The sequence below is a fragment of the Cupressus sempervirens genome, chromosome 7 (genome assembly GCF_028749045.1).
Source record: "Cupressus sempervirens isolate cs-2001-9-10 chromosome 7, ASM2874904v1, whole genome shotgun sequence".
Lineage (NCBI taxonomy): Eukaryota > Viridiplantae > Streptophyta > Pinopsida > Cupressales > Cupressaceae > Cupressus > Cupressus sempervirens.
The window spans coordinates 760,529,727-760,601,815 of NC_143124.1; the positions used below are offsets into that span (position 1 = coordinate 760,529,727).

The 72,089-nt window shown below is 34.0% G+C and overlaps 1 protein-coding gene and 1 long non-coding RNA gene across 6 annotated transcripts; both read left to right on the forward strand.

The window, feature by feature from the left end:
* The first annotated feature begins 11,717 nt into the window (after positions 1-11,717).
* LOC149549506 (structural maintenance of chromosomes domain protein) lies at positions 11,718-15,061 on the forward strand. The gene is made up of 5 exons (XM_089792887.1): positions 11,718-11,867; positions 13,176-13,791; positions 13,993-14,147; positions 14,390-14,472; positions 14,592-15,061. Exons 2-5 carry the CDS (start codon positions 13,196-13,198, stop codon positions 14,682-14,684), a joined length of 927 nt encoding a protein of 308 aa, XP_089649013.1. The 5' UTR covers positions 11,718-11,867; positions 13,176-13,195; the 3' UTR covers positions 14,685-15,061.
* A 5,164-nt stretch (positions 15,062-20,225) lies between these two features.
* LOC149549507 (uncharacterized) lies at positions 20,226-46,539 on the forward strand. 5 transcript variants are annotated; one of them, XR_016354107.1, is made up of 5 exons: positions 20,226-20,442; positions 25,449-25,523; positions 25,612-25,683; positions 46,189-46,248; positions 46,371-46,539. It is a non-coding gene; the product is annotated as an uncharacterized LOC149549507 (long non-coding RNA). The 5 variants fall into 5 exon arrangements; XR_016354106.1 differs by having other exon boundaries at positions 46,382-46,539; XR_016354105.1 differs by having other exon boundaries at positions 25,628-25,683.
* The last annotated feature ends 25,550 nt before the right edge of the window (positions 46,540-72,089 follow it).

The following is a 72,089-nucleotide window of genomic DNA, read 5'->3' on the forward strand; positions in this document are numbered from 1 at the left end:
TAATCCATTGTCATTTACAAAGTTGCTGAAATCTTTTTGACTCTCAGAAATCCGTCCTTTGCCTCCCTTTTTGTCTTCCGGATTTAGAATGGCATTAAAATCCCCACCTAAAATTGTTACCTCATTTGGAAACTCCTATACCTTTTCAGCTATTTTTCCCCATAACTCTTTCTTCTTAGTATTTTTATTTGGTCCATACACATTTATCACCATAAATGACCAATGTAGGTTTTTAACAAAGATCTTTGCCCATTGCCAATTTGCATTTAACTTAGACTCCGAAATTGTGATTGTTTCAGGCTTCCAAAGTATAGCCAATCCACCTGAAGCTCCTTGTGCCCCTATCAACAAACATTCCCATCTTCTAAAGTTATTTTTAAAGCTGGAAAAATCTTCTTCTTTTATCTTGGTTTCCTGAAGAAAAACTAAATCTGGCTTCGATTAATCAAGACACCTTTTGATCAATCGAATTTTGTCAGGGGCATTGCAGCCCCTGACATTCCACGATAGGGTTTTCATGGCTCCCGAGAAAAGGCCAAGCCTTTTCCCGATCTCAAAATTTTTGTTTGGCTTGCATCTTTGCCCGCCATTGCCAGCTTCTGGTTTTGGTCCTCGTTTTTTCTGGCTTCCAACATTCGATTTTTGCTTTTTGGAGCTTGTTTGTTCTAAAGATCTCTCTGCTTGTATTCCTAGCATCTCTGATAATCCAAGGTCATTTAATAGGTCCTCTTCTAAAGGTAAACCCATTTCCTCCATTCCACTACTGCTATCCAGGGCTTCCTCAAAAGAATCACTTAGATTTCTTTCCAGAGAGACTTCAATGTCTTTAAAAACTGTTTCATCATTACCTTCTAGATCCTTATTTCTCGGTGTTTCACCCCCTCCACTCACTCCTCCTACTGGGGATTGCATCTTATTATTTATGGATTCTACAAAACTTGCACTACACCTTCTTAGGTTTATAGGGTTGTCATTCATCCTTGCTAGTCACCCTCTATACCCTGAAAGTTTCTCTGCACCTCCATTTCCCTTTGTTCACATTCTTCTTCCCATGGGGTTTCTAGTACTCTTTGGGTGGAGTTCTCTATGACCCTTTTAACCCCTTCCTCCTCCTCTCTATTCTGCATATCTCTAACCTTTGACTGTACTGGAGGATCTTGAATTTCTTCCTCAATGTTTGTGGGTATTTGGTCATTGGGGATCTATGCCTGAAGCTTTTGTCCTTCTCCCATCTCTAAGAAATCTAGGATTTTATCTACCTCCAAACCTTTCCCTTTCCTGCTGCTGATATTCCAAGATACCTCTTCTGGATAATTTTTATCCTCACCTTCCCATTTCTCTACCTGTTGTTTCCAAACCCCATATTTCGTGCTTAGGTTTACATAATCCGGGCATGGATTCCCTTCCTTTAACAAGATCAGTAGCCTTGGGTGAGAGGAAGAGTCAACTTTATTAAGGACCATTTCTGACCTAACATATTCTCCTATTTTGTTTCCAGTGTTTCCAATTTCCTCCAGCACCTTTTCTCCCCAATATTCTACTAGTAAGTTGTGGAGATTGATCCAAATGGGGAATGACTGTAACTTCTCTTTGTTTGGATCAAATTTTGGTGTCCACTCCTTTAAAATAATACCCTTTCCTTCTAGGAGATAGGGGTTGTTTCTCAGGATGCCATCTTTATCAGATCTACTTGGTGCTATTCCCAAATAGAATCCATTTGCTAGGGTTTTGAATCTACATTCTACCCCCCATAGAGATCGGCTCCCCTACCTAATAATAGAAACTAACGGCCATGGCCCTAACCACTTAAAGAAAAATGCTTTCTCTTTCATTTCATTAACCGATTCTAGCCAGTTTTCATTACTGATGCGGATTATAGACATTACCTCATAGGTGGCATTGTCCTCTTTGCTTTGAGAGCGCTCCTCCACCGCATCTATCTCCCTCATGGCCGCTTTCTCCTGCTACTTCGGCCTGTAAAACTTGTGGGCAATTCTGGAGTAGTCAATGGGAAAAAAATCATGTTGGAGGATTATTTATTCATTCTTATTTATTAATTTTATGAAAATTTGAGAAATCCTTATGGGGAAATTCATATTCAATTTATGGAGGAAATTTTAATGGCACTGATCTTTATGGGTTTTTTTTTAATGTGCATTTCCCTCCTCATAGGCATTCTTCCTTCAATTTGTTTTTTGTTATAAAAAGAAAAGAAAAGTCTATAACCTATATATACAACACACACACACACACACACACACACACACACACACATATTTAAGGACAAAATATTAAATTATATGATTAAAATAAAACACACATATACACATACCTAAGAATTGAAGATTAAAATAAAATACCCAAGCTATACTAGTTGGTGACAACAAGATACAATTATACAATTAGTCAACTTCATCCAATGTGCAAATGTATAAATAAACCCATCCAAAAATTGGAAAAATAAATAAACGTCATAGATCCAATAGCGCAACCAAGTTCCATGCCTCAACATACCAAGCACAATAGTCGATTGTTACCACCCAATAATTGGTTGGCCAAAATAAACAATATGGCAGTTAGTACCCAAACTCAAAACAACAGTTGCAGATAGGGAAATTAGGTGTCCATATGATTAACTCCATGTTTAACCACCATCGGGATTAAGTTTTATTTATTTATTTTGGACACATTCAAACCTACTAATTTAGGTGAAGTCAATGGTTGATACTTGTCTACATTAATACAATGGGCAAAGCACATGTACATATACAATATCAAACAACAAAGGGGATCAAGACATTATGCAACCTTGTAAATGAGTAGTTATGCCTTCTTTCCTTTCTGTACAAACTCGTCAAGCATGATTAACCATTAAGTTAGTAACATGAGCATTATAACAATTCAGATATTAGCGGATACATGAGCTAGTACACCAATAACTCATAAGAATTAAACAACCATTTTCATGAGATATCACGATAACTATTAACATGATCACATCATGCATTTACATTCACTATTAATCCATCTAAATAATTGACATGCTCTATTCCATCTAAGCTAACATTCCATCTTAACTAGTTATCATTATAAATATCAATTAACTATATTTTCCAACAAGATAAATAGTATTACTAGGTGGTATGGAATCAAATCGACTAATATAACATAGTTTTCCTATCATAAAATAGGAATATATGAGCATTAATACAATAATATACCAATTATGCTTACCTCGTGCAATATTTGAGTTAGGGTCCTAAATGCATTGCTTGCTTACAAAAGACATAGGGTTAGGTTGACGTCATTGTAACGCCCCGCCAAGGGATCCAAAAGAATTAACCTAAAGTTTCACTAAGTTTGCTAAACATTTTTTTTTTTAAAAAATCAAATTAAATTTGTTTGGATATAAATATATATATAAATTTATAACTATATATATATATATATATATATATATATATATATATATATATATATATATATATATATATATATATATATATATATATATATATATATATATATATATATATATATATATATAAACATATGCATTGAAAAATTTGTTTCCTTCTATATATATTAATATAGAAAATATAGTCAATCATCCGAACGTTTAATTTAAAATTCCAGTCTAAGATTCAACCCTTCCCATTTAAATTTTGTATACAGAAGTTATAGACAAGTATCTGATAAATTCTAATATGGTAATGTTTAAACATTCCTCGCAGAGACAGATTTACAAACCCCAGACACGAAGAAGACAGGAAAGGATAATTGCGTAATAAATCGATAAACAAAAACACAAGACCCTACCTGATCCTGATGCTATTATGCAATCTCCAAGAACTGTAAAAGAATTCGCTCCTCTCAGTAACCTTCTTCTGGAAAACCTTCTTGGTATCAGCCTTCTGAAATTCACTTCCAAAAGTAGTCTCCCAAAAATTCTCGTTCAAAAACGTATCCCCATTCGTGTCCCCCAAGAATGAACCCCCAACATTGTGATAAGCCAATTTTCTCCTCAAACCGGGGCACTTAATTGTGCGTTCACCCAAGAAGACTCTTTGCACAACTGAGTTAACTCCAAATTAACCTTTATTATCTTTTCTTTTATTTTGCATTCAACTTTCATGCATATTAAGTTGATTTATTAAATAACTTTTATTTAATATTCTACTTGACTTCTATTTTAAATTAATTTATTACTTTAATCTCATGTGCACTTTTAAGAAATTAAAATAACATTATTAATTTCTATAATTTAATCTTTTAATTTATTACTCAAATTTAAACTCATGCTTAGATCATGCGATCTAAAATCCTTTAATAATTTAATATCTTTCAACTTTTTAAATTAATTTTAGAAACTTAATTGATAACATATTTAATTAATTTAATTAACAATAATATTTAGCATTTATTTAAAACTGAACTCCAATTATATTATTATTAAATTAAATAATGATTATCCTGTTCTAAGTTTATCTTTGAACTTTAATCTCCAAATTTAGTTCTTTTATTTAATTAATTTCCCAATTAATTAAATATTAAAGATATCATAATAACTCTCTATTGAATTAAATCATTAATTAATCTCTTTAATTAGACTTAATTAATAGAAAGCACATCAAGGACTCATAAACAACATACAAAAACCCTACATAGAAAAACACATACTAAATCAAAACAAAAAGGTTATAATCCCGAAATTACATCATTTGATGCATTCAGAGGGTACTTAACTCAGATACTTGTCCTAATTATCAATTAGGACAATTGGCTAAAGGGTTTAGGAATTGGACTTAAGAGTTTATCTCCCCTCTCTTACCATTGAGACAGTGCGATAGGGTACGCTCATACTGACAATTCAGGGAAGTCGATACCCAGTACCTACAACCTGCATAAAATTCACGCATGTACAAACACAATATTCTAAGCTAAACAGACAATGGTAGGAAGTGGTGCATCGTGTAGATCCCGACTAGCAGGTGACTACGACTCCCTTCCTTAACCACATCAGAAACACCATACATAAATAAAACAACACGCACACCATACACATGCAGTATGGGGTAAGTATCCATAAGAAGCACATGGAATAATAAACCATCTAACTAATCATCATCGATAACTGAAACCATTGAATAATCATCATACATGCATGAAATATAGAGTACCAAGTAATCTCATCATATAATAAACTGAGTGTAAAACAACATCTGATAATCTCTAAAATAATAATACTAATCATCAAACATAAATTGGCCTAAAAGAGTTTGGCAATGATATCAGAAATGTAGCTCGAAAATGTAGACTAGGGGCAGGCACTACAGTCGTAATTGCTTTTATGATAGTTATACATGGACATGTCATTTGATAATATAACAATAAGTACATGGAACAATAACATGAACAAAATAAACAACAAGGATGTAAAATAACAAGGGTTAGAAAATTGGAAGTAAAATGAACATCAATAAAACAATAGCAATAACATTTTGCAAAGACTATGAAACAGTATGTGAGGTTGCACAAAGGGTTAAGAAAAAATGTGAATTGTGATGATGAAAAATAGTAAGGGCATGGAAAACTAAAAATGAAACTATTTTAAGGGAAAGAATAAAAAATAACATTTTTTTATGACCGTAAAATTACAAGGATGTAAAATAATAAAGGTTTAAGCTCTAAGGATGCAAGCAAAGCACAATGATGTAAAATAGTAAGAGTTTAGAAAACTGAGAAGGATACAAACATAAAGGATATAAAAGAACTAATGTTTCCTTAAGATCACAAAATAATAGGAAATAGTTTTAAGATCGTATAACCCAGGGGTTCAAGACATTGATAGAAGCACAAAGATATATAATAGTAAGGGTTTATAGAAAAGTGAGGAGTATGAGCAAAAAAGAAACAAAAGAAAGAAAACTTCGTTTATACTATTAAACACTTAGAAAAGGGTTTACCAACAAAGCTTGCCAAACAATAAGGATACGTGAGAAACAAAGATACAAATTAATAATTGTATTTGACAATAAGTCATAATTTAAGTAACTAAAAAAACACGATGATAAAAAATAATAAGTGTTAGAATACTGACAAGTATACAAACATCAATAAAATAACATAATGAACACTAACTTTCATATAACAAGAGGATTACAAATAGTGCATGTGTATAAAATTGAGAAGGATACAAGCATCAAGAAAACAAAAGAAACACCATCTACCTAAGATCATAAAGCAGTAGGAAAGAGATGAGAAATAACAAGTGTTTAGAAAATTGAGTAGGATACAAACATCAAGGAAACAAAAGAAAGAACAATTATTAAGATAAAAAAGGTAGTAAGATATGGTTTAACAACTTAACACATACAAAATGGAACAAGAGTAATCCCTAGAACTATTGTATCTTCTTCTTCCCTTTAGTGGTTGTTATGTCTTCTTCTCGATGAGATTAAGGTGAATGTGATGAATTAATGTCTACTTACATGCATCTTTAACATCTATTTTCTTTCTAGTTTGAAATATGATTTTTCTTAAATTTGTATTGGTAATTTGATGTTACCATTTAATTATGATTTAATTACCCTTCATGGAAAATAATGGAATTACATTTTATTTATAATAGATGTAGGTGGTTGTGCACTAAAGTGACCAATAGTTGTGTGTTTGAGCTAGAAGGATGAAACAAGGGGTGCAATAACATATTACTTTGGTCATGTATTGGTGTGTTGTATTGCCCACAATCATCATGTTTTGGGTCAATGGACTTCTACATGGCATTAAACTCTTGTAATGTTGGTTTTACCAGTGTGATGAGCCTCACATGACTTATGATATTTTGATTTATTTTATTTTATTTTGTGTGGGGATCAATTTTTTGTAAATACATACTAGTAATGAGCTGAACACAATGTATTAGTGATATTGACAAGTACTAATAAATTAAGCCCAACTTATTTGCTTACCATATTTTGTTCGTAATGTTATACACAAATATATACAAATTATTTAGTTGTTAGGCTATAAACTAGGTGAAGCATGACCATAATCGTCACATCATCCCTTATAATGGTTCAATAGGGAGAGAGAAATACTAGTTGTCGATCATTTTTTTGATGTTGCAAAGTATCGTAAATAGATCTACTTGCGCGAAGAGCTCTCAACACGCCATGGAAACACATAGTTGCTTGTGAGGAAAGCATGTCAAGATTCCACAGAAAGAACTTGCAAGGGAAGATTTATCCCAATAGTTGATTGTGCTTTCTTGGAAAGCATGACTTCATGGGCTCTTTCTCACCCTTTAACCTATAAGGCAATCTTCCATTGCTATGCACCATATGCAAAACTATTCTTCAAACATTGGATGGTGTAGCCATAGGCCAAGGGAAGTAAACCTCGCCTTTGTTCACACTCAGCCTACATATACATAGAAGAACGAAGAGGCAACACCCTCTTCACTGCAAATTGATTGCTATAATCATTTCCTTTCACATCTGCTTTTGCATTTTTCTATTTTTGTATTTGTGAGTTTTTTGGAGAGATCTTTAAAAGTTTTTAGTGAAGTGAGCGGTAAAATATCATTTTGATTAATTCACTCTTTGTAGTTATGACAAAACATTGAAAATCGATCAATAATGAACTTGGTGAATGATGAAACTTATCAAAGAAAAAAAAAAAGGTTTAAACCATTAACAAATACAAAGATAAAATATTAGATATGGACGATTTGCTTTTAAATTTTGAGTTGACAAAAGTTTGGATAACAATATCCAAATGTTAACACTACACAAAATTGTGTAAAAAAAATTATTCTAAGAGATAATCTTTCACAAAATTGTTCATATAAAACTGAACAAGAGGATGTGAAAACTAAGCCTTGCTTAGTCATCAATATTGATCTTGAGACCAATCATGAACACAGAGCTTATGAAATTGCAAAAATAAAGGTAGAACTATGAAAAAAGAGCTTTAAATTTGCTTTAACAAAACTCAGAGTTTAGAATTCTACAAAAATTTCCCCTAGAGCATTTAATTATAAAGGATGTTGGGTTGGGAGACAATTAATTTGGTGGTGATTTTCATTGTAATTGGGAAAATTAGATTTCCAAGAGGAAAGAATGAAAAAAATCAAATTTCTAGTGATAATTTATAATTAAAAAGCTTGACCATTTTATATTTGCCACCCCAAACAACAATGCCTACCACCGAGTTTAATCAAAACACTCATGAGGGCCATAGGGGCTTAAGGGCTATGAGCTTCTATGATTAGAAATAATGGGTGTACTACAATATCTATAAGAAAATAAGAGCTTTCATTTTCTAAGCTTGTGTATTAAAGCTCATAAAAATAGTGAAGAGGAAACAACTTTTATATTTCTTTCTATTTTTAAATATAAAAATATCAAATTTCTTTAATTTCAAAATTTAATTTTTTATATGTATTATGAATATTTTTTTCCTAAAATCTTTCTATAGCTCCATCTTTATTTTTAAATATGCTCTTCTATATTAGAGCTCACACTAACATCTCCTTTACGTCTCATCATGACATGGAGGAAAATAAAAGAAAAGTTAACAATTAATGCCTTCAATTTCTCTATAATTTTGGTTGTGTTGTCAACAACACCGATGACAAAGTCTAGATAAATAATTTCAAAGTAAATGTTAGTTTTCCCAACCAACAAAACACAAAATCAGGTGTTAACAAAATTTAATAGTGAGATTCACTTGATCTAAGAGTGAGATTATCACTTTAAGTTTATTAGGTTTTCATAGTTTAAGTTGATGATTGTGCACACATCAGGTGACATTTCCTTATTTTCAAAATTTAATTTTTTATATGTATTATGAATATTTTTTCCTAAAATCTTTCTATAGCTCCATCTTTATTTTTAAATATGCTCTTCTATATTAGAGCTCACACTAACATCTCCTTTACGTCTCATCATGACATGGAGGAAAATAAAAGAAAAGTTAACAATTAATGCCTTCAATTTCTTTATAATTTTGGTTTGTTAGAAATGGAGGGTGGAAAGTTGAAGTATCAATAAAGGGAAATAGACTTTCCCTAAATTTTTACTACTCAAATCTACTAATATGCATACATATAAATTAAGCACGTGGTACCTGAATATGATAAGTCAGATAATTGAAATATCTATTTCTAAGAAGTAAATGATAAGGATCAGTGCACTTAATTTTTGGGAACGACTGACAACAAATAAAGCCTACTAACACGCTGAAATCAAACTTTTTTGAATTGGAAATGCTAAATTCATGGACATAAATTCTCTCCATTGAATTTGTAGAGCCCATTAGCACTGTGTATAAATGCTTCATAAAGATGATGTAAAATTTTCAAAAAATCTCCATTTCACCTTGTTAGCTTGAATATTTTTGAAGATTATATAAAGTGTGAAAATGTTTCTTTTACATATATGAAATATGAATGAACAAAAGAAAGAAAAAATGATACTAATTGGATCACAAAATGTGATTAGATACATTAGTGGAAAAAAATACGAAATTCAAATTTATATATTTAAGATTGATATTAATATAAAAAGTTATTTTAATTTTTATGTCAATGTTGTAAAAAATTCCTTAGAAATCATGGTCAATAACTATTGCATGGTTCTTTCTTATATTGCAATACATAAGACTGTTTCATCATTACATAAACAATCTTTAGTTAGAGTACTCATTTTAATATTCGTAGTGGTGCTTACTACAAAAATGAAAATAGGGACAATCTTTTCATTTTTGTGAGAAATTTTCTAACGTTGGAAGATCCAATGTGCTTGAAAAATAAGTGAATAAATATTCTTTAAGGTTTACTAATTCAAAAGCTTAATTGTATCTCATGCAAACTCCAGATGGCGCTGATGTAAACCACATTGATGTGTGCAAACAACTTGCATTTGATCGTCCATTTGCTTAAGAACCATAAAATTCAAGTGAGTAAATGTCACAACATAAGTTGTTTTACGGTTCCATTTCATCTACATAATAAATGGTTGTTGGCAAAAGAGGGTTCGTATTGGCACTCTTTAAAGATTATAAAACAAAATATATAAACATAGAAAAATTATGGAAATCTATTAGTTCATATTTCCATGCATTAAACATTTTCTATTGATCTATATGTAAATAAAGTTTTTTGGTATATGCCTTATATCTTCAATAATATAAATTGTAAAGTTAATATCAAAAGTAAAATATACAAACAACAAAAAAATTATGTCTTATATATTTCATAATATAAATATAATTTTTATTTATTTATTCGTCATATAGATATGCATTTTATAATACACATTGTATAATTAAATTTTCAAATTCAAAAGAAAATGAGAGAGGGGAGGGAGGGGGCCAAAGGAGGAGGAGGACCAAAATCACAAGACAAAGGCTAAGAGGGATGGATATAGAATAAATTTGCATCATACGAGTGATCGTATCGAACGAGTCTTTTTAATCAAAACATAACAACTTCTAATTTGAATTGGCTAAAACCTTACACTAATTGGTAGAGGTGCTTGTATGTAACTATATTATTATTATTGTACTTGTCGTAGGCTAGTACTATTGCAATCACTTTACACAAGTACTGTATTAGTTTATCATCTATAGACCAATCAAAAGTAATTATTTTTGAATAATTCAAATACTTGTAAAGTTTTTAAATTCATTTATAAGTTTTATATTTTATACAAATTGTATGATTGGTTGAATTGGTTTTGTGTTATAGGAGCCCTTTTTTCAGAGGTTCTCCATATTGCAATCTTTTCGGCGAAATTCCTGGTAAAAATGTAAAAGAGAAAATAAACACATTTAAAAAGACATATAGATAAAATATCAAAAGAAAAACTTGATTTAAAAAAAAAAAAATAACAAAAGTTATAAAAACAAGCTACCCTTTAATCTATAGTATTTCATTAAGATATTTATAGATAAATATACATTAGGAAGACTAAATTACTATTTAATTGGGTGTATATATTTTGATACTAACATGTAGGAAGTAAAATGCAATAAAACAAAATTGCTTGGCTTTAGGTATGTGATAAACTAATGTTGAAATATTTTATTTCTAATTAATAAATTTGGCTTATGTTGGACTTTTTTTTTTGGGACGAAGTCCATTTAAAAAAATAAAAAAATTAGGAATATAAATTATAATTGAAGTATAGTTAATGTATTTTAAAAAGATCAATTGTAAATATAATATAGAGAAATAGATGTCACGTACAATAGTTGAACATATGTTAATTTTAATATTGATTTCATTGTCTATATTCATGCTAAAAAGGAGTTACCTACATTAATTTTTCAATTATTCTATTTATTTATTTATTTATACCTACACTCCAAAATTTATTAATTAGAAATTATTTTCTATTTTTCACAATAATTTTTATAGTAAAATATTATTTGAATTAGACTAAATTAAATTGATTTAAAATATAAAAATATAACAATTTATGTACATCCCACTATGTGTCACTCACCAAAAATATATTGGCCCTCTCCATAATTCCTTCAAACTTTCGAGAGACTCGAACGCCAACCTCCTCCAGGCCTCTAACCCTCAACACGGTTCGGTTATTTTTGAGGTCACCGAAATCATATTTTATCATCAGTAAATATATTCCTTGCGTTCCGAATATCTAATCAAAGTGCTACAAAAACAAACCGGCAACTTCCGGTAAACCCTAATCAAAAGGACATTCGACAAAACCCTCAAATTATCTCCGAGCAATTTTCCTCAGGAAGAAAGCAAAATACAAACAGGGGAGAAGTAAGTGGAAGCTCCGTTCTTTATACGGAAATTTTGTAGCATTTCCTGAATTGTTTGAGTTCAGGTACTCTCTCTTTCATGCATTTTATGATTTTTTTTCCTGTAGGTTTAAGCAAGTTGGGTTCTGTACTTATTTAGCTTTTCTTGTAATTTTTTGTGCGATCCGGAGTAGGATTTCCAATAGAGTTGATCTTTTCGTTTTGAGCTACCTAGACTACTTTTGTTTTGCTGCGTCGACCCCTATAGAATAATGGCGGCATTTGTTTTGTGGTCTTTAAACTCCATTTCGTTGTAAATTCAAGTGATTTCGCTTTAAATATTAATCTACGTTCAATAGGGGTCTGAATGCTTTGTGTTTTTCATATTTTATTGTCTCGATGATTATTTTCTGTACCTTGGGGTTTCTTCTTTTCTTTTTATGTGTTCATGCGGCTAAAAGCACTACTTTAATTTACAACTGTGAGAGAACCTGAGAACAGCATCTTCTTCTTCTCCTGCCCTATTTTGTTTAAATTTTCAGTTGTAGTAAAGCTAGTTTTTCTGTTATACGTTGTTTGTTATATGGCATGTGAGACTAAGGTATGTTTAAAAAAATGTATGGCTCAATACCTCCATGAAGGTTTTCAATGTGATGCTCTTGAACTCGTTTCCTGGTTGTTTTTTATCATTTCCAGTGTCTGGTTTGAGACCGAGGACTCCCATGATGTATTTTGTGGGCGATTTGTTGGCTGTATTGTTGTAGTTTGTCGTTGAAAGTTTAGCATACGTGAAGAATTTGATGTATATCGAGTAGTCCGAAACCTTACCCTCTCATATTCCAACGTTTCTTAATATGCTTGAAGGGGCTATGGGGTGCCTGTAGCAACGTGGAAGAACTTGGTTTCTCACGGCGGTGTCACGGTTAACTGTTCTCAACATGTCTTCGATTTAAAGGTTTTCTAATGCTGTGAAAATTGCTTTCCTCGGAATATGTTTGTCATCCCCATTTTGTACTATGTCATCTTGAACATTTTAGTTAGTTATTATAGATTGTATGATATTTCTTTAAATTGCTTGTGTTTATGATATGTGTCTGGGATTTTTCATTAATCAGAAGTTTGGTTAGTCTGGTTAAAAATTTGGGTAACTCGCTATATCTAGGGAGTTTATCAACTATTGATTTTATGCTTGTCTACTATTTCTTCTATGTTGGCTGTTTTGTTCCTATCTGAGTGCTTTGCTATAGTTATGGCTTTTATGCCTTTCCTTGCCATAATATCAATGGTGATTGTGCTTTTTTCTCCAAATCTTGAGTTGGTTGGGATCATATATTGCGCAACTCCTGGATTCATTGCTGTTTATGGTTCTATAATTCTTTCATCTGCTGCTACAGGGAAAAAAAAGTAATTCCAAATGGCTGGAAGAAATCGTCTTCCTGCACATGCTCTCAAGGGTGGACCCCGAGGCATGCCACCAATGCGGGAAGCTCCATATGCTAGAGGCCCTGGACCTCTGCCGTCTCACCCAGGGCTTGAGGATATGCATGAAGGCCCATTTGGCAGGGGACCAGGACCACTGCCTCCTCACCCAGCTTTGATTGAGGAAAAACTTGCAGCTCAGCATCAAGAGATTCAGGGACTGCTAGTGGAGAATCAGCGTCTTGCTGCTACTCATGTGGCTTTGAGGCAGGAACTAGCTGCTACACAGCAGGAGCTACAACATCTCAGTCATGTATCCCAAAATATGCAGGCTGACAAAGAACATCAACTCAGAGAGTTGTATGACAAATCAATGAAGCTGGAAGCTGATCTGCGTTCCACAGAGCCAATGAAAGCTGAGATTATGCAGTTACGCGCAGATAATCAGAAGCTGGGTGTTGCCAGACAAGAGTTGACAGCCCAGGTGCAAGTTCTTACCCAAGATTTGGCAAGAGCCAGGGCAGATATGCAGCAGGTACCTGCTTTGAGAACTGAGATTGAAAGTTTACATCAGGAATTACAACGGGCCAGGTAGTATGATTTTTTTTTTAAAAACCTTACATTTCATTAGTTATAGAATTGTCACAAACTCTTTATGTGCAAATTCTAATCCCCATGGGAGGAAAAAGTTTGAGAAGAAAGTATCTATTATATTAAGTTTAAAAGCCAACAAGTATGATTATGCAGCTACTGGATTTATTGTTTATTGTTGTTGATATTTTATATTTACAGAACTGCTATTGACTATGAGAAGAAGGCACACACTGAGCAGTTGGAGCAGAGTCAGGCTATGGAGAAAAATTTGATTTCAATGGCTCGTGAAGTTGAGAAACTTCGAGCAGAGCTTGCAAATTCTGACAAGAGAGTGCGTGGCACTGCAAATCCAGGTACAGTAGGATATATTACGTTTTTATCATTTTCTTTATTTTTTTATGTTCTTACATGCTAGTATTTCTGCAGATCCCCAAGTAATATTGAATGATTTCTAACAATTATGTCAAAAAGAATATTGTAAAATTTGTTTGTTTCCTGTTTTTTCTATATCCATGTATACAAGTTTGTTGTATGATCAGTAATTTATGTTATTTCCAGCTCTTAGAGTAAGTGATAATTTGTGGTGTTTATACAGGTGGATCATATGGCGGTAGTTATGGCAATTCGGAAATGGGGTATTCAGGCGGTGCATATGGTGACAGTTATGGCATGCACTCGGTATTAATTTTAATTTTTTTTGTAACTTTCAATATTTATAAGCTACATATCTTTATTTTGATTATGTGTAAACATCATTTGCATATTAATTTATAAATTAGTGTGTTGTATCTACTCAGGTTCAAGGGGCTGCAGATAGTGGAGCTCCATATGGGGCTGCAGCTGCTCCTTGGGGAGCATATGAAATGCAACGTGGCCATGTACGTAGATGAAAGACAGTCCAAGTATGGGCTTAAAATGGATTGCTATATGCTGCATTCCTATTTTAATGAGTATTTTGTGGTCAAAGCTATGAAGAATTGAAGTACCTGAGCAGTTCATTTAAAGATGATGATTTCAAAGAGAATTTTCCGTTATTACTCTAGAGGTTTTGTTACAGCGTTGAATATTTGAAACAGTTATTCATGTCAATGCATGCCTACAACATGCAAAGCTAACTTCTATATTAATTTTTGGAGGTAGCTTGATAGGTTTGGTTTGCTTTTAACAACATGTTTCTCAATACAGTGTACTGGCTTAAGACTGGTGGTAAACTATTTGTGTATTCTCATTAGTTTGTTTTAATCGGTAGATATCTTTTATTTTTAAATATTCCATCAACTTTAGAACAAGGTTATATTATGTGCACTAAGATTATTGATATCAGATTTCCACAATCTGTAGAGATCATTATAGTTCATTTCTGGGTAGATTGCAAGCCTTAATGGATGCAGTCCTCCCAGAAAGAATCACAACAATTATATATGAATTAATTGGGATATGACCTGAGAGTTTTGGAGTTCATTTTCCTATAACAACAGTCTTTCTTTTTATGGATTGTGAATACAAAAGCATTTTGATAGAGGTACCATGTAAAACACAAGATTGGTAGTTCGAAGAAATTTTGTCATTGAGGTGATATTGCATGAATTGTTTATTGTAGGTAGTTGTAGAGGTACAATAAACTTATGGTTCCAGTATTGGGGTTGTGATAAGCAGTTCATAGAATCTAAACAAGAAATGTTCTACATTGTTTTAATTTTAGATTTTGACTTGGAATCTAAATGAGAACTCTTGTAAACTTGTGATTCCATTTTTTGTTGTATTCCTATCATGTAATGTAGAAAATTGATGCAAGGTCTCTAGAAGGTTCCCAGATTTAGTCTTGATAACTAGCAGTTGTCTAAGACAAGGCAGCACAAAATTTCTACAAGATATGTCTGAGTTTCACTTTAAGTGAACCTACTGTCAGACAACATATTGACTTTCACCATTAGACTTTTACTTGCCAGATTCTTGCAACAGGTAAGGCTTTTCCATTATACTTTGATGTGTATTGAACATAGGATCATGATTGAATTGAAAGAACAAGATGCGGCTTTAGTATGGTTGCACAGGATCATTGGCTGATCTAATGTGGGCCATGTAGAGGGATCCTTTTGACTTGTAATTCTTGCTTGAGAGCCCATGTTCAAATGCAATCTGTGTTTCAAACTCAATATTGTGTGGATGCTAATCCCTTGGCATGGTTAGTGAGAAGTTCTCTATGTAAGGTCTTTTTCCTGCTACCCTGCGAAAATGCTGAAAAGAGATGCAATAATTCTAATAATTCAAAAAAAAGCTACTCTATTTAAACATCTACACAGGAGAAAACAATTTGCAAATACCATCATTCCTTTACACAGGGTTAGCCAGTGAATAGCTCTGTTTCAGCTGGAAGCTATATTGCTTTTATATCTTCAGCTCTACCAAAGGCAGGTCAATTTGCAGTTTGGTATTTAGAATAATGAGAGACTTACTAGTTTTCTTGAGCGCTAACTTCTAGTTATTAACATAAGCCTCCTTTTAAGGGGATCCCAATTTTTCAATATTATTGTGGGGTCTGTAAGAATTGAGTAACCGTGTGGGCTTGCCAATTGTTTCACAGCTTTTCATCTGTTCCCATTTCCTTTGCAGCTAAGTCACAGGATTCGTCGAATTTCATCCATGAGATTTGGATTTCAACGAATTTTTACTCTTTCCGAACTTCATCTGAATTTTTTGGTATTTAATATATTACTGTTATTTAATATAATATTATTTTATTTTAAACTAATATGGAGTTATTTAGTTAAAATTTTTAGCAACATTTAGCTATTTTGACAATTTTGTGGATATATTACTAATATAATATTTAAGTAAAATTTAATATTGGTTTTTTTTGTCGGATATCTACCCTTGCTGAATTTCATTCGAATTTTATGATCGATGAACTTGAATTTGGATTCGAACCTTGTGACTTAGCTTTGCAGTATCATCTCTTCTTTTGTTGCCTTCTAGAGCAACTTTTCGGGTAAATGAATTTTCATTGGACTTCACACCCTTAAGAGATTTCAGCATAACAATATCACAATGATTCATATGTTTTTTTGTGCCTTAGAGACCATTCTCCATTTCTGTGTTCCTTAATACACACCATCAATGGTAGGATGGATCTACCCGAACAAATGCCTTGAGTCAATCAGATTCAGGCGCATATTTGTGAATGTTACTAGTGGCTTTTTTTGTTGTGCCATTCTAGAGTAATGAATTTTTCTATATATATTTAATGTTGGATTTAGGTTTGAGTTGTTTTCAGAAACTCCTCATTTGGAGTTTTTTTTGTATAAGTACATAAGATTCACATATTGAAATAATTAGTACATTTTTCTTCCCATTGTTTGTGTTTCTGTATTTCTTCAGTACATATTCTTCAAAGTGAACTGGCTTTCAACAAACAGGAAATGGCCTTTGTTAATCAGATTCAGGGATGCTGGTTGCTTCATTTCATCCTGAGCATGTTCTAGTTTTGATAATTGTTCCTGGAATAGACTATTGCTTTTTGATAACAATATACAGTCCAGGAACCTCATTTTTATCTCTCTACTTGATCGACACGTCATTTTGTTCCCAGGCTCTCCAATTACAATACAGCAGCTCCTATCATTTGTCTTTGACGTTGATGTCAGAGGCACCTTTGAGTTTTCTAGATTTAGCATACTTATGGATGAAAGCCAACTTGCGTTTACTAGTTTTCATCTCTCTCTAAGCTTTACCTTCCTTGCTAATTTCCTGTTTGCTAGGTCTTTCTCCCCTTCCAGACTGGCTCTGTTTAAACTAGACTCGCATATCGCAAAAATGCATCTTTTTGCAGTAATGCAAGAATCAAGAAGCAAAAGTCTTCACTGGTGCTTACTAGAGTTGAGAAATCTGTAGCATTTTCTAGTACAAATCATTTCCGAGGTGACAAAAGCAGTCTTAATCTGTGGGTTTGTAGATATAGGGGTTAAAAAGTAGCATGTTAGATGTAAGTGTTAACAGCACTGACATCATTGCTTCAGTTATTAGTAATTACTATCTTCTGAAAGTGTTGTGAACAAATTTGAGAATATCCAAATAGTTTGTATTTATATCAGATTGTGCTACTAGGGAGCAGCTTCAGTGCTAGTTCCAAAATCATTCCCACAACACAGACCACCTAAATATCTTGTATCTTGATTCAGCTATTAAGATTTTAATTATCAGTCGAAAAGATTGGTCTACATGGTGATTGTAGAAATACCTTCCTTTCACAATTCTACAGTCTCCTCAGGTAGATAACTAATGCTGGGAATGTGATGATCTACAACAGTTGATTGGGTCAGAACTTGGAAGATTATAAGTTTGCAGTTGTCCACTTTCTACAGCATTCTATTAGAGTTCTGTAAGGAGCATGCGTGTTGGGGTAGTTTGCTCCATACGTAATTGATTAAACATCTGTTATTAGTGTATCCTGTTTTCAGCACTGTTGTGTATTTCTCAAAAAAGAAATGGAAACGGATCCTTATAGAGTCCATGATACAGGGCGATCTGTGTTTTTGGTCTACAGATGGCACTTTAAATCGATGTTCTCATAGAACTGTGATTGGCGATTATGTTATTTTATATCTTGTATTCGCCAGCAAATTATGTCTTTATGCTTCTCTGAACATTTGGCTTAAATTATTCACTAGTACTGTATGATTTATTAATGTTGTGAAATAGTTTATATGTGAGTGCCTTTTTAAGGTTATTATCTACTTCAATCTCAAGCTACCATGAAGATGGCAGTAAATTGTTTCAGTTGTTACTGCTTGGCAGTAATAAGTAACAAATGCTGAATGATGCGGCAGGCTATGACACATTCCTCTATAAGCCTCTTTAGTTACATGGAAGAAACACAAATTTGGCATATTTATTTGTCATTAATGTATAGGGGGAGTTGTGTGGTTGAAGTATCACGCAGATTACTTTCTGCTTCTTACTATGTAAAAATTGTACAATTTAATGTAATGTATGATATATTATCTGGAAGTAATATAAGGCTGGAGATTGTCATGCAGGGAAATATTTGATGAGAAAAAAATCCTTGTATGGCTAAAACAAAATGCTTTTTCTTTGTGCTTTTCATGTCATAATTAATTAGGTTAAATTGATTGACAATTATTAGATGTTTAAAGCACTAATTACTAGGTAATTCTACAAATTTGGAAGATAATCTGGGAGCAAAACAAGGGAGCTTCATATATTAAAACATGCTATTGGTGCAAAATAAGGGGACTTCATATTTTGGTATTACGGTTCTCAAAGAACACTGTAGATCAATGCAGACAATACAAGGTGTAATTGCATGATTGGTCATACTAAGAATATTAGTGATTTTTGAGGTTTATATACCTTCAAAAAGAGTTGAGCTAAGCACAAAGGAATCTCATGGTAGGAACTGGGATGAAAATGTACTGTGCATGTTATCTGATTACCATTCTAGTATTTTGTATATTGTTAGAGAACAATGGTTGTGAAGATTTCAGTCTTCAGATGATAATTGCTGAGTCAGTGTGGTGGATGTTCTTGCAGTGGAGTTGCTCGGCTACAAAGAGATAAGAGATGGTTGAAAGTAGGCATAATTGGTTATTATTCAAATGAGGGTTTCAGCAGGTGGAACAAATGTCATACAGCAAATAGTTACAACCAATCATGTTGGAGTGGTGTGGGGTTTTTATTATTTGTTTGTCTATATCAGTGTGACACTATTTTATTGTATCTTTGGTTCATGCTTGCATAACTTATTTTCTCTAGAGAAGCCATATTTGAGTTGCTTGTGGAACTATAATATATATAATCCATAAGTTTCATCATTAGAGAGGGTGTGCTCATCAGAAACATCCAATCTTTATATTAAAAGAATAGATTTTGGTTATGTTATTATTATCTATTATCAAGTGAATCTTGCATCTTTTGTGGAACCAATTTTTAAAGTGCAATATATTTAATTGGTGGTCACAATGACTAGGTGAGTCGAAGGTTGGTGATAAACAAAATTATTCAGGTCATTTTTTATTTACGTGGAAGAAGTTATTAGAATGGCTGCTTGAATTAATTCAATCTGTCAGTATGATACGTGTAACAGAATTTATTCCTGTGCACATAAACTTAATTTTAGGGTTAGTGCAGTAAGAAAGGCAACAGAAACAGTGGATGAAGATCAGGCACAGACTTTGAGCTTATACTTCTATGCTTGGATGCATAATGCCTTCAAAATGATTGAAAAGGAAAGCTTTGCTATGAATTATCTAATATCAGACTACAAACTTCTTTGACTTGACTAAGAAGTAGTCTGAAGATGCAGACTGCAGGATGGAATTATATATGCATTGATTAATGCTCTTTTTTTTAGATGCTAGCTATCTTAGATGCTGCTTTTTATTATTTACTGTGTAGTTAAAACATGCTTCAGATCTTCTAGATAATAGAGGGCACGCTAGACTGGCTTATTATTGGGTTAACATTCTCCGAGGACAAGTGAAAAAGGCAACATTTCTAAATGCATTCCACTTTTAAATGAGTTCTTAACTTTCAGAACTTATGACAACTAAATGAAGACAAGTGACAGAGAATGGTGCTGCAACTCAGATGGATTGCAGAGCAGCATAGACAAGTTTCAGAATTGGCCAAGTAAGTGCTTATGATAACCTTTTAATTCAAAACTATTTCATTGAATATAAATTCTGGTTTTGTGAAATTGTGTTCAGAACTCTTTAATGCAGAAATAGTACTATCTATAATAAAAACAATACTATCTATTATACAAATAGGACTTTACACAGCACTTAAATTAATTTTTGCAAATTTTCTTGTATACAATGAAAGTTCTCTGAACTGCTCCCATTTGGCGAGGTTGAATGTTCTCTGTGTTTGAGATAGCTGGTAATATCAATTAAAAACCTGATCAACATAGTTGTATATAGGCTTTTACACTTCATATTTTTGAGTTACAAACTTGTTATGTCTCCATGATGTTTTGTTTGTTGTCTTTGGTTACATAGTTTTTCTCAGGTTGTCAAGGTTCATTTTTTTAATTCTTCTTAGAAGAGGTCAGTTAAATGTTATTCTGTTTCTAAACCATTATTCGAAACCTTTTATTTTGCAAGCCACCATTTTTTTTGCAAACCTAGCTGCAGAACAAATAGGTTTGGAAAATCAATTCATTCTTGGCCTTCCCTAGTAGTAGAAGTCTACTAGTTTTGCTTTAAAAATATATGTGATTGCAACAGATTTATCAATAATACAGATTTTTAATAAATATTATATGTTTTCTGTTTAGCATTATTAAGCCCAAGATCCACTGGAATCGTATATATGCTCTATTATGTGGCTGGTCAAGTTTATGATAGGTCATCAAGATGAAATGTTTCATTGGGGTCTTAGCTGTGCAAGACTGGGAATTATTAAGATAAATTCAGTTAAATTATATTGCCATAGGGGGTTGGAGATGGACATCAGAAAGGTCAAGTAATTTGAAGATGGACTGTTTTAACCAATGACGTGATACTGGGAATTGAACAATCTTTGTTGATATTGGAAATTGGATGACAACCTGCAGAAGAGTTAGTAACTAACGAAGAAATAAGTAATTTAAATGGCCATGCATGTTCAAGACAGTTTGGGGGAGTAAATAGGAATTAAAAAAGAAGTCCTCAATTGCTAACAGGGGTTGTAGAAAGGACCCAATTAAGGATGCTCTCTTGGAAAACAGAATTAAAGACTATTTTACATAGATGATGAGCAAGGCATAAGATTATCTCAAGTGACCAATATGTGTTGGGGTAGATTTTTGGAGATATTTGTGTGTGGTAATTGGGCATTGCAAATCTTAAAGATGATTATATGGTATATGTTGAGAGAGGTGTGGCTTGCAAATCTAGATGTTGAAATACTTTTTTGTGGTGCAAGGGATAGAATGCTGTTTTAAATGGTTCTCAAAATTATTGTCTAAAAGGATTAGCTTGAATCATAATTGGTGGAAAAGATGCCAACATGTTTTGAAATTATTGTACAAAGGTTTAGATAAGGTGGAAATGGTGATTCCCTAAACATAATTGAAAAATACTAGTAAGGAAAAGACATTACAACTGGTTTATTTGTAATGGTCAAGGATTTGTTTCTTTAATGTAGAGAATGATGTATCATGTTTGTATGTTTTGAATTTTAATTTGGGTGGTAGTTGACCCTCAATGATGGTTGGGAGAAAAATTGTTGAAAAGTGATGAGGTGCGTTAGCATCAATTGACATCGAAAATTTGTTAGGAGAGAATTTTGAGGATTATAAAGTGCTTAGTAGATCTTGCAAGGGTAGATGTTTCATGTACCTATTGCCACTTTTTCTTAATTACAGTACTAAGAGTGGGTACTTGAAACATGTTGAAATGGGTTGGAAAAAGAGAGTCAACAATCTAGTAGTTGGAAATTTATTTTAGGGCTCAAATGTTTTAAAATGTTTATATAGTGAGTGACCCGCGACTTGTTGTGTACGTTTTAAATGATGTGATCATGTTTTTGCCACTTTCATGATCTATTTCAACTTGTAGCTTTTGTGAACATACTTCTATGCATTAGAGTTGGACCATCCGATCAAGTGATTAATGATGTTTTAGATTGTTGAGACTTGGCTAGAGTTGAAGGTTATTGCTAGTGTTGAAGGTCCTTTTTATGCTTTGTTGAGATGTGCACAAACTGGGAGATCCAGGTGATTTGAGTAAATTGTTGCTAAAGATTATCGTTGAAAACATTATCAAACTCCCAACCAATACAAAGAAGAAGAAAAACCATGATTAATCATCCAATAATTACAAGAAGCAACTATTATTCAATGGTATTCTGTGTTTGATTGATGGATTATAGCTTGAATCAAGAAACTAAGTAATTCGATGGTATATACTTTCTCTAAGATGATTTGGAGTTATTGGACATATATAGGGCAGACAAGGCTTTGGTATGGGGGATTAGAGGGGCCTTAATTTGTGGATGTCGGCAGACATGGGGATTGTATATACTATACATATGGTACTTAAAATGCTAGTTATGAAAATATGTATTGCAATATAAGAGATAAAGATGTAAAAGAGTAAATACTTGAACATTGCATTGAATTGGAGCATCAAACATTGAACATAAATAGTCGAATTGTCAAATAGTTTCGATTGGGTCGCCCCCCCCATCCTAGACGAAGGTGGCGTACTCTAGTGCCCTCGCTAGGGATAGGGAGACTGAGTCCCCTTCTCTGAGACATGGGGCAAAAATGTGGGGGGACACGTCTTTATATTACTATGGCTATATAATTTTGAGATTTTCAACAAGTCATTGTCTTTGTGAGGGAGATTAAAAATCCACTTGTGCTTTGCTCATGTTGTAAAAGTTAGCTCTGTTTGGTGTCTAAAATCGAGTTCTATTAAAGGGTTGACTTGCTTTTTGTTCAAGTCGTACAAGATAAGTTAAAAATTTCATTAAAATTTCAAAATTCAAGTTTGTTAGTTATCTAAAAGGCTTGATATCAAAGCCCATATATATTTGGATGTTTTTGGAAATGCCAATCTTGCAACTCTCAAATGTGATTTTTAGGCTATAGATGTCATTTTTTAGCCTTTCAAATTATTGAAACAAGCATTGATCAACCAAAGTTGGTAATGGTGTCATGGAGCTTGTAGAGATCTTCAATTTAAAATGCGATCTTAGTTGTGTCCTTGAGTCAAAAGTTAGGCCATCAGTTTTTTAGATCTTCAATTTGAAAATTGATCTTAGTCGTGTTCTCGGGTTAAAAGCTAGGCTTGTGGAAATTAGTTTACCATTCAAGAATGTATGAAAATAAATGATGCATGTGAGAGCTGTGAGTTGCAGTTGTTGATGGAATTAGACAAAATGGCCTTTGGAAGTTAGTTCCAATTGCAAGAAAGCAAGAACATAAATAATGTACAAAAGAGTTATCAAGTGGAAATGGTCCAAGGGTATTCATCAACATATAACATGCCATTATTGAACGGAGTAGATTTGGCTGCTTCTCCCAAAAGATGCATTGTCCAAGAATTGCTCTCATCCCAGTTAAGCCTAGTTAAGGATCTCATAGGAGGTGGTTAGACCATTTCACGTATCTTGAGGGGATATTTTGGATGCTTACCAACAATCTCCCCCTTAGTCTTACTTGAGGGAATTGGAAATTTTGATTCCACTCTGATATCTTTTGAAGGGAGTTAAGATGGGTGTTTATCCCAAAAGATGCATACCTTTAGGAAGTAGGTACACCATTCCAATTGAGGATCTTACAGGAGGTTGTTAGACCATGTCACGAATTGTGAGCAGTTATGTTGGACACTCCCCAACAATTATAACTATAATACATTGTGTCTTTTGAGGGGCTGGATATGACAATTGGAGTGCTAAAGTTGGGAAGATGATAGTGACATGTTACAACAGGTTCTTTTAGGACTTCTCTTGGGATTTGGGCTTTCGGTATTTGATTCCAGGATACGTGTGCTACTTTTAGGTAGTATTAGCTCATGGATTTGTAATTCTTCTTTAGTGGTTTCATTTTCTCTATATTTATGTATTATGTTGCTTGTATAACTCTAGATTGAAATGTTGAAGAGGTCCCTTGTTAGGGCATCTTTCTTGGATTGTTGGATCGTAATTGATATTGTGCCTGATTTTCTTTCAAACAGTTTCCCCAAGGTCTATCATTTTGTTATGGCAAGTGACTATACTGTGCCGTTTCTTTCGTAAAATTATATTTAGATTTTGTTGCTCTCTCCCCCCTCATAGATTAGTATAGGAAGCATTTCTGCACATTATCTTCATTTCAGTGTTCACCATGGCACTGGTACCTCTTAGCCCCTATTATGTTTTTGATTATACTAGCTTTGAAGGTGTATTTTGCTCCACATCATTTCAATGTCTCTATCTATGTTATTTCTTTTAGTTCAGAAAGCTTCCAAGTTAAATGTTGATTTGATATTAATGTAATTTTGTTCATATCATAAATATGTTATAAACTCATTTCTAGTATTGTTTACAGTATGTAGGGAATTATACAATTATCAGAAATGCTATAAAAATGTTTAAATTCTTCGTCATATGAAATCTTAATTTTGAGCTGTTTACTGTTTGCAATTGCTTTTTGACTTGCTTCCCATTGAGGAGAGTCATTTGGCTTTATCTTGCAGGATCGTGATCGTTGCAGGTTCCTCATTGATTAGAGTCATAGCCAATTGAAAATGGGTTTAATGTAGTATCAGATTTGTAATTGCTGTTGTGTTTTGCAACAGTGGTTGTTAATCTTTTTGGGTTTTGTTTTTGGTGTTAGGTCTCTTTGTGGATTTTATTTAGTAGTATTTTCTATAGAGGACTTGTAGGAAATATGAATTTGATCGAACATCTAATTGATGTGGGGCTTTACTGTTTGCGTTTGCCTTGTTTAGATTTGTAACTGCTGTTGTGATAGGCTTTTTGTCAACATTAATTTGTTTATCTTTCGGGGTTTTCTTTTTGGTGTTAGGTCTCTGTGGATTTTATTTAGTAGTATTTTCTGTGGAAATATGAGTTTGATTGAACATCTAATTGGTGTGGGGCTTTACTGTTTGCAATTGCCTCGTTGAATGCTATTGCTAATTGACGATCTTGTCATCTATCAGGTAGTGTTTGCTTAAATACCTGGTTAAACTGGATCTTTGACAATGTTGAAGCTATTATGTGGTGCCACTGCATTGGTAATCTTCTTACTCAAGACTATTTACTGTTTGTATTTGCCTCTTTTTATGATTTAAAAAAAATTTATACTCATTTAATACATCACAGGTCATGGTTGCTCCAGTTTCGGGCTCCAAAGTGATATTTGACTATGTTGGAACTACGTCGAGCCATTGGGTGGTAAACTTCTTGTTTGTGTGTTTAAATTGTTAGTTGATATGAAAGGAGGGTAGCATAATTGTTAAATTTTTCAAATTTTCACAGGTAGCCTAGTACTAGGTTGTAAATCATGGTATATTGGTAATAGAACAGAAAATAGCTTCTAATGGTCGGCATGAATTTTTATTCAAATATTGGAAAATGTGGTTTCATTAAATTAAAAGAATTCTTGAAAGCCTTGTATTAATAGCTACCACAATTGTTAAATTCTTTCAAATTTTCACAGGTAGCCTAGTACTAGTTGTAAATCATGGTATTTTGGTAAATTTGAGGTTTTAATAGAACAGAAATTAGCTTAATATTGGAAAATGTGGTTTCATTAAATTAAAAGAATTCTTGAAAGCCTTGTACTAATAGCTAGTTAGGGACAAAACCAAACTTTCTCAGCTGCTGCAAAATTTCAAAAAATCACAAAATCACAAAATCAGCAAATTATAATCTTAGAAAATAATAATAAATAGGAATTGGAGTTTAAACACTTATGTTGGTTATCTCCATGGGCTTTTGGCAAATTTGTCATATAAAATAGGTTTCAAAACCCTCTTTGCTTTAACCTTGCAATTAGAGCTCTTGAAGTAACTTTTATTCACAAACATGCAATTTAAGTTTTGGGCGTTTTTAGTCTCTACAAGGTGAGGAAATTAGTGGCAAAGTGTGACAATTGATTGCAAGAGATTGTTGCCATCAGTTCGCTTGCAACAAAGATTCAAGACCCATGGTGGTTTTCGATGTTCGTTGTCATATTCTTTCCATCTTCAACCACATTTTACATATAACTTCATTTTGATGTCCTTGAGGAGCAAGCAATAGTGGTGGGCAACAATCAACACAAGGGCTTGAAAATGTTAAAAGTATTTGAGAACCAGAAATCTAAGAACACAAATAACAGATTGACACATTTATTTACCCTGGGAAAACCCTCCTACTTGAGGGAAAAAGCCAACCACACTCAAAAAGTAGATCCTTTTATTGAATGCTCGTAGTAATTACAAAGCTTCACAAGCTTATTTGATACCCAGCAAACCTAATGAACTTTGCTGATACCCAATACAAGAAGCATCAGCTCACAAAATGTATACATATAGTGTATTAGAGCAATGTCTGTTTCAGATACAATAGGAATGTCTGATACAGATATATTCCAAATGCTAATTTCCATAAGGGATGGCAGTTTAAAATTTAAATAAGGGAAAATTTAAAACATATAGGAATAAGTATTCAACATCTTCATCATATAAATATATTTTGTAACAGAAAATGAATCGAGAATTCATGTGTTTACGTACAATTGAGAGTTCATTGTTTTCAATGTGTTAATATGACTTTACAACAGAAGATTGCAAAGATACAATTGAAAACTGGCAACTTGAAGAAAATTTGAAAATCAATGACTGTTAGATATGCTATTGCTCTACCTCGTACTTATCGACATTTAGATCAAGTCTGAATTCGAGTCTTGTTCTTAAAATAAAATATCAAAATTAATAGTATTTATGTCATCCTCCACTTTGTCATGTATGCAATGTGGCATGTTCACAAACACTCAACAAGAAATTGTTTGAAGAGGTTTTTGGTAAATCATTCCTTCCACAATGCTTTGTCATGCTGATATCAAATTTCAAATAGTTATATAGCACATAGATGAAAAGCACTGAGATATATTGCCTAAATGGCGATATTCTATGAGTTACACATGCAAATGAATAAAATGCTGAATAGATCGCTTACACATTTTTTTTATAAAAATGCAACATTTTTTTTTTGAAAATCCTGCGAGAAAAAGCACGTTTTGCCAGTCAAAATTGTTGGTGACTAAGTCATCACAAAAGACAACAAAATTAAGGTATTGTTTGAGTTTCCATTGTTTCTCAACTTTCTGATGGAGTGGCAATGCTTTATTTTTTTCCATTGTTAGAGAAAATGCTGCAGGTCTAAGAAAAATAGATGCTGCAGGTTTGAGAAAAATAGATGCAGCCGGTCTGGATCATGATTCTGTTTTGTGTTTATATTGATCGAATCTTCTTTCATCTTATCATTCAATCCAGTGCTTAGTGATTATCGTTAGAGGAAATGCTGCAGGTCTGAGAAGTTTGGTCTAAGAAAAATAAATGCTGCAGGTCAAAGAAAAATAAATACTGCAGGCATTACAGGCTTTGGATTTAGATTGATCACCACCTTGATAGAGAGGACTGGACGTGCTGTTTATGCACATTGATTGAGGTGGAAATGGAGAACCACTTCATTTTCTAGTGCCCCATATACTATGAGATTAAAGGGAGATTCTACTGTTTGTCTAGAGAGTGCCGGTCCCTCACCACTTTTTCTAGTTACACAGCTCAGTGGTACCTCATGCTTTACCTCTGGGAGGTGTCACAGGTCTGCGATAACACTCTGCACCTCCTTTTCTCGCATCACTGAGCTTATTACGACCTTCTTCTCACCTTTGCCTACTGTTCGGCTTCTGAGTACCCCAACCATTTTTCACTCCAGGTCTGTCAGACCCCACAGTGGGTACACTCGACAACATCACTCCTCTAGCTGTTCTTAGAGACAGGCTAGGGCACTTGGCTGCCCTAGTCTATACCCTCTGTCGTTGGACTTCTTTCCACTGAGGAAGGACCCCTAGTCCTTGCCTCTTTGGTCTTCTTCTCTTCTGCTTTCTTTCATGTTTATAGTTTACTCTTTTCCTGACACTTTTTGATGCTCTTGTCATTTGTTGTCCTGTTGGTTGTAAGCTTTTAGTCCCGTAGACCCTTTTGTGGTCTCCTATTGGACATTAATTTATTAATCTTATCTAGAGTAGCTTGTTGAATTTTGATAAATCCCACTCACTACAATTTAACATTTTTGATGGTCCTAGAAGTAGATTATTGTTACATAGGTTTTTGAAGAGCACAATTGTTCAATATGTGCTAGAGTTCTTGTGAAGACCTTGGGTCGTTGCAAACAAAGATGCTTCTTTTTTATAAGTGAGAAGATATAGACAATTTTTCTAAATTTTTTTGATAATTTTCTCAGAGATTTTTGTAGTGTAGAAAAATTTTCAAGGGCTTTTAATAATGCTTCTTTTTTTATAAGTGAGGAGATATAGACAATTTTTCTTAGATTTTTCATAGAGCAAAGATGGAGACAATTTTTTTGGAGATTTTTGTATAGGAGAGAGGTTTTCAAGGGCTTTTCATAGGGACATTTTTTCAAGGTTTTCTTCCTTGGCTATGAACAATTTATGTTTTTAATAACTGTACATTCTTAAACAAGTCTCAACATATTCTAATTATTCAACAAGGAAAACTATCAAATCTTTTAACCATGACACTAGGTATGTCAACCACAAAACTGCCTTTTCTATTAGGAAAAACCCAAGTGTTAATAAATAATATTTCTAAAGTAAATTTGTGACCAACTACAAATGGTTCTGGCATGTAAACCCAGGGGTTTATGTGTAGAACGGGGTAATGAAGTTTGGGAGTCACACATTCTTGACTAAAAATGGGTTCCCATAAGCTTATCCTAATGTAGAAATAGTTGTACATTCATGCCTTGGAGTTTTGGCTTTGGGTGGCAAAAGTTAATGGGGTTAAAGGGTCACTCATAAAGGAAAGGCCAATCTTCGTAAATGCATAGTAGTATAATGGAGTCAATTTTGTAGGCAGATTTACAAGTTGAAACATCCAAAATTTAAGACCCTCTCAAAAATAGCTAGAAATAGTGATAATACTACTTTAACAATCTCATGCTCCAAATGGTCAATTAGAATAATATGAGAATGAAAGATAGAAGAAGGAGGTCTTCTCAATTTAGGAGGCTAAATAGAGCAAACTAGAACCACCATATCTAATTCTGGCAAGAAGAAAATGGACTAATAATACTATGATTGCATAGGCATATATAGTCCTACCCCTCCGCTTTTATGGTCCTATGAGTTATATGTGAATTAATTGGTGTTGTCGAAAGAGTAGGTAGAATATATAGAAACAGAGCAACTTATGGAATCTCGACTATAAGAAATCATATAAGTTCATAAGAATGTGGAAGAAGAAAACAAGATGCTTAGAGGAAGTCATAAAATTATAGAATACTATGGAAAGGAGGACAAGAGCTTCTTGCTATAATACAAGAGTTATACAGAAGTAGATAAACAGAGGAGAGTTCAAAGTCATTAGAGATTAGTATCACAAAACAAATGGAAGAAATCCAATCTATAATGGAGAACATTAGATGAAAGAAAACAATTTCTAGGGATTAAATAGAGGTAATGAAATTTTGGGCCCTAATTGGGAGTTATCCTTTTTTAAATGAGCAAAAATTAATCATGGAGAAACAAACCAAGAAACAAAATTAAGAGAAGACAACCAAGATAAGGATGTAAATTTCATAATTAGAGGATTGAAGGATTTCGGGGAGAGAGAAAGAGGCTGGCATCTTAGCAAGAGTTTTTGTTAGGGATTAGTTGAAGTGGACAAGCATTATTCAACAGTGAAATAGGATTGGATGGAAGATGAAGAACAACAGATTTAGGCATGCAATTTTATTTAAAAAAGGAATTGACATTGACAAAATGAGAAGAGTTGAGGAAAGAATAACAAAGGTCAAATTAGTCAAAGACTTCCACACAATGAATTGGGATTTGCGGTACGGTGAGCGTACTTTCATATGGTAAAATGAATTGTAAAGGTTTCTTGTGGAGAAGAGGACAAGGATTGGAGCCCATAGCAGAAGGGAAAGACATCATTATTTGTACAGAAACATGTGAACACGAGGGTTGAAAAGTCTCAGAATTTAAAGGTTAGAATAAAATCTCAGTATTGAATAAAGGGTAAGAAATAGATAGAAGACATGGGGTGATTGCAATTTTAATTTGATAAAGAGGATCCAAAGAAGCACACTTTATAATTTGAAATTAGCTGATAGCAATGTTGCAATTGGGCTGGCTGTTTGTTACATTGCCCTAAAAAAGTTAGTTCTAAAAAAAAAAGTCTATAACAATGAACATCCTTATGCAACATTAAAAAAGACATCCAACTTTAGTGCTTTGGGAGAGAGAGTTTTGGTAGGTAGCTTTAAATGCAAGAGCCAAAAATAATCAGGTTATTCAGGTGGAGAACAAGGAGAGAGATGTGAGTCCACTTTGGTTAGAAGACAATGTTTTTGTAGCCTAAATGTTTTGCTTATACGTAATGGTATGACAAGTTGGCTGTGTTCTAGATGTATTAGTAGTAAAACCTACAATGGACAAAGTGTTGTGGACTACGTTCCGTGTTCTCAAGATTCTACTTTTGGATTGTTGGATTTAAATATTGGACTCTTGTCTTTTTGAGCTGAAATATTTGCACATGCCAATTTTTTTGAAATTTGGAAACCTCCAACTATAATTCAAAAAACATGGATGATGGTCTCTTGCATAAGAAAATTCTTTCTCCAGGAAAAATCATCATGGATCAAGAAAATCAAGTGTCATTTGTGGCTGCTTTGTATCATCATCTTCAAATAGCAAAAGATGATTCTAACATTCTGCTGCAGCCCACTTCTCCCATTAATGCAAAGAATTTTGGCTCAAGAAAGGTGTCAACAACACTTTCCCTTCTGACTATACTTACACCACCCTAGGGTACGGCGGAATGAGGCGACAAGTCTTTGGGACAAGGGGACAGAGGGGCCTTAATTTGGGGACCATAGCGGACGGTGGCGGTTGTATATACTATACATATGGTACTTAAAATGCTAGCTATGAAAAGACGTAGTGCAATATAAGATATAAAGATGTAGAAGAGTGAATACCTGAACATTGCATTGAATTGGAACATCAAACATTGAACATAAATGGTCAAATCAACAAATAGTTAACACCATGACGTCTCCCCATACTAGGTGGAGGTGCTCTAATCTGGTGGCGTCGATAGAATCTGGGGAACAGAGTCCCAAAGTCTGTGATGTGTCCTTGTTCTCGGTGCATGGGGCAAAAAGAGGGGGCACACGTCCCCGTGTTACTATGTTGCTAACCCATTGTATGCAGCAAAAAGAACAATCAAAGAGATTGAATCAAACAAGAAGAGACAAATAATATATGAGAAGTTGATAAAATATAAAAAGGAAATCTATGTCATTTTAATAAGAGAAGAGCTAATGTGTTTGGGCAAACATGATGCTAAGGGAATCTGGAGAGAACTTCCACAAAGGAGAAAACAAGCAAAAAACTTTATCACAAATAATTAATGGTGTGATTATGTGAAACTATTCTGGTGGAAGATATTAATTAATGTATAAAGAACCTAGGAAAAAGAACAATCAAAGAGAATGAATCAAATAAGAAGAGACAAATAATATACGAGAAGCTGATAAAATCTAAAAAGGACATCTATGTCATTTCGATAAGGGAATTTGGAGAGAACTTCTACAAAAGAGAAAACAATCATAAAATATTATCACAAATAATCAATGGCGCGATTATGCGAAACTTCTATTGAGTTGAAACAAGACAAAATGAGTTCGCCTAGAATTAACACTTCTTCCAAACTCTTTTCGGTGGAAGATATTAACCAATGTATAAAGAACCTAGCAAGTACTAAACTGAAAGATATTAATGGGTTGCAAGATGAATAATTGAAGTGAGGAATGCAATTACTTGCTCCTCATATCCAAAAAAAATTCAATTATGTCGATCAATGCGGTTTTCCAACATAATGGACTACTAGCATGGTTAGACCACTCCACAAAAGTGGCGATCTTAATAATCTTTTTAACTACCACACAAATTGTGGTCATGTTGATGGGCTACTAGCATGGTTACACCACTCCACAAAAGTGGTGATCTTAATAATCTTTTTAACTACCACACGATTGTGGTCAAGTTGCTTCTTGCTAAATTATTTGGGAGCATGATGGAGCTTGAAGTCAATAGTTAGGCAAAGAAAGCGAAAGGGCAGCCTAGGTGTTAGTTTGTGGTGAAGAATTAACACTTCTTCCAAACTCTTTCCAGTGGAAGATATTAACCAATGTATAAAGAACCTAGCAAGTATGAAAGTGAAAGATATTAATGGGTTGCAAGATGAATAATTGAAGTGAGGAATGCAAATACTTGCTCCTCATATCCAAAAAAAATTCAATTATGTCGATACAATTTTCCAACATAATGGACTACTAGCATGGTTATACCACTCCACAAAAGTGGCGATCTTAATAATCTTTTTAACTACCACACGATTGTGGTCAAGTTGCTTTTTGTAGCCTAGGTGCTAGTTTGGGGTGACTGATCAAGGAAGTATTGTACATATTTCATGTATTCTTTGGGGTTCAAGGCATCGTCCCAATTTTTTTTTTGGGCTACTATTTGCTAATTGGCTATTATTTATTTGCCAATTTATTTCCGACATGTTGTAACTAATTATAACCCTAAAGTGGCAAAAATATTTGTATAAAAGGGCTTAGGGCTAGGGATTGTTTCATAAGGCATGATGCGAAAATTGGTTCTTGTGGCGATATTGAGCTGTAAGGGATTATGGATTGTAATCATGTTGTAATCACTAGATCGTAAAAATATTGGACTTGCTGTTTGGTGGACGTAGTCCAAGAATTGGGTGAACCTCGTTAAATCTTGGTGTGTTATGTTATTTTCTGTGTGATCTATTATTTTCTGTTATTGTTTTTATTTGCATGCAATTGTTATTTCTATCTGAGGTTTAATCCTAACATTAGGTTTGGAACAAAACACTCGACCTTCGATAATTGCATCATTCTTAGACACCTTATTGATAAACTTTGGGTGAGTAGCCTTTCTAACCACAAATGGAAAACAATTGAAAGAATACAAAAACATATTAGCACTACTAATTAGCCTTGAAGTTAAATCAACAGTTCCATATGAGTTTCTCTTGGATGAAGTCTAATTAGCCTTGAAATTAAATCAATAGTTCCATACGAGTTCCTCTTGGATGAAGTGTAGGTATGTTCCCATTGGAAGCTTTAATTGTTATCCGTTTGTTATAAGCTATTTGAACAAAGTCGTAAATATGGATAAACAACATTGTCCCAAGTTAGTGGTTGATGAGAGATTAGTTTGTAGAAGGAAGACATGGATGATGTAGAACAAGAATGGTTGAATAAATGAAACATTGACATGAAAATGTCCCAACAACAATTAATAGATAAAAAGACTTGTGTGGAAAAAATTTACTGCTGCCATGCAAACAAAGCAAATGGGGAGAAAAAATCCACCATATGAAAGAGTTCAATCTTACTCCGAGTAATGAGAATAAAGACTACTTACGAGTGGCAATCAAAGGTAAATTGAGACATGGATCTCATCATCTGTGGTCCGAGATAGGTAGATGGACAGTTCCCAAGAAGGTTTGCAAAGAAAGGGAAGGTGTTTTCTATGTTTAAGGTTGTGTTGAAACAAAATGACACTTTTTTTTTCGAATGTGTTCCCTATCGAGATCTTCGTGAGTAGTAAGAAAACAACTTGAAGAAGGGCGGTCTACATCAACTTTTAAATATTCATTACAGAATAGTTGACATCGATGAGAACATGAAAATGACAGGTTTTTTGATTTGTTTTCCCTTATGGTCTTGTGTACGTAAATAAAATTCTTTAGCAATTTACATTTGCTGAAGACTAGTATGTCATCTGTAAATGGGATTGTACATTTATTGCATGCTTGAAAATCATGTTCACAAAGGATTTAAAGATAATTGGGGCAGTTGTTAATCTAGAAGGCAGAAACTTTCTACTGATGTAGATTCTTGCATTGATCTTCTTCTCTGAATCTGCCTTAGTTTTTTTTCCATATAATTTTTTTTGGGGATTGGGTGGTATGCAATTTTCTAAAGGTTATGCTTAACTACAAACCAGTGTCCACTTTTCTTTTTCATAGTGTTTATGCACATACATGGCTTCACAACTGAATTTTGATTTTGATTCTTTAATTGACTTTCCTTAAATATTATAGCTATATCTTTATAATGTGCCACTGGGCCAAGTTTTGGGCTCTGACTCTTCATCTTCTTTGATCTGTATTTGCATGAACATACCGTGTCTTTGTAGTAGCCAAGCATGGCTTCTATTTTTTCCAAGATCCTTCTAATCATCTGTTTGAATCAATTCTGGCTTTTTGTCACCTGCACAATACTCAAGGACATTGTCCACAATTCTTGGCCTCTGTGCTTTTCCTCAATATTTTAGCTTTGTCTTTTTCACATCCTTTAGGCTCGTTTAACTAAGGTTAAAATAGTGAGCTCTGTGTTTCTTCATCTTCCTTGAATTGTATCTGCTACGGTTTGACACATTCGGAACAATATAAGAATAAACATTTATATGCAGAAACAAAAGAAGAATACAAAATGAACATAGATAACACCACAGATTTAATGTGGTTCACCCCAAAACTTGGGCTACATCCACCTACACAACCTTCAACCTTTCTATTATCCATCAAAAACGTACCCCAACAGTACAATGCATTATGCATCTCAGTCGCCTATAACAATGTTTTAGGGCAACTTCTAAAATTGACCATTTAGGATTTTTACAATGTTGGTTTTCTTTTCTCGAAAAAGCAGTCGCCACAACATCAAAACTCACTACATGATCGGTCACCACAATATCAACAATCTCCCACTTGGAGACTTATCAAGCTCCGCACCAAACAATCTCCCACTCAATATTAGTTGTCCTCTTTTGGCCACTGATCTATTTAGAAGCACACTTGATAATTTTCTGGTTGACGTGATTCAAGGGATCTTCATTTTAGTGAGTTGCATGGGAGATTTGCTAGGAGGTTGGTGCCTCTGTCCCCTCTAGGTGAAGGTACTGTTCAGCATAGACTGATGGATTTGTGATATGTGCTTAACCGCCTCCTGTGGATCCTTATCTCTGGCTATTGTGATGTTTATTGATAGCTCCAGCTTTTGGTGTAATGACAACTATGATTCTTACAAGTGGTATTAGAGTGCTGAGTTATGGGTTCAAATCCCTCGGGTCATGCTGAGGGGGGAATTATTGGGAGGTTGGTGCCTCCATCCCCTCTAGGTGAAGGTACTGTTCAACATAGACCAATGGATTTGTGACATGTGCTTATCTGCCTCTTGTGGATCCTTCTCTCTGGCTGTTGTGATGTTCATTGACAACTCGAGCTTTCGGTGTAATGACAACAATGATTCCAACAAGATCCATCACTGTTTGGTTGCTTGATTGGTTGTATTACAACTTGGCCACTAGGCCATATACATGAATGCTTGGAAACCTAAATTTGTTCTTAAGTTGTATTGATTTTGCATCATAAGTGATTCAGTAATGCCTTCTTAGGTTATTTTGGTCTGTGATCTTGTCACAATTGTTTGTTTTATAGTTGTATGATTTGAAGTTAAAAACTCCATTGTGCCTTTGGCTTTGTATTGGGAAATGATCACCTTGCCATCAAAAGCTTGTATTTGTGGAGGTTCTCAGATTTAGATGGAAAGAAGTTCCATTTAGCTAATGTCGACTCTGCACCTGAATCTAATGCAGGGATCTCATATCACTTAATGCCTATAGGGTGATCATGATAATATATATCGAGTTAGATGTCATTACTAAAGTAGAGGTCATTAGATTTACCAAATGGATTCTTGACGACTTAGTGTGATCTCATATCGTACTACATCTAGCAATTTGTGTAGTTCATGAGCCATTGAGGGTTTAGGTTCTTTGTCCGTGACTTCTTCTTTGGCAAGCTTGTTATATTGCTTGGAAGCTTCTTAAATGATTGCTGGTACCTTTCTCATTTGTTGCTGCTGTAATTAAGTCTCCTTAAAACTTAAACTTAATTGCATAATTTAATTCTCAAGAGAATGCTAGATTCCTATATTTTTTTTTTTTGATAATGTATGTAAGAAATGAAACAAGAAAATAATAGAATCTCCTTCCATTCTTTCAGAAATTTCTACACAACATTTTGGAAAGGTCTTAATTGGTCTTAGGGAAGTTCAAATGGCCTAGAAATGCACCCCAATCCATAGTACACCCGTGGGTAGAATCAAATTTTAGCCTACTCTACCCCCGAAGTCACTTTTTACCCTCCAAAAATCCAAGTGTTGACTTACGAAATTGGGTGATAGGGTAATCTTGTTGGCTCTCTAAACAAGAAATCTCACACAGGATCCCTATATGGTTACTCAAGGGTCACTCTGCTACCTACCCAATACATGTGGCATGCCACACCACAATACACGTGTCAATTGACACCACTTTCAACATGGATATACACAATTACATTGAACAATTTACACATTTCATTCCAATAAAATTTTACAAAGAAAATTACAATTACATTAGGTTATGTCCCTCATTAGGGTTGAGCTTGGCTTCACAAGGGATTTCACAACATATCACCTAGCAAAGGTTCTCCATAGAGTCCATGGTTATACTACTTACTCATGAAAAATATTAGTAGTCCTATGTGAGGTATGCATAAAATCAATGTACATGGTAACATAAGCATCATACTCATAAATTCTAATATCCATAATAAAATATCAATATGTAAATTCTTATCTGCAATATCTAGAAATAAATCACATAACTTAACATTACATATTTTTCATTCAATACCATAGATCAAGATCATTTCTTCTTATCCCTACAATAGAGTCAATCCATATATACACCAATGTGGGAAAATCACATGTAAATACAAATGTCCAGTTCTTGTCATTAATTATCATGACATATGAATTGTAAGCCAAATACTTAAGTATGCTAGAACATGAGTAATTAACATCATACGGCAATCATAGTGTAAATAATCAAAATACAACTGTGGATGTATCAAAATAATATCATCATGACATATAGATCATAAGCCAAAATATATAAAAGCATGTCCTAAGTAACATCACATTAAATCATCACATAATCTAAATATTCAAAATATCAATGTCCATGGAATCTCAAAGTATCAAAATAATGCATCACTAACATAATCCTAGTAAAAATGTCAGAAGTGCTAGGATGGGTTGGGTGGGATGTCACACAACTATTTTTCTTCTGAACTTATATGGAGTCTTGCCCACAACTTTCTAACACTCTTTTTCTTTCTTTATAGTCATTTCTGTTGCCCTGCTTTGCGTTGTGGGGTCTTGAAATCCAATCCCAGATCCTCTGCAATTTGAGTTCTTAGTTGTTGGATTAGGCTTATGAAATGGAAATTTCTCAGCTGCTGCTTCTATTGTGGGTTGTTTACATTCCTCATGTTTCTTATCACAACAGACTGATCCGATGGTCTGTTGTCTTGAGCTCTTCTTTCTCTGTTACTTGGAGTTCATCTACTACTTAACATCGCTGCTGGGAAACTTTGCTGCATATGCTTCTGTCTTTGAACTTGCTGATGTGTAAATTTCTCATTAGGCTTTTATAATGTATGCTCTTCTCTGATTCAAAGATTGAGTTTCAACTGCAGTGCATTGCAATGGGTCTCCTATGAATACCGGATCAAATTTAATGTTGTAATGTCTTTATTGGGGATATTACTATATTTTGACTTAAATCACAAAATTAATCAGAAAAAGAAATAGAGAATGTTTAAGACTACAAGTTTATTGTTTGAAATGCCTTCTATGGGAGAAAACCTTGTGTATGTCCTGCACACAGTATTAGGAAACCTTGTGTATGTCCTGCACACAGTATTAGTAAGTGGGAATTTACATTAAGGCATAGGCTATATACTATTATCTATTATGCTAATAATTATCAAACACTCTGGTATCTGTAAACACTGTTCAGATTGAAATTGAATAGTAGTCTCAATAGGAATTTGTTGAAATGTTTATAAAGTGCCGACATAAGGTTGGTCATCTTGTACTGTGAAAGTATGGAAGGTGGGCCAACCTTCCATTCACCAGGTCATTTTGGAGGTGCTTCATGCTCTTTGATCAATCCCAGGAGCACTAATAAGCCTCCTAGCCCATGGGGCTTAGTCCCCAATCGCGGCATGCTTGATCTGACCTCAAGGTTAAGGACCTCAAGTTTAATGGCACACACAGCCTTTTAGACCACAAGCATATCATTTATCTTTGGGTACACAGCCTTTTAGACCACGAGCATATCATTTATCTTTGGGGTGGCAAACTTTATGGTATCTCAAGCCCAGGGGCTCACAAAGCCCCACGGTCTACAATCATAACATCCATCTTAGGTTGGTGTACTTGGGCCTCTTCATCAGGAAAGGTTGATCGTCCTACTTGCTTGCAATGTGTTTCTCTATATTCGAAAGAAAACATCATACAAATTCTCCATCGTATGTTTATATTAGAGAGAGTATTGGGAATATTCAATAATTATTGCAAGTATCTCTTCTGCATGAATGCAAGTGCATATTTCTATATTTCTACCTTTTGCTCAGCTTTACCATTTAAGTAGTACTACCACTATACTAGGTCAGTTCTGAGTTCCATTATATTTCTGCTAATTTCATTAATCAACCCATTTCTTAGTTTTTCATACATGTCTTCTACAAATGAGGCTTTATTCTTTTTATGGAAGAGATTTTCCTCGAACAATTTGTTGATAACTTGTTGTAATTGCTCTAAATTAAGTAGCCTTCCCTTGTTAGTTGACTCCTTTAGGAAAAGAATACTTACTTGGACGTTCCTAATGATTCTTTTTAATCAGTGTTACATGGGGACTTGCACCGGGTACTCACGTACCCAAGTACTACCATGCTGCTGCTAGTATGGGGACTTGGATTTCTATTTGACTTATGGCTTTTTTAATGTTACTATTGGGTATGTAATATGTTATTATATTGAATGTTCAGTGGTTCTAGTTCATGTTGCAATCTGGCTATGTTCAAGTATTTTGATCTGATATGTTCTGCTGAAACATCATTTCATAACAAGCATTTCAAGTTCTATATGTATATACTATACAACACTCCTCCTTGCCACCATCCCCCGCCATCCCGAAAATGAGGCTCATTTTCCCCCATCCTGCAAACTTGTTCCGTCGTCCCGCCGTCTCGATATACCCCAGTACTGGGGTAACATTGTTTTTGATTAAGTCTGCCTCAGTTTATGTAATTCATTTCATTGGTTTGGCTATTCCACAAGGTCAGCCTTAGAAACATCTGAATGTTTCTATCAAAGCATACAAAGTGTTAGGAATCACAGGAGCATGGCAGAGTTAAAAGTGTTTGGATGAGCTTATGTGGCAATCCTGAATTGAACTCTTCATCTGCTGAATCAGATTAACCAAACAAAGGTTAGCTTTAGGCAAATAGGTAATGTAATGGTAATGAACATCTTGAATTTCAACATTTGAATCATCTGAGATGTCAGACAAATCCGACTCTGCTTTTATAGATGAGTCGATGATTGTATCATCTACATGTCCATCATCAGGCTCCCCAGGCTAAAGGGCTCATTCTGAACCCTTAAGCCTCAACTGCTTAGTCAAATTATTTTGTCCTCGAGTTCTTCTTTTTGGACAACTTGGCTTCTATAATGTTGCACCATAGCTTGGTATTTGTGCTTCAATGAAGAGTGCTCCAGGCAGTATCTTTTGGGAGCTCTGCACTTACCCCGTTTAGAATATTTAGAGAATACTTCTTGCTGTGTATTTTATTCTTACGCTGCTTCCTGCAAATTGAACATGTAGAATATTGCATCCAAAATAAACGATCAGTGGCCTAGATGGCTTTTGTTACCAAATATCTACCATTCTTTTGAGATCATGCTTTCCACTGGCTTACCTGCAAATCAACTTGTTAGTGCTTACAATACTTTACACTTTTACAAAGCTTACGAAAATGAGATTTGCTGCAAAAAGTCCCCTGTTTGCGATCTGCTGACTAAATTCCAAGCCAGGAAAACTGTTCAGCATGGTTATGGGGAGACCCGTTTCCCTCCTAAAAGTCACGTCTCAGAGACTTTTCGTGTCTCCGGAGACCTCAAAAAAGGTTGGAGACTTCATGATGAAGTCTCCTTAAGTCTCCCCGTCTCCTAATCCAAAAAGTGAAGTTTCCCCGAAGTCTCTTGATAAAATATAAATGTAAAATATAATATTAAATAATTTTATATATTTTAACCTTCATTTAAATGTTTTTAATGCAAAAATTAAGACCACCGACAATTTAAATGATTAAATCGTTTAAAATATTTTATTTAATAAATTAATAACTTTAAAAACATTAGAAACACTTAAAAAAATTATTTTTCTTAATAACTTTAAAAACATTAGAAACACTTTTAAAAAAATACTTTTATTCTAAATTCCAATTGAACCAACAATAATTAGAAATATTTGAGAAATAATTAAAACCACTAAGAACAACCAAAAATATTTAAATTTTTAAATTAAAAATGTAGATATTTATGTTGTGATATTTCTATAGATATTTATGTTTACAAATATCCGATTGAACTTCCAAGATATTTATGTTTGTGAGAAAGTATTATTATATCTGCTACTATTTTAATTTTTAATGTGACATTACTATTATTATTTACTTTAGTCTTTTAGTCTTACAGTATTTACTATTTTCAAATTTTCTATCTACTTTTAGCATTAGACTCTTTAAACTATTAAAAAAATAAAAATAAAAAAATTGCTGTCTCCAAGTACCCTGGTCTCCTATTTGAAAAATTGCTGTACCGGTACCAGTACCAGTACCGGAGACCTTGAAGTCTCCACGTCTCCCGGTGACCTTGCTGTTCATAAATATATCTTTTGTAACTTAGGCTGCATGTTTGATGAATTATAATAATTTGCATAGGAATTTAAAGTATCTATCAATTGACATTAGAACATGACTTGCTGCAAGTTTGCCATGTCACCAATGAATTTATTCTTCATCAATGTCTCACCTAGTATCTTCAATATTTCTGCAACAATATGCCACATTTCATCCATGGAGTTCCACCATCTTGGCCAGCTTTCCTATAAATCCTCTGTTGACTGTAAATATGATCCCTTGAGGATTGTTTTGTGCTGAAATGGCTGTTAATCCAACTTGCCATTCCTCTATCGTTGTCTTCCTTATTTCTACTGAAGCTTTATCAAGATTGGTCAAGATATTTAGAAAGTGTGTTTGATGGTCAAACTTGTGTTGACCAACTGAACCCTTTTTCTGCCATTGCCTCTGCATATCCCGCAACAAGATCAGTCTTACTGATATTTGTTCTTGCCATGTGTATCGATTTGGGATACAGGACATTGCCAATTAATCTTGATTCTTCAGGGTGACTAGGATTAAAGGAACTTTCTTTCAAACTATCATCAATCTGTTCTTTATGCCCTTTGTCTTGGCTATAGATATTAGCTCTGCTATACAAGGGAAGAGTGAATATCTGACTATTTAAGCTGAAGTTGATTGTTAATTGGGGATCACTGTTGGAGATAGTACTAATACATTTCCTTTGATAGTAGTTTGACCTTTTTCTGAAATCCTAGAATCAAGTCACAAATTTCTTAACTTTTAGTCTTGACTTCTTGAACGTGGCAAAGTGTTTGTGTTCGTATCATGATTAATTTGTTTCACTCTGGACCGTGTGGGACACATTGAGTCCTACTGAGTAGATTCCTTGAATGGTCCATATTTTTATCTACAATTAAGGAATCTGAATCAAGGACACCAATCATATGACATTGTCTTGTCACACCTGGTATTGGCAAAACCAGCCCTGATATACGTTTGGCACTTGAAAAACTATTAATAGATGAAACTTTGGCAAACTTGCAAAATTGCAAATACTAAACACTAAATAACATTTGACCAAGCGGAAATATAAAAAATACATGACTATAATGAGTGGCGTGCTATCAAAATAAGTAGCAAATGTCAAAATGTAGTGAAGGGAGGCCTCTAATCAATCCCCAATTTCTCATCACTAGTGATCCGGATTCCCCTCCTCATGGTCAAGATTCACAACACTATCATCAAAAAGCTCTGCTTTTGAAGTCACAGCATCTTCATCAATCTGAGTTGGCTCCTCTGACTTTACATCCCATCATGCTGTTGGAGTGTTTATCTACACAAGAGTGCTGGCATGTTGCAGTCAATGAGACACAAAGTACTATTAAGCTTCTCTACTGTCCTAGAGTCTATTCTGTTCCTCTTAAGGAATGACTGAAGCTATAGGTAGACCAATTGCTCTCAACAGCTGAAGAATTAGAAACTTGAAATGATAATCACAAATTTGGTCCAGGATCAAGCTAGCATCAAAAGCACATAAAGAACCGTGCCATCACCTCAATATCTTGGATTGGTTCAACTCTACTAGGCTTAGTCTTGTACCACTTACAATTCAGTGCAAGGGTGAATTGATCCTCTCCCATATGGGATGCATGCTCATTATAGAAAGCTAATGTGGAGTCTTTTCACATAACACTTAGGATTTAATGCATAGGCAACAATGTGCAAGGTAGTGTTGACCCTCTTCCATTTGCGGGTTCTTCTTGCACAACCTGCTGAATGCTCTTTGTAGAAAGCTAATGTGGGCTCTTGTTGCAGAACTTACATCTGGTCAAACATAGGATCAATGCACGTATACAACTGTTTAAGGTTGGGTGCAGACCTATACTCGTATCTTATTGCTTGCAAAACTGGAGCAATGATGTAGACTATGTCTGTGGTATCACTGCAAAACACATCACTCTTCTTTGAATAGCTATGGCATGTGCACGGTTCCATTTTTCTAACATAACCATGACTTGTAATGAAGCTTGCAACTCGACCAATCTTTCCAATGGAATTAAATATGATGATGCACATCTGAGTTCAACAGCGTTCAAGAATTCCATAGAGAGGCTCTTAAAGAGTACACGTGAAGTGTGTTGTTGTAGATAAACATTTGTACATCTCTAGTCTCAGTAATCATTGCTTTGTTTATCTGCACTTATCTAGCATCACTAACCATTGCTCTGATGCATCCAATCCTCCATATGTTCCTGAGTGCATTGTTCATGCCATGCACACAGTATAGAGTCCACCATGTGTACAGGCAGCCTGCAGCTTTGCAAACATGTTTTGCAGCTATTTCTCTTCGGACCACATTTCGTGGCCCAACCTCCTTAGTAGCCTCCTTGAGAACTTGGAACTGAAAATCGGCAGTGTTGATGCCTTGTACAACCAAACTACCTTAAGTATGGGTTCTTTTGTTCAATGTTTACCATGATATTGTTAATGTCTCTCCACCAAACCATGACTATACTGCATCCCTTCTCCAGCCTATGGCAAAGAACTTGACAACATGGTCCTCTATCTCATCCTTCAGTTGGCCATTGAACAAATCGACTATGGGGTTACTTTGCAACTTTAGTTCCCCCTTATCTGCTCATGCACGAGCAACAATGCTAAAAAAAGTACTTGGCATCACTCCTACTATAGTTTGCAAATCATGACTAGAACTATGTGCGTGGCTGTGATCAACATGGAGTCCACCAGATTTGTATATAAGCTGCCTCGATGAGTTTCCTTGTAGCTCTGCTGCCTGTTGCATCTGTTATTATTTGTAACACATTTTGTGGTCCAACCTCCTCAATGTAAGAATTTGCCTTAGGGCAAAATCACCCAAGACCAAGAAGCACAATAACTAGCTCAAAATAGACCAACTCTGTATGATCAGAATAACAATATGATATTCAATTGATGTTATAGTACACTAGGAGTGCTTGTATATAAAGGCCTCTAGAATGTTTAGGAGTTAGCAATATGATAAGCCTCACAACTAAGCACATGTCCACCAGGAGTGGATTATCCTCCATTAAGCACAGGAGTTAGTGCGATGATGAGAGGATAAGCCTACAAAGGTGTGTTATGTAAAATTATGTCGTAGACCACATGTGCTTAATTAAGAGTGTGAACAACTGTGTTCTCAACATGACAACTCAGTTGATTATGCATATTCTAGTGTTGTAGACACCATGTGCTAAATTAGAGTTGCTTACTCCTGTGTTGTCGACAAGACAACTCATATGAGTATGCAAACTCTTAGGTTTCTAACCTAATAAATAATAAAATAATGCATTTATCCTATAAGTAAACTTAAGTAAAGTGTAAATAATAATTATTTACACTAACACTCAATAGCCTCCTTGAGGGGTTGGAATTGAAAATTAGCATCTTTGTGACGCCTCATACATCTGTTACCTTGAGAAAGTATTGTCCCTTCATATATTAACATTACCTTGAATGAGTGGACAATGGCTATTGCCCATCCATCCAACTATGATCATCTAGTCGAACAACACATATTGACATCCAGGAATAGCTTTTATCCAACACACACGAACATCTTGGAATAGTTTTTATCCAAGATTATGGTCCTCAATTTGGTTTCACTTGGTGGCACGTAGATGGTTCTTCCCTTTCTAGCATTGACTTAAATTAGTTTATAATCAGGAGATCGAGCTTCATGGAATGGGATGCCATTGGCATCATCTTTTCGTCCTTTGGTCTCACCTTGTGGCCCATAGATGGTCCTTCCCTTTGTGGCATTGACTTAATTTTTTCATAACGAGGAGATCAAGCTACATGGAATGGCTGCCATTGGCATCATCTTTCTTGTCTTTCAAGTGCACATCGAACAAACCAGGTATGGGGTTACTTTGCAATTTTTGTTTACCCGTACCCTCTTGTGCATGGGCTTTGACATTGGATGAACTTGGGTATCACTACTCTTATCTGCAAAGTATGATAAACTCTGTGGCTCTCTCTGCATATATCCTAATCTGTATGGAATAAGTTTTTGTTTTTTTAAATCTCTAATCTGGTATTATTTTCATAAATGTAACATTTAGTCTACGAGGGAACTCATCTTGTACAGGAATGAAACTGTGGTCATAAAAGAAAGCCAACTTTCATCTTCTAAGTTTGCTATAACTCACGAGTTTTATCTGTCATTTGTTTTCACAATAACAAAATCCAATCCGAGGGAAAACTCTCACAGGAAGCAAACTGTGGTATTAAATAAAATTACTTTTCAAACTGAATGCTCCCTATTTAAATATAGTTACCCGACACCAGTGGACTATGGTGGAGTTAAAAAAAGGAATGTGGGGGTAAGTTTATTTAAAAATTAACATTGAAGGGAATTATCACGTTTTTTTCCTCATTATTGAGATTCTCGAATAAAGGAGATATAAAGAATTGTGAGGCTATGAGTAGTTTGTCTATAGGGTTTAACCTCGGATGCAAAATGCTGCTAGTACAATATTCATAGTGGTAAATTTGAATGGCTTTTTTTGTCATGCAATGCTATCCATGTCTTTTTGCTACTCTAAACTTAGTTTATAATAGTATCGATCTATTGATTTGTGACAGGTATTAATCATTTTCATTGTTTTTATTATCATTTGTTCAGTTAAAAAAGAAAACAAACTGTCAGAAATTTAATTGTATATATTTTATATTATTAATGTTATTTTTTTGTGTAGATAGTAGAAGTTACACATTCTCTAAAAAATTTTCATCCTAAATTTCTATTTTGATTGAACAGGTGGAAAAACTTTGCTCTCTTTGAACACATGCATACGTTGATCTGTTTTGATGCAATTAGGTAATGATGTCACAAATCAAACGTATGTTATAAAGCGAGACATTTTCATCGAGTATATTGGTCTCTATTTTATATTTGTTTCTGTTTATTTATATGCCTCCGGACTCTGACTACAACATCAGTTTTCGTGTAGAGGTGTGAGCAAATTTCTGGAGAACAATCTGGCATCAGCTGAATATGGGGTCCTACCACTTTTAGATTCTAATCTTATTTTGAAGTTGTCACATTTTCCCATTGTTACTCTGAATTGGTTGATGCATTCTAAACGCTTTGATTGTTTGTGTTCGGATATGTCTTGTATCTTCTGCAATTGTTGTTGGATGGATTTTTTTTTTTGGTTTTTTTTGAAGTTTTACAAAAAATAAACAAAAACGCCGACAATGCTGGTGCAACTGAGCGGAGCGGGCAAGTTTAAAGATTTGTAATGGAAATAATTTAGATATTATGTATATTCTAAAGTAATGGCTATATAAAAGAATTAGAAAAAAATTATAGAAAAACGAGTTCCAATTTATGAGGTTATTTTTAGAATATATGACTCACTATTAAAAACATAAATATACAACTTAATTAAAAATATTATTGAATATTATATTAATATAGTATAATGTATGGTATTTGTTTAATGGATTGCTGGTTGCAGTATATTGGTGGAAAAACATAATAATACATGTTAAAATTAAAATTAAAATTAATAAAATCACTATAAATATTATTTAATATTATATTAATATAGTATAATGTATGCAATTTGTTTAGTGGTTTGCTGGTGGCAGTATTTGTTGGCGCTGCATGCAGCGTCCATATCTCCTTGTTAAAATATTCGAAATGCTTGTTTTGTTCAAGTGGTGTTTAAAGCCCATATATATACGTGCTAATACAAACATTTGCAGCGTTCACATCTCCTTAGGGAAAATATTCTAAATACACGTGTTGTTCAAGTGGTGTTTAAAGCCCCTATTATTTGCCTACTAATACAAACATGGTGCAATATTTAATAATATTTAAAAGAGAAATGAAGATATAATTAACTGAAGTTCTAATGCATACAAACGTTTAAGATGCACAATGGCCTTGATTAGAGAGGATGTCTATCATCGATGATTTTGGAATCTCCCAACGTTGCAAGGTAATTTTAAAATAATTTTGATTTGGATCTAAAATCTTTTGAGAGTGTAAGTCGTAACTAAACATGGTAAATTTGTAATTGGAGCATTGATAAAAGAATTTGTTATTTGAAATGGGTTTAATACAAATTATAGAATGTTTAAAAAATAAGACATGGCCTTAAAAAAACAAAAAGAGAAGGAAAGTTTTATTTTAGAAGTAGGGGATGTATTCTAAAAATGAAATAAGGCCTTGGAAAGTTTTATTATAAGCTAGGATATATTCTAATAATAAAAGATGCCCTTTATTAGACAAAAATATAAAAAGAAAGTTTTATTTTAGCAAATAGGGGATGTATTCCATAACAAATTAAGTTGTTAGTATTGCTAGTAGAATTTAGTCAACTTATTTGACCAAAGTTTCATGCATAATGGTTTTCAAAAGTCTCATCTCTCGTTTGAGAGTGAATGGAACACTTAAGATAATATTAATGCCCAACAAGATACCACAACATGGGTTTGTGGGGCTTGGAGCTTACAACCAAGAAGATAGCAACAAATGGAACACCAAACAGTGTCAACAAAAGAGCAAGCAGAAGCCTAAAATAGAAGGTGAAGAAGAGAGCAAGAGTACTTTGAACAAGATTAGGATTTAGGGATCCTTCCTAGCACCAAATGGAACACCAAACAGCGTCGACAAAAGAGTAAGCACAAGCCTAAAATAGAAGAAGAGAGCAAGAGTCAGTCTGAACAAGATTAGGATTTAGGGATCCTTCCTCAAAGGGAAGAAGGATAAAAATGTATGAGATGGACAGGGGTGACTAGGGGCTCTAATCTGTCATTGACTGCTATGAGAGGAGTGTTGCTGGTGAAAAACATTACAAGGTTTTACTAATTTGGAGTGGTCAATATTAGGGAAATTATGCAATCGATTCGTACCTCTGGTAGGAGAAAGGGCGAGAAGGTCGTGATAGGTTGTGCCTTGATTTTACCTGTGGGTGAAGATAGTTGCAAAGTGTGGTCATGAAGTTGTAAGGATTCACAAAGATAAGAGCATGCTAATATGTGTATTTGAAGAAGTTCAAGAGGGATTTGCACTCTCTAAACAAACAATAGAATCTCCCTTTGATCTTGTAGTATATGGGGCATTTGAAAAGGAAATGGGTCTCAGATTTTGCCTCTGCCACGGTTTGGATAATATATTGTTTGCAGATGTTTAGTTTGACATTTGTTTAGCTCGTGCTGGGAGGGGAGGTGAGTTGGAGCGTCCAGAGAGAATTGGTAGGGAGGGTGATGGTTGATGTCTATCCTGATTGATCTCAATAGGATAGTAGCCTCAGTGTACAAACATTGAGCCCTAGAGGTGGAATTAGAGCCTATAATAGCAATTGAAGAGTAGTGTGCCTAGTGAGGGTCTCTGTGTTGGCCTTCAATAGAGTCCACAAAGCCACGAAGGTGGTGGAGGAAACAAATTAGGTAAAAATGGGCGCCAGTCTGAAAGGGTGGGCACCTAACTCAGCCAAAGTAACATTGTGGAGGGTGGATCTTTGACATTTGATAATACAACGGAGGAGCAAAATTTGGATATGCTTGATTGAGGCCTAATTTGATTCTAAAAGGGAAGACCCCCATACCATCGAACCATAGAGCACTATGGGTCTAACTAAGGAATCCAAGATGGATAACTTAGTTACGGTGTCCTAGAAATGATGTGTAAAGTAACGTCTCTCAAGCATGGCAAGGGAACACAACGCTTTACAAATTCGAGGCTGAATGATTGGTCACAAATTGAAATGGGCCCTAGAAAACTTAACCCCAAGGTATGTGTAAGATGAAGCAATCTCAACTTCTCGAACTTGGAAGTCGAAGTGGAGATGGAGATGGAGATGTGAGGCCTTTAGACCGTTGAAGACCATAACACAGGTCTGCTCAAGGTTCTCAACTATCTCAAGTTACAAAAAGATGCAAGTCCATCAAGGAGCCTTTGAAGGCCCTTAGGAGAAGAAGCTAAATGAGCCACATCATCAACAAAAGGAGGACGAAGATCAATACCTAGTGTAGATGGCAGCCGTCACTTGAGAAAGAGGAGTCATTGAGAAAGTTCTCAAGTCGTCAATGTAGATCTCAAACAAGGTGGGTGAGAGTGGTTGAATGGTGCTTTGGATAGGATCAGAGAGGCCCTCGGGGGTCTTGAGTCTACCAACCACCTTCTCCTATAACCTCATGATTCTTGCCAGTAAGATCTCTGAAATACCAATGTCTTTAAGCGTTTGAAAAAGGGTTGCACAGAGGATAGAGTTGAAAGCCTTACGAAAGTCCACAAAATAGCAGTAGACTTTTGTCTTGTGGTGGCAAGCCTCCTCGATAATAGCTCCTAGTGTGAAAATATGGTCCATGGGTTGGTAGTCTGCCTGAAAGCCTGCTTGACCTTTGGCCTTGCATCCTCTCATGACGAGCTCTCTGGATAAAATGTTATTTTACACACTTATTTTATTTAGGTGGTTGCTTGTAAAGGTAAAACACTAGGACATGTAGTGATCAACCAACCATTCTAGTCTTGGTCTAGTCAAGTATGGTTAACCATGGAGTATCCATAAGGTAAGCCGACTTTGCTTACAACCCTATCTTGGTGAGGACCTCATATATCAAAAAATTAGTGGTAGGATTCTCATATTTACTTTACATGCATTTCATTTTACATTCTACGGTAATATTTTTTGATATTAAAGCAACTAAAAACAAGGGGGTTGGCCTTTAGAATAAAACAATGTTTAAATCATTCAAAAAAAACATTAGAAACTAAGCTACCAACACATTCATAGTCTTTGTTCCTTAATATCAAAAAATAGATTTTCCAAACTAGTATAGTCTGTCAAAAAGTATCTAACAATGTATCACAATTACTAGTAACCAAATCAAAATCACTAGCAACCAACATATGGTTCTCCCTTTTAAATGACTTATAAACATACCCTACAAATATACTAACAACATATCTATTGTCACTGCTTAACAAAATAAGAGAGTCCAAATAGTTTAAAGTTGGAATATACTAGCTACCCTAGAGAACATAAAAATAAAACACAACAAATGAAGGTTTAAACTAAAGCCTTTTCCTTTCCCTTTATTGTCACCAAGAGTTTGACCCAATCATCAATAAGGAATCCATATAATTTTTTTGAATCCTTAGTGCCAAGACCTTTACTTTCTTGGTGATGCAACTAGAGCGTGGTGGTTGCAACAATTGTCACCTTCAGAGCAAATTTAGGCCGAGTCTTAAAACTCTCGTCCAAAGTAGTGAATTGGGCATTAAGGGGCTCCATATCACATTTGGTGTCTCCCACCAATCCAGTAAGCTTTTAGTACCTAGCACATTTTCCTTTAGGCACATCCAAATCTTGCATCTACGTTACATTCGGGTAATGTTGAGATTTATAACATTTTTAGATAATACATTATAATTTTAGTACAAACTTTTTCATTTCTTTCCAACTTGAGTGTCTTTCTAGTGAACAAGAATGCCTTTAAGATTCTTAGGGAATGTTGCAATCATATGCATGAATCAATTCTGACTTATCACCACTTGCATAATGGTCATGAGCACTGATAGGAGTACACAATTAATATATTAAACAAATAGGCTCAACTCTTAATGATAACTTTTGGTATTATTAATTCCACTTTAACTTTGGATTCATTCGGTTCATTAAAAGAGAATGATTGATATTTATTGGAAGTATACCTCCAATACTAATTCTATCTCTATGCAATTTTGCTTTTCATTCTTTGTATAGAGAATATATACTCTTACCATATTCATGATGTCCATCATTACATCCAAAACCCAACTTGTTACCTTTATGATAATGAAATACAATAGTATCATCAAACTAGATCTAAAATAGAGTGAATTGGGTGAATGAAAAAGGATCTTTGCCCAACACAATAATACAAAAAAAATTGCCTTCCTAATCTACTTTCGATATTCATAAGAAAATCTTTTAGACACTTTACTTTCCATTTCATGAAAGAATATTGTAGACACGACCTCTTAGTATAGACCATGTAAGAGCTTGCCTTCCTCTCGTGATATCCACTAAGAAGTCACACCCCATCTATCAATTTGACAAAGAGGAAGAGTATATGAGATTCTAAATTATGTACGTAAAATATTTATTAATGAATCTTAAAACAACATTTATAAATAGACGTGTGAGGCATAGTTTTTATGTCAATTGCCTATCAAACATATAATGTGTGCTTGAAAGCTTGGTACATATACTTTCTATACGTCTTGTGCTTATACTTTCTAAATATCTTATATTTGGAAAATCAACTACCCACTAGGAGAGCCCATTATACCCATCTACAAACTAATGTTTTATCCTCCATTAATACCATTTAATGCAACCCATTTAAATTACTAATTTTGTAACAAAACCAAAAGAGTGTATATCAAGATAATTTGTCATTGGCCATACGCTATATTTCATAGTCTAGATATCACTAAGTTACTCGTAGCATGAAAGCCTTTAGTAATAGCAAAAAATAATATCTTAATTAACCTCTTCAAAGGAAAAACTAAATATCAACACTCTATTAATTCTAAATTCAAATTAGAAATTCATCAATAACTATATTGAGATATATTTGAATCATTTTATTTCTAAGCCAAAGTGGAAACTAATCTTCTAATAATTTATCAACAATAATGACTAAAGAAGATGGTATAATTGATTTATAATGACTAAAGAAGCATGTATAATTGATTTTTGTATGTGCAAATAATTTAAGAATTGTGGTATAATTCTTTTAGAGAGAGCATTTAGTTGTATATAGTATGCCAAATAATCTTTCCATAATTTGACTGCCTCCATAATACAAAATTAATGCCTTAGTAAAGAGAGCATTCAACTATGGAAACAATCTTTCATCAATGTTAGGAAAAGAGATATGTGAGTACATGTGATAAAAGGTGAGGAAAATGGCCTTAATGTTGATGAAAGATAATGCCATTAAATGGGCCAAAAAGTAAGTAGAAAATGGCAAAGTACAAAAATTTCACAAGTAGAATGATACATTACTTTGATGTTTATAATCAATTTTAAAGTGGTGGTTCTTAGATTACTAGATGATTTAGATAAAGAATTTGTGGATTTGATTTCTAGTGTGTGCATAATCTAACTATTTTACTATTTTTTTTTTGAAGAGAGCATTTAGTTGTGGAAACCATGCCAAATGATATTTTGAGTGTCTCAACAATACAAAATAAATGCCTTAGTTTTAAATATGTACTGGGTTCTAACAATTTGTAACTTATTTTTTCTAACTATTTTTTGCATCTTTCAAGGTTGATCTATAAATGGTCTTGTTGATTATGAACCCTCATAGAATTTTGCAGCCATGACTTTTGATATTTACATAAATGTAAAGATTGTCAAGGTTATGAGTGGATTAAGAGTGATGAGTTTTCAAATCAATCCTTGTAATTAGATTGACAAAAAGCCCTTTAGGAACTTATGCATTCTAGATAAGTTTAATGCAAATTTATGTTCCTCATATTATTCCAAACTAAAATATTTATTTATTTATTTTTTGTGAATGATAATTGCCTTTAGATTAATGCACATTGAATGTCTTAAGATACAAATACATAAAATATAATGGTGCAAATATTGTCCAAGTTGTTGCATGACAACTAGTGAAATAAGGGAAAGTGGAAACAAAATTTGGGCTTCTAAGTCTAATTCTACATGGTCTGGAAATGAATATTATTGTGAATATTAAAATAAACATGAATACACAGTTAAAAATGTAAGAACTAAATCATAATAACAAATACATAGAAGTATACATAAATATAGATAAAATAAATCAAATGCTTAAAATACATACACAAAAAAATAAAAATAAACTCAACCTTTAAAATATATACCATTTATCAATATAAGCACATCAAAATAGATCTAAATTTAAATAAGAACTAACATGATATATTATCTTCACCATTATAATTACACTAAGAATAGGAACCTTGCTAAGAATAGTGAATGTCCCTATACTTTTCTTAACTCCAAATTTGGTTTAATTTATGACATGTTCCCATACTTTTCTAAACTCCAATTTGGGTTTAATTTATGATGGGAAAATGATTAATTTTTTTTTTTCTATTTTAGTGGAGCAATGTTAGATTAAAAATTAAAATGAACATTGAAAAAAAGGGAGTTAGAAATAAATACTTATGCTAATTGGAAAAAAAAAAATACATAGCTCCAAGATTTGTTTTCCCACCATTTATTTGTCTTTAATTATTGAACTAGCTTTCTCATTGAATGAATCCACTTGTAAAAGGAGCTTACACCCTCTAATTAAATAACTAGAGATTTAAGGATTAATATGGGAAGTGATTGAATAATTTTTTTTAATGACCTCAGAAAGGACTTTCATATTCTATTAGAATAAATAGAGATCTAAGAAGTAAAATAGAAATGTGATCCATTTCAAATAATTCCAATTTTAAAATGAGGCTTACACCTTTTGTTAGAATTAAAATAGAGATCTTATATCAAAATGAAAGTTTTAGATGATAATTATTAGTTCATGTAACTATTGGATTCATTAGATCCAATAAATGTTTGAAGGCATAAATCAAATTTGCTAAATTTTAATGTCTATTTGTATTTTTAAAAGTTTTGATAATTTCAACATATTTTTAAAATTTAAAAATACTATTTATTGAAAATTTAATTAATTGTGAGGAAAAGAATAATGGAAAAAATAATTAAAAAAAAATAAATCAATAAAATTATAAAGTTACAAAAGTGTCCTCTTGTCATAATTATCTGATATTATGTCATTAAATGTAATTGATGCAATTAGTGTAGAATCATTAAATTTAACAACCCTCATTGAAGAGTAGGCTCTGTATTCTCGTTCGAGGCATTTGTTCTTTATAAATGGTGTTTTCACGATGACTACATGTAGAACTGATTATATATTTCTTCTTTCTTCTCTATTTCAAATCTAAAGATTATATATTTCTCTCCACACTGAAGCTTTGACCTTTCAAGGATGTTGCAGGTATTTCTTTCCATTTCTTTCATACCCTAGCAAATTTAGGGCTTTTCCAAATACATATGCTGGGAAATATTAATCAAATCTTTGATAGAAGCTAGCCATTCCCTCTCCATTCAAGCAAATACATATGTTGAGAAATATTAATCAAATCTTCGATAGAAGCTAGCCATTCCCTCTCCATTTAAGCAAATACATATGTTGGGAAATAATCAAATCTTCGATAGAAGCTAGCCATTCCCTCTCCATTTAAGCAAATACATATGCTGAGAAATATTAATCAAATCTTCGATAGAAGCTAGCCATTCCGTCTCCATTTAATTGCTCGCTCTTAGCATTTTACAATCCTTCCTCTCCGAGATCCTACTGACAATGATCATGGGGCTATACGAGAAGGTGATTGGTAGAAGACCCCCGTGGGCCTCTCCGATCCTATCCAAACCACCATTCGGATGAACCAGGGTTGTCTACTCTCACCCACCTTGTTTGGGATTTACAGTGATCACTATTACATTTGGACCCGAATTGCGATGGCCGCCCATCACCCAAGTGATAGTACCAAGAATTGGCTCTCGTTGGATGGGCACCAAAATTTTGGCCAACAAGCTTGTTCATCACAATTGCGATAACTTTTGGCATCGCAATTTTGTAGAAGGCAAGGTCAAGAGTTCATTGTCATATTGTCCTAAATGCGACATGCCATCGTTGCAATTACAACATCTGACATTTTCAATCCTTCATCACAATAACGATGCCTTCATTTTATGATTGACGATCATCCATTAGAATGGCCATCGCAAGTGAGATGGATTGTGATAGCAGTGTCATGGGTGTGACAACTATCCGTCGCAATTGCGACGAGTATGAGTTGGCAATGCTACTGGTTCGCAATTGTGACAGATTGTTGGAATATTAATTTTTTTTTTCAATATGCAACCATTCCAAAACATCCACTTCATTCAATTTTAGGTTTCATGGTTGCTAGAAAAGGAAGTGGAATTTGGCTTTATGACGCACAATTTTGTTTGTAAGTTCCTGCTATCATTGTCCTTTCATTAAAAGTCCATGCACCTAATTTTTGAATGATTGTTTCTACATAGACGCATGACCTTCCAACTTTTCACTCCACCATAAAATATACATCCATTTCTTTAGATATTCTGCCCACATGTTCTTCCACATTTTGCACACATAGATACAAGAACAATTGCAACTAAATCATTTGAATTTTTTTTTCAATCTAGTGTTTTGGTGGATGTCCATGTCCATCATCCATCCACATTGAACACTGGACCAACTTCTAGATTGAAACATGAGGTGAGCACATAGTTGGAAAGTTAAAACTTGAAGCAAACAAAATGAGATTTAATTTTGGTTGATGCTAATTGCCATGCTTCTGCATCATCTAATCATGGTGTAGTAGGTAAAACTTATATCTAGAATGTAGTTTGTAAGGCTTGATATTCTTAATCATACTATGTTTACTTTAATTTCATTGTAGGGAAAGCATGAGAATATTTTGAGAGTACACTTCAGTGTTTATGCATTGTGTAAGGTAAGATGGTAATCTGGACCTCTCATTGGGTGGACTTAGAACCAATGTTTGTGATCTCTTTTAGTTGAATCCAAATATGCAATATCTCATAACATATGCAGATGAAGAAATGATGTTGTGGAGGAGGACCCTTCAAACCTTGCTGCTCATGAGGAGGGCAAACCGAAAAATTGGGCAGAGAATTAGATGGTTCCACTATTCTTCCACTAGTAAAGGGAGTATTTATTGGAGGAAAAGGAATTGGGCAACCCATGAGAGGGAAAATCGGTGGAGAGATTGCTAGAATATAATACATGTGTGTGGAACATAATTTATTTGTGGTTGGAATGGAACATAATTTAATTTGCTTCTTAGCCATGGGTGTATTCAAGAGTTGAGTGAAATACTTGTAGTGTGGCACATTCTTCAGATGTTATCCTTGTGGTATCATTCTATGTTTGTTATATCTCATGTATTGACACATGATGAGATATTGTGTTGTATTTACCTATCTACGCATCTCCCAAGGGATTTACCACACCTTTTTATTACTAAACATTGCTTTTATAAGGTCCTTTCAATGTGGTGCAACTTCATTCGTGTAGCACAAATTTCCTCCTTCTAAAGCACACTCCATTTGGTCTCCTACAAGTTTACCTAATATTGCAAACATCCTCAATTGCATAAGGTCTACTTTAACTGTTTTCTTCTAAATATATCCTGTTAGAAACAATAGTCCACTAAGATAACTGAAAGGGATGGGAGGGGGTGAATCAGTTATCCAACAATTAAAACATTTATCTTCTTTAAACAAACTTAACCATTCAACCAAAGTAAACAACAACCATAATAAAATGCTCATAAAGAATTACACTAGATATGTTGACTAGGGAAACCCTTGACTAGAGGGAAAACCTCGGTGCGAATGATGCCCACAAAATGTACTAATATAAATATTCCTTGTTAGAGGATGGACACTGTTAGGAGTCTATTACAAAATTTAGTACAATGAGTCCCTGTTAGGAGACTTTGAATCCCTATTTGGAGTTGTGCTAACCTTGTTAGGAGTTGTGGTACAATATATGCAAGAAGAGGCCACTGCCCAAACATGCAATTTCAACTACAAAAAGAGCTTACTGCTCAAACAAGTAATTTATTGTTATCTTCTCCTTTCCTTTGCTCTTTTCTTTGTCCTATCAACCAGACCAATAACTGTCAGACTTTGTAGACAGGTCACAAACCTTGAATCCAAATACCAAACCTTGGATCACTCAGCAAAACCTCGGCAATGAAGTTTCCTTTACTTCGACACTGCTCTGCCCAACTTTGCATTCCACACTCTCTGATGCTTATCATTGATCATAAAGTCATATCATCTCATGCCATGATAAAGGAAAATGTTCTTCTTTTATACCGAGTCCATAAAACAATTCCCTGAGTTGGCTATTAGACCTTCTCAATTAATTATTATAGGACCACATTAAGAACATGTTACACTTAGTGATAACATTAATCTTCTGCCTTGCAACTTGAATAACTTTTCGTACACGCAATATTATGACAAGCGAGCTTAGCCACGTCATCACCAACATGTCTTCTCCATGTCCTCAACCTTGATCCTCAAGATATCAATTCTGCTAAGAGATATAACAAGTTTACCAAAACATGCCTCTGTAAACTCTATCTCAGAACAGACATCACCAAAACTTACATAACTTCTTCTAGACTTATCCTTTTTTTTCCGACGTTAACTGCATATACTAGATACTCAGAAGTATTTCCCATAACCTCAGGTGGTTATAATGCTTAACTAGCCGTTTGTACCAACTTGATCTTTCGACTATTCTTTTGTTAGATACCACAGAAAACTGCTATGTTGACATCAATGACAAAATCAGTCATGAATGTAACATATCATCATAGTAGTACTCCCCCATAGGAATATCATCAGGATTCATGCTTCCAACAATCTCCCCAATCTTCCAAAAATCCCCCCCTTTGGCATTGATGGCAACATAGATGAAAATCATCTAGTTCTAAGAATACCAACAAAAGACTGTTCATCTTCAAATCCTCTTCATCAATCATTCTCCCCCATTGATATACCTCAATGTGTTCTATGCCAAATTGTTATTCTGTATACAGTGCTTATGCCAAACATCTTCCTCAACATATTGTTTTTCATGCCAAACTTCTCCCCGATTGACATCAATGTTAATGGTAACCAACTTTACTGCATCAAACTAATACTTACTAGCTCGAGTTTCAGAAGACACTGTTCAAAACAACATCAAAAAGAGTCCTAGATGATTCTGTCCATCACAGATACCCCCCCATTCAGGAAACATCAACATCCAGTCTAGACAACAATGGTGCTCTATTACACTGGACTGATGCACTCTTGCATCTTCTACTCTGATGTAGGAAGGGGCATAACCCCAATCATATCTCACAGATACACAAAAGTCTCTTTGGGAAGAGGCTTAATGAATATATCTACAATCTGCTCTTTAGTGCTCACATACTCCAATCTGATTTCCTTTTCTGTAACTTTTTCTCTCAACATATGTTAATAGAAATGTGCTTAGTCCTTGAATGAAACACTGAATTCTTAGACATATTTACCATGCTTGTGTTGTACAATGTATAACAACAGGTTCATTGATTTCTATCCTTATATATCCTTCACCATCTACTTCATCCAAATGACTTGATTGCAATTATTTTTTGCTGCAACATATTTTGTTTTTGTTGTACTTTGAGATGTACAATCCTGCTTCTTGCTTAACCAAGAAACCAACCTTCCTCGAAGAAAGAAGGTTCCTTCACTAGTTCTCTTTTTGTCATCCATACTGCCTTCCCAATCTGCATTAGTCTAAGCACTTAGAGTAAAATCATTAGATCTGTCATACCATAATCCAAAATCAGATATTCTCTTCTGATATCTAAATATCCTTTTGACTGTTGCATAATGTACTTCTCTAGGATTAGCCTGGAATCTTGCAACAATTCCAAGTGCATTTGCTATATCCGACCTTGTGTGAGTCAAATATTGCAATCCTCCGATCATAGATCTGTACTTCTTTTGCTCAATAGTAGGTGTCTCATCCTTCGTAGATAACTTGTGTCCAGTTACCATAGGTATTTCAACAGGTTTGCATGTTTCCAAATCAAATATTTTAAATAAATCCTTCAAGTACTTGGTCTGAGAAATAAAGATTCCTTCTTTATTTTGTATAATCTGCAATCCTAGAAAATATTTCATCTCTCCTATCATACTCATATCAAATTCTTTCTTCATTTCTTCTGCAAATTTCTTTCTTTCTTCATCATTTCCTCCAAATATGATGTTATCAACAAATATTACCAAAATCATCAAACCATCATCAGTTTCTTTCCAATACAGATTACTATCTGCCATACCTTCGCTATATCCAAGCTTTGTCAAATGTTTGTCCAACCTTGCATACCATGTTTTAGGTGCTTGCTTCAATCCGTACAATGCTTTCCTCAATCTTCATACTATGTCCTTGTCATCTGTCAAAGAACATCCTTCAGGTTGCTCAATGTATATCTCTTCTTCAAGTTCTCCATTTAGAAATGCTGACTAGACATCCATTTGATATACTTTGAACTTATTCTATGCTGCATAGGCTAAGAATAATCTTACTACTTCTATTCTAGCCACTGGAGCATAAGTCTCCTCATAATCTATTCCTTCTTGCTGTGAGTAACCTTTGCATACCAATCTTGCTTTGTTTCTTATAACTTCTCCTCCCTCATTCATCTTGTTTCTAAATACCCATTTAGTTCCTATCACATTCTTGTCTACTGGTCTAGGGACTAATTCCCATGTCTCATTCTTTACTATCTGATCTAATTCCTCTTTCATAACTTTCTTCCAAAAGTCATCTTTAAATGCTTCCTCTACATTTTTGGGCTCAAGTTAAGATATCAAGCATAGTTCTTCATTTACTCTGCTTCTTGTCATCACACCTTTGTCTTTGTTTTCAATGATCTGTTTGGATGGGTGATTCTTGATCATGTTCTTTCCTGAAGTAGGAGTTCCTATCTCAACTCTTGGCTCCACTGAAGGTTCTGAGCTTTGTTCCTGCCTAGGCTCTCCTCCATTCTACAAATCATTGTGAGTATCAAGAAATACCTCATCATTCGTTGGCTTAGTAACAACATCATCATCTGAATTGTAATCAACTATTCTTTCTTGTACTTTGAATTTCTCATCAATTCTCACATTTGCACTTTCCATAACAGTCTTAGTTCTTTTTTTATAACATCTATAAGCCTTTCTTTTCAATGAATACCCAAGAAACATATCTTCATCACTTATAGCATCAAACTTACCAATTTCATCATCTCTCTTTGTGTAACACTTACTTCCAAATATTCTAAAATACTTAACTGTAGGCGAGTGACCAAACCATAGTTCATAAGGTGTCTTGTTTGTGTCTTTCCTGACTTGCACTTTGTTCATAGTGTAGACCACTGTATTCATAGCTTCTCTCCAAAATGTCTTGGATACATCATTCTTTGCTAACATATCTCTTGCAGCTTCAGTAATTGACTTGTTCCTTCTCTTTGCAATGCCATTTTGTTTAGGGATTCTCAGAGCTGATAGTTGTATTTTAATTCCATTTTCTTCACAAAACATGTTAAACTTATTTGAAGTAAATTATCCTCCTTTATCTAACCTCAAGCATTTAATATTGATACCAGATTGATTCTCAACTCTATTCTTAAATATCCTGAACTTGTCAAATGCCTCAGATTTCTCTTTAAGAAATGTAACCCACATCATTCTAGAAAAATCATTGACTAGAATCATAAAATACTTTTCACCATAGAATCCTTTAGTCTTTGTAGGACCATTGAGATCTGTGTGTACAATCTCCAACTTCATTGTAGTGGTAAAATTCTTGCTGGGAAAAGAAGTTCTGTTATGCTTTGCCAAAAAATACTCCTTGCAAATTGTGTTTATAGGCTTTACAATCTTCGACAAATCTCTAACTGCAAACATTCTACTAGTCCTCACAATATTGTCAAAGTTTATATGACAAAATCTCTTATGCCATAACCAACTATCATCTACCTTTGCAACCAAACATGTCATTTCATTAGGATTCATTTGAAATACATTACCTCTAGATCTGGTTCCTATTCCAATTACCTTTCCATTTTTACCTTTGATCATGCATGTCTTCTCTGTGAACTGCAACTGGTAAACTTTGTCTACTAGTTGTCCAACACTTAAAAGATTGTGCTTTAAACCATCAACAACGTATACATCCTAGTGTTAGTTTTACCATCAAGAGTTATAGATCCAATACTTTTAACTTGGCATGTTGCATTGTTTCCAACTTTGACAATTCCTCCATCCTCACTCTTGAAGTGAACGAATTTGTTCATGTCACTAGTCATATGATGTGAACAACCATTGTCAATTATCCAATTAGATTTCTTCTCAACCTATAATACCAAATTTACCTTCTCTGGAATTTCTTCTTTAATTGCCACAAATCCAATTTCATCATCACTAGCACTTAATGCTTGTTCATCAGAATCATTATCTTCATTAGCATACAAACATTCTCTATCTTTTTTGGGTTTATGATTTCCCTTATACCTTTTCTCCCTTTTAGGACACTTAGATGCATAATGACCATATTCATCACAAGTGCAACATTAAAATTTTTTTTGACCTCCTTTTTCTCTTCTTACCAGAAGGGTTACTTCTTCAATCTTTTTGTCTTCCTCAAATTTTTTGCTGCTAGCAAAATCTCCTCTAGCACTTGTGCTCCTTGATAAGTTGGGTCGAATATTCAAGGCACTGAAAGCTGTCTCTATTTTGGTCAATTTTTTGGACTGTCTAAGTTCATTCTCAACTGCTTCAAGTCTTCCTAGAAATGTTTCCTTTGTGAAATATTTAGTACAAGATATCAACAACTGTATCATCTAAAATGTTAACTTAAAGGGTGGTGTTAGAGTCTTCAATATCTTCCATATAACCTCATCATTTTCTTTGGTTCCTCCTTGAGCTTTATTACCTATAATAATTTCTAATATCGTGCCTATATATGTTTTTATAGATTCATCTTCCATCATTTTGGCATCTTGAAACACACAAATCCAACTTTGTAGCCTCAACTTCTTAGAATGTATATCACCTTCAAAATTATTTTCCAAAGCTTTCCAAATCAAATGTGAAGTAGCAAGTGATTTTACCTGATTGTACTCAATTTCAGGAAGTGCAGTCAATTGTACTTCTCTAGCTCTCATGTCACACATGAAAAGATCTCTTTCTGCCCCAGTGCAAATTTCCAAATCCTTTTCATCAATGATTGTCTTCGTTGATTTTGTCAAAGATCCAATATCCCAAACCCATACACAACAAATGTGTCTTCATCTTTGCTTCTAGCTGTCATAATTTATTCCATCAAACTTTAGACTATCTTTCCTAAACATGTTCACCATGGATCTTCCAAAGTTGTTAAACTTTATCTTCAAGGACCTGATGCTTTGATACCAATTGTTAGAAACAGTAGTCCACCAAGATAGCTGGGAGGGGGGGGGGGTGTGAATCAGTTATCCAACAATTAAAACATTTATCTTCTTTAAACAAACTTAACCATTCAACCAAAATAAACAACTATATTAAAATGCTCATAGACACTTACACCATATATGTTGACTAGGAAAACCCTTGATTAGAGGAAAAACCCTAGTGGGAGATGATGCACTAATATAAATAATCCTTGTTAGAGGAGGAACCCTATTAGGAGTCTACTACAACATTTAGTACAATGAGTCTCTGTTAGGAGACTTTGAATCTCTGTTAGGAGATTCCAACCCTGTTAGGAGTTGTGGTACAATTTATGCAAGAAGAGCTCACTGCCCAAACATGCAATTTCAACTACAAGAAGAGCTCACTGCTCAAACAAGTAATTTACCATTATCTTCTCCTTTCCTTTGCTCTTTCCTATATCTTGTCAACCGGACCAATCACTGTTAGACCTTGTAGACTAGGTCACGAATCTCAGATCCAAATACCAAACCTCAAATCACTTAGCAAAACCTTGGCAATGAAGTTTCCTTCACTTCCACACTTCTTTGCTTAACTTCACATTCCACACTCTCTGATGCTTATCATTGATCATAAAGTCATATCATCTCATGCCATGATAAATGAAAATGTCCTTCCTTTATACTAAGTCCATAAAACAATTCCCTTAGTCGGCTGTTAGACCTTCTCAATTAATTATTATAGGACCACACTAAGAACACATTACACTTAGTGATAACATTAATCTTCCACCTTACAACTTGAACAACTTTCCATACACGTAATATTATGATGAGCGAGCTTAGCCATGCCATCACCAACATGTCTTCTCCATGTCCTCAACCTCGATCCTCAAGATATCAATTCTACTAAGAGATATAACAAGTTTACCAAAACACGCCTCTATAAACTCTATCTCAAAACATACATCACCAAAACTTACATAACTTCTTCTAGACTTATCTTTTTTCTTTCGACGTTAATTGCATATACCAGATACTTATAAGTATTTTCCATAATCTTGGGTGGTTATAATGCTCAACTAGCCATCCGTACCAACTTGATCTTTTTGTTGTTCTTCTGTCAGACACCACAGGAAACTGCTATGTTGACATCAATGAAAAACTCAGTCATGAATGTAACATATCATCATAGTAGTTTTCCCCATAGGAATATCATCAGCATTCATGCTTCCAACAATCTCCCCAATCTTCCAACATATTTGAGGTACTAAATATACTAACATATTGCAAGTATGATCTTAAAATCATGCTTAATAACTCACAACATTATGTATAAGGTCACGTGATGCAAGAACCCGTTGTGATGGTTCCATTTGCTTTTGTCATGGTTTGAGTTCCTCTTGTTGTTGATGGTGTCACCAGAGCTCCTTTCCTTGGTCCTTGCGATGTCATGTCCACTCTGCCTGTTGGTGTTTCAATGGGGGATGTGTCTTCCTTGCTTATCTCTTGCTTGGAGGTTCCTCTTTCTCATATGGTTTTGGTCGCAACTTCTGTTGGTGTGGTTGTCCTTGTGATTGCTAAGATTTCAACTCTACAAGCATGTATATTCCATCTCTGAATTAGTATGTTGTGACAAGAATCATTGAATAGAATATAGATCAAACTAATATTCAACAGAGGTTCATTGAAATTAGATCACAAAAAATAATTAGAATGTAGAACTCTTATTTCAATACTTAGCCAATGGAGAAAGTGGTATCCCAAGGATTGAAAATGTCTAAATTATCATATGGAAAGGGGACAAGTATAATTTTGTGCATCTCTTCTTCAAGCTTATACATATATGTTGTACTGAAGTTAAATATTTGTTAAAAACCAATCATCTGTTATAAGATATTAAAAAGACATATTAATTATATAACACATAACTAAAGCTTATTTACATCTCATACTGTAGTTATTAATTTAAATAAAAAAAATCCATGGAAGACACTATGATACCAAAAATTTATAGTTTCTTAAGTAAAACGATTTTACTTCCATGCTTACCATCATCTATATGACAATTCAGTTCAAATCCTTTAAAAATCTTGTAAAAATAAATGAATTTAATCCATAGATCTAAAATGATTTTCAATATCCAAATTAGATCTATATATTTTTCTCAACTATAAGAATTTTTCTTAGGGCAAAATAACACCAAGATCAAGAAGCTCAAACACTAGCACAATATGGACCAATAATGGATGATCATAATAAAAATAATGAGAATATCATATATGTACATACACACTAGAAGTTCCTATATATAAAGGCATCTAGAATGAATAGGAGTTAACAAAGTGACAAGCCTCACAACTAAGCACATGTCCACCAAGAGTGGATTATCCTCCATTGAGCACAGAAGTTAGTGCAATGATGAGAGGATAAGCTTACATAGGTGTATCTCGTAAAGAGATGTTGTAGACACCATGTGCTTAATTAGAGTGTGAACAACTGTGTTGTCTACATGACAACTTAGATGATTATGCAAACTCCTGTGTTGTCAACAAGACAACTCATCTAACTATGCATACTTCTAGGTGTCTATATGATAAATAATAAAATAATGCATTTAATCTAAGTAAACTTAAGTAAAGTGTAATAATAATTAATTATTTACACTAACACCCCCCCTAAGTGCAACTTAGGGGAATGTACTTAAGCTTACAAAAGCTAGATGAAAATACATGATGGTTCTTAGCTACTAGGCCATGTTAGGTACCCATGTAAAAATGCAATGCTCTACATATAATGCGATGTAATGCAATGCAATCTCTCTGAAAAATGAAGAAAGAGGGAAAAACTCATGGGAAAAACCCTCCCCCAAAAAGAAAGACAAGTATAATAAAGACGATGAGAGAGAAGAAGACCTTATGTAAGGAAAAAATCCCTCCCATAAGAAAGAAGAGAGAAGTCAAGGGACTTCCCTTTCTAAAATATCCCGCACGCCAAGGAGATCTCACAAATGAAGATACTTGACCTTAGTGAAGGGTTTGGTGAAGATATCTGCAACCTGCTCTGCTGTAGGACAATACTGCAATGCAATGACTTGCTCATGAATCAACTCTATAATGTAGTGCATATGAACCTCAATATGTTTGGTCCGCTAATGTTGAACTGGATGTTTTGAGATTTCAATAACACTTTGATTATCACAATGAATGACTGTGGGTTTAGGTATGTCAAATCCAAACTCCTTTAGAATATGCTATAACCAAATAGCTTCTATAGTCACAATGACAACTCCTCAATACTCAACCTTAGTTGAAGAAAGAAAAATACTATTTTGCTTCACCTCTCAAAGGACCACGATTTAGATTTGGAGTAATTACAGTTATTGGGAGCATCTAGAGCCAAATAAGACCTCACCATTGCGTCTAGAGGATCGATTAAATTTGTATACCCTAGGCCATAGTCAAATCTGAGGCAACTTTTTTTTGCCAACTAGAACATGAAGGCCCAATTTGAGAAATTGGTATAGATATGTGCAATTAATTTTTTAGATCCGAATATTTTTGCGTCTCTGCATTTTTGCTGACTTGCATTTTATTTCCGAAATTCTGCAAAAAAATTGGTCTTTTAGGCGAGTAGGAGAGATTTTTTTTTTGTTGTCAAGTAGACAACTCATCTAACTATGCATACTTCTAGGTGTCTATCTGATAAATAATAAAATAATGCATTTAACCTAGGTAAACTTAAGTAAAGTGTAATAATAATTAATTATTTACACTAACATCAACACATAACTTGGGCATTTATAATTGAAGAGTGGTCATTGTGGTGTTGTTATTTGGTAGGAAATGATAGTTGTGCAAACTTTGCAATGGCCTACAAATTGACCAGCAGAAAAGCATGAAATATCATAAAATATTAAAATGAAAAGGTGAACTTCGCATTTGGAAATAGAAATAGAAATATAAATGTTACCTGCTTTCTCCATTAAGCATTGCATGTCATATAGAACACATAGTGGGAGTCCATTATGAAGGGACTAGTGTTTCCCACTATCAAAAAAATGAAACATAGGTTCAAGTACACGACGTATTGTGGTGGCCTCCTTTGTTAATTTGGCCATATTTTCAAGGCAAATCTTTGACCAGACTTTAGGATCCTTTACTTTCTCCTTGTAATATTATTCAACTTATCACAACACTCAAAATAAATAATGAGAACAGTTCATGAATCAATGTATACTTTAGAATGATCTAAATATCATTTGTTTCCATTATTTGAATTCTTCTTCATGTCTCCCAATTTGCAATAAAAGTTATCAAATGCAATCAAACATGATTGCAGATAAATAGAAACAATAGAATACCTTAGAGAGGAATAATTTGAGGCAATCCCATAGAAAGTCATTCTTTTGAATATTTCATACACTGCAACTAAATTTCATAAATAAATGAGTTTGATTATGACACCCTTCTACATTGTCTGAAACCAAGAGATTCACACAATTAGTTGTCATGCAATCATAGATTAATGTTGAGCTTCATTTGGTTTTGAGAATAGTTTAATATTCTCTACTAATTAGGGCAAACCATGCGAAGGTGGAAGCTCATTTCCACACACCCCCCCGCCCCCAACATCTACATTCCCCATTAACATCTAAAATTCATTCATTCTATTAATAAAATATAACATTCATGAATTATCACATAATAACATTAATTAACACATTAATTTCATTAGAACATTCACATTAACATTGAAACATAAGATTCATTAGAACATTCACATGAACATTCAATAGAACATAAATAAAACATCTATACATAAACATTAGTCATTATCATCAAATAAGTTACATAAATAAGTTCACATGAATCATTTCTTTTTTCTTTTTGTCTTTTTTTGTCCTTCCCTATAATGTTGTAGAGGCATATCCATGTCGTCATCGATATTTCTTCTCACTAGTGGATGTGCACTTGCTGCCCTTTGCAAAGGTTGGTCCTCTACAATAACAAATAAAAGGGTTAAATTTTAAAAAAATTGAGACTAACAATTTTTAAAAACATTGTAGCACTCTTTACCTTGTCCAACCACACCATCTTGTCTGTTGACTTGGACCTCAACACGCTCATCGGGAACAACCTCTACATCCCCTACAACTGCAATACAAGATGTTTTCTTAATCCCAACACATATTATAGTTAAATTTTTATTACTACACCAAATTCAATTTAAAATGTTTACTTGTATTAATTATTTAGAAATAAAAAATCACATAGAAAATGTTTCCTTGTATGTACATTGATATTATTCTTCATCCATCTCATCACTAGGATCATCTTCGTCATCGACATTGTCACCACCACTATACTAGTCATCGTTGTTGCCATCATCATAATCATCATCATGATCATCCTCTTCCTCCTCCTCCTCCTCCTCAACATCATAATCAGTAGAAGTATCATCATCATGATCAGTAGCAACATCATTTGCATCAGGAGCATCATCAACTAACTCTTGATCATGATCCACTTCTTCCTCTTCCTTGGTATCTTTTTTCTTCCATCGCATTATACTTTATCGACCTTCCCCTTGGATCATGTCTAACAACAAATGACCAATCTAGCTTATGTGGAACCTCTAAGAGTAAAATACTTGCTCACATTGGCTTGGAAGAACATAGGGCTCATCCCCAACTAGCTCAAACAACCTTGTATTAATAATTGGAAATCCATTCTCATGCTTAATAACAATTCTATTCATATAACTTTGATTGAGTCATAGTTTGTATCGTTTGACCACGAAGAGAACTAATTTGAAGGAATTAAAATCATAGTCAAGTATATCAACCAAAATGCCATAGTATCAATTTTGAGATTCTTGAGGATGCAAGTCATTTCTAGATGAAATATTGGTCACCTGGAAGACTGCACTTATTCTAGAATCACAAGTTATCTTCCTATCATCTAAATCTTTGATACAAAATTCATAACCATTACAAAACACAGTCTTGTGGTGTTTCACTTACAATCATTTCAAACATGTATAAATTATTCCATCACGAGTTCAGAAACATACAATTGATTAACCATATGCTAGATCTATTTCCCTTTGTATAACATTGGGATCTCCATTAAAATGAGCTTGTCAACCAATGAAGATGTAGATTCCCATTTTAATCCATGATTAGAATGTTGACATTGTGCAATCCATACCATAATCCGATCTTTGATTGTTTGCAATAAAAAAATGTATTGCATCCCACTCTTTAGCAACTGTACAAAATTAAATAGATGACTTAATATATAATTATTTTAAAGATTAAGAATTAATTAACAACAATAACATCTCATAATTTATTACCTTTCACTTTCCTAAATCTACCTTTCCCCACCAAGTACTGCCCTTCAATTTTTTAATGGAGTCGAGATTCCAAATGCAATCTATATGGGTTTTTGCTTCAAGATTAGGAAGATATTGAGTAACACACACCATCATCTGGTATGCCATATATCCCTCGATCATAGTACCCTTAGGACATGCTCTTTGTAAAAAAAACCCTTCAAAATTTTTGAGTGTCTCTCAACCATCCACATTGACCTAGGCTGTACATGTCTACACAATTCAATCTCCTCAAGTTGGTGTATGGGGTAGTGTTCTTGTGCATTAAAAAGTTGAAGGTAAATACTTTTTCATTTCATACATTAGTAGAGGAATTCTTTTCTCCCAATATTTTATATCTTCTTTATGGATTTCTTTAGATGACAACCACCTACAAGGGATTCAAGACACAAAAATATATAAATATGAGACTTTAAAATATATTACTTATTTGATATATTGAACAAATATCACTGCTTACCTCATGTATTTTCCAAGATAATATATCACTTGTTTGATATTATTGTCAAAGTTATTTGGGAGCGATAGGGGTAGTACATACTGCAACAATTGTCAACTAATCATTTCATTCTTTTCTAATGTAATACAATGAAAATTGAATGCATTTTCTTAAATATATTGTAAATACAAAAGACCGTGACTTCCTTGATGAAGGTATGCCAATCATGGGTTTTTAGCCTTGGGCCAAGTTCACTTTTGTTTGATATTAGATTGCTTATATTCGTAGCAAATTTTGTAGAAAATCAATTTTTTCATATGACTTCTTTTATGGAATTACTTTGCTACTCCATTAATAACCAACGAAGAACACTTGCATCAATGTGGTCTCCGTTACTATTTGATTCAATGATATTTTTTATTGCATGATTGGAATCACAAATGTCACTATAAATTTTGGCAAGTTTTTCTTTGTTACGCCTTCCATTCAATATTTTCCGTAGTATCTCTATTACATTCTTTCCAATATGCATGATATCAAACAAATGCACAATTTGTAGCTTCTCGTAGTAGGGCAGCCTACTAAATTCTCTAGGATAATATTTTAGTCCCTTTGGAAGGTAGTTAGTACTAATGCCTTGAAGACCTCAAATTCTATTATATTCCAACTACCATAGGTGAGGTGTCATTCTGCATGGCTTTGATGCAGTCTCTTCTTTCCCATTCAAAAGATGTTTTTTGACACTTCGATAGTTATGTTTTTTGTGGAGGAAGTGCCTATTTTCATCAAACACCTACTTTCTTAAACTTTTGGAATGATGAGATTTCATCTTTGGACCACACATTGGACATGAAATTTTTTTCTTTGTTTGAAGACCTACAAGATAACGATACAATTAGATTAAATATGTTCATTTTTGGAATTAGTATTCTCCCATACAACTAGATTTCACCATAACATACCACATAAATGTGTCAACCCTGGGGCATCATGAATTGTCCATATAAGCATTGAATGGAATTGAAATTTTTTTTGTCCAATTGGTCTAGAGGTATCATACATAGTGAAACCATTCCATAACACTAGCAACTCATCGATAAGAGGTGCAATATGCACATTCATATCTTTCACTTGGTACTTACCTAGTTGAATGAACAATATTAGATAATTATTGTGGTCATTTCACTCCAAGACTTATAATTACATGTAGGTAACAATAAAATAATAAAATACCTGAAACAATCATTGCCAACATAATGTGCTCCCTCATTATTGACATCCATGGAGGGAGGTTAATGTTGATAACAAAAACAGGCCAGACTGAGTAAACGAATCTCATCTCTCCATATAGATTCACACCGTCAATTGCCAGAGAAAGCTCGAGATTTTGAGGTTATTCTTTAAAGTGTGGCCACTTTTCCTCTATGTCCTTAAATTTTGAACCATTCACAAGCATTCAAATAATGTCATCTTGACTTCTATTACATGCATGGTAATCCATAAATTGTGCCAAGCTATTGCACCTAAATAATCGTTTAAGACGTAAAATAATGGGGATGTAACGAAGAACCTTGCGAGGCACCTTTTTCGTCACTTGATCATCTCGATATATGCTTATATGACATTTAGGGCATTCTATTGCATTTTTCGTGTTCTTTATGATAAATTATATGATCTTGAGGACAAGCATTTATTGGTTGATACTCCATTCCAATTTGTTTCATACTGGCACATAATTCTCGGTACGAGTGAAGGAGAACATTTGATGGTGGTAACAAATAGTCACCTATCAATCTACCAAAAAAAATTAGTAGTTAGTATAAACAATCTTAATGGTACATATTTCACCTTTTATAGACTATAGTGACGTATTTCACAAACCTTAGTACATATGACATTGTTATGTTGGACAAACCATTCACAACCTTCAAATTCACCAACAATAATATAAAAGAGAAAGAGTTGATTGGGATCCTTCGTAAAGGACTGTGTTTGCCTTTTCAAGTAGAGGTATATCATGAACAACCTCAATGTCATCATCATCATCATCATCATCAGTAGCACCAGTACCAAATGTGTCATGGATCAATGCATTCATACCACCATCTTCAAATGTGTTTTTTGGCACATGATTGTCATCTTCCATGGGATCATGATCCTCTCCTTCAATACTCACACCTCCACATTCCTCCATATTCACTTTTCCATGTTCCTCCATATTCAAACCTCCATGTTCATCCGAGATGTGTTGGTACATATCACATACTACCCTAGGGAGATTGACCCATATAAAAATGATGATAATCAAACCCTCATTATGTGGTTCATATGTATACTAATTGTGAAAATAATACAAAAAAACAACTTACCAATTGATGATAATCAAACCCCTCTTCAGTGTGACCATTCTCCCTACAATGTGTCTTAGTTGTTTTGACTTTGATTCTTCTTGTCTTTAAGCTGTTACAATGCTTGCAAGGACAATAACATTTTTCATCGCCTTCTCTTTGAAAGTTAGACAATAATTTAGCAATTGTCTCTCTATTTTGATCAAACTCTCTTGTATTATCTGACATGATCCTTCTTCGCAGGAATAACTTATTCATGTACCCTTATTGAGTTGGTTGTACTCAGTGTTTATATATGCACATATGGTTTTGAAAGAAATATTTGGTGTAATACATATGTATAGCTGCAAAAATATTGGACATGTTGTATTTAATGTTTATATCTGCACATATGGTTTTGAAAG

Bases quoted from the DNA above. Each gene is read 5' to 3' on its own strand.
- LOC149549506 (XM_089792887.1), top strand. From the start codon at position 13,196: ATGGCTGGAAGAAATCGTCTTCCTGCACATGCTCTCAAGGGTGGACCC. The intron at 13,792-13,992 runs GTAGTATGATTT...TTATATTTACAG, and splicing joins CAGGAATTACAACGGGCCAG to AACTGCTATTGACTATGAGA. The intron at 14,473-14,591 runs GTATTAATTTTA...GTATCTACTCAG, and splicing joins ACAGTTATGGCATGCACTCG to GTTCAAGGGGCTGCAGATAG.